This window comes from Gadus macrocephalus, chromosome 9, assembly GCF_031168955.1.
Source record: "Gadus macrocephalus chromosome 9, ASM3116895v1".
Classification (NCBI taxonomy): domain Eukaryota; kingdom Metazoa; phylum Chordata; class Actinopteri; order Gadiformes; family Gadidae; genus Gadus; species Gadus macrocephalus.
The window spans coordinates 19,835,553-19,906,008 of record NC_082390.1 but is presented as its reverse complement, the minus strand read 5'-3'; the positions used below and the strand labels follow the sequence as shown (position 1 = coordinate 19,906,008).

The 70,456-nt window shown below is 45.7% G+C and overlaps 6 protein-coding genes across 13 annotated transcripts in view; 2 read left to right on the top strand and 4 right to left on the bottom strand.

Moving 5' to 3' along the window:
* The window catches only part of LOC132464750 (growth arrest-specific protein 2), a 17,893-nt gene extending 4,488 nt beyond the window's left edge, over positions 1-13,405 (bottom strand). Inside the window, exons 1-5 of one of the 2 annotated variants that reach the window (XM_060061301.1) lie at positions 13,115-13,405; positions 10,420-10,579; positions 6,884-7,005; positions 3,656-3,797; positions 2,004-2,067 (exon numbers count right to left, since the gene is read on the bottom strand). In XM_060061301.1, the coding sequence (XP_059917284.1) occupies positions 2,004-2,067; positions 3,656-3,797; positions 6,884-7,005; positions 10,420-10,564 (473 nt within the window). In that variant the 5' untranslated portion in view covers positions 10,565-10,579; positions 13,115-13,405. Of the gene's footprint in view, positions 1-2,003; positions 2,068-3,655; positions 3,801-6,883; positions 7,006-10,419; positions 10,580-13,114 lie in introns of both variants that reach the window. The other variant, XM_060061300.1, reaches the window with a different exon arrangement.
* Positions 13,406-13,802: 397 nt separating this feature from the next.
* fancf (FA complementation group F) lies at positions 13,803-15,342 on the top strand. Its single transcript, XM_060061299.1, has one exon. The coding sequence runs from the start codon at positions 14,100-14,102 to the stop codon at positions 15,150-15,152; it is 1,053 nt and encodes a 350-aa protein (XP_059917282.1). The 5' UTR covers positions 13,803-14,099; the 3' UTR covers positions 15,153-15,342.
* A 5,194-nt stretch (positions 15,343-20,536) lies between these two features.
* LOC132464748 (vesicular glutamate transporter 2.2-like) lies at positions 20,537-29,408 on the bottom strand. The gene is made up of 12 exons (XM_060061298.1): positions 28,864-29,408; positions 27,152-27,407; positions 26,756-26,874; positions 25,488-25,602; positions 24,406-24,493; positions 24,151-24,237; positions 23,872-24,014; positions 23,328-23,477; positions 22,838-22,970; positions 22,647-22,757; positions 22,424-22,551; positions 20,537-22,334 (listed from the first exon to the last, which is right to left on the bottom strand). The coding sequence occupies exons 1-12, from the start codon at positions 28,947-28,949 to the stop codon at positions 21,996-21,998; spliced, it is 1,755 nt and encodes a 584-aa protein (XP_059917281.1). The 5' UTR covers positions 28,950-29,408; the 3' UTR covers positions 20,537-21,995.
* Positions 29,409-29,723: 315 nt separating this feature from the next.
* LOC132464972 (P2Y purinoceptor 3-like) lies at positions 29,724-31,926 on the bottom strand. Its single transcript, XM_060061606.1, has 2 exons — positions 31,906-31,926; positions 29,724-31,041 (listed from the first exon to the last, which is right to left on the bottom strand). The coding sequence occupies exons 1-2, from the start codon at positions 31,924-31,926 to the stop codon at positions 29,971-29,973; spliced, it is 1,092 nt and encodes a 363-aa protein (XP_059917589.1). The 3' UTR covers positions 29,724-29,970.
* Positions 31,927-32,150: 224 nt separating this feature from the next.
* Positions 32,151-53,300, bottom strand: ano5a (anoctamin 5a). 5 transcript variants are annotated; one of them, XM_060061292.1, is made up of 22 exons: positions 52,982-53,300; positions 50,584-50,651; positions 49,774-49,902; positions 49,336-49,377; positions 46,136-46,243; positions 45,645-45,713; positions 44,118-44,402; positions 42,590-42,700; positions 42,288-42,403; positions 41,877-42,011; positions 41,411-41,516; positions 41,257-41,317; positions 40,659-40,810; positions 40,249-40,329; positions 39,123-39,351; positions 38,445-38,614; positions 38,155-38,252; positions 37,891-38,021; positions 37,511-37,716; positions 37,047-37,246; positions 36,317-36,422; positions 32,151-34,256 (listed from the first exon to the last, which is right to left on the bottom strand). In XM_060061292.1, exons 1-22 carry the CDS (start codon positions 53,049-53,051, stop codon positions 34,026-34,028), a joined length of 2,904 nt encoding a protein of 967 aa, XP_059917275.1. In that variant the 5' UTR covers positions 53,052-53,300; the 3' UTR covers positions 32,151-34,025. The 5 variants fall into 5 exon arrangements, with proteins under 5 accessions (XP_059917275.1, XP_059917276.1, XP_059917277.1 ...); XM_060061293.1 differs by lacking the exon at positions 40,249-40,329 and adding an exon at positions 39,787-39,861 and having other exon boundaries at positions 52,982-53,299; XM_060061294.1 differs by lacking the exon at positions 49,336-49,377.
* Positions 53,301-59,960: 6,660 nt separating this feature from the next.
* LOC132464743 (anoctamin-9) overlaps positions 59,961-70,456 on the top strand; it is a 17,773-nt gene continuing 7,277 nt past the window's right edge. The window contains exons 1-17 of one of the 3 annotated variants that reach the window (XM_060061288.1): positions 59,961-60,345; positions 61,650-61,724; positions 61,807-61,929; positions 62,137-62,273; positions 62,496-62,545; positions 62,624-62,682; positions 63,653-63,729; positions 64,560-64,694; positions 64,790-64,883; positions 65,194-65,254; positions 65,771-65,853; positions 65,943-66,047; positions 66,849-67,013; positions 67,149-67,185; positions 67,586-67,697; positions 67,795-67,852; positions 68,450-68,547. In XM_060061288.1, the coding sequence (XP_059917271.1) occupies positions 60,325-60,345; positions 61,650-61,724; positions 61,807-61,929; positions 62,137-62,273; positions 62,496-62,545; positions 62,624-62,682; positions 63,653-63,729; positions 64,560-64,694; positions 64,790-64,883; positions 65,194-65,254; positions 65,771-65,853; positions 65,943-66,047; positions 66,849-67,013; positions 67,149-67,185; positions 67,586-67,697; positions 67,795-67,852; positions 68,450-68,547 (1,490 nt within the window). In that variant the 5' untranslated portion in view covers positions 59,961-60,324. Of the gene's footprint in view, positions 60,346-61,649; positions 61,725-61,806; positions 61,930-62,136; positions 62,274-62,479; positions 62,546-62,623; positions 62,683-63,649; positions 63,730-64,559; positions 64,695-64,789; positions 64,884-65,193; positions 65,255-65,770; positions 65,854-65,942; positions 66,048-66,848; positions 67,014-67,148; positions 67,186-67,585; positions 67,698-67,794; positions 67,853-68,449; positions 68,548-70,456 lie in introns of those variants that run through there. The other 2 variants (XM_060061287.1, XM_060061289.1) reach the window with 2 other exon arrangements.

Here is a 70,456-nt window from a genome sequence, read left to right as displayed (position 1 = left end):
AGCCGAGGCAGCCTGGTGGAGAGGGCCCGATCACCTCTAGTCTAGAGCCTCGACCTTGGAACAGTTAGGAGGGCCTCGCCCGCAGATCTAAGGCTGCGAACAGGCTCATGCATGTCTGTGATGTACTCAGGGGCTATTCCTCGACGAGCCTTAAAAGTGATCAATAAAATCTTAAAATCGATTCTAAAACAGACAGGGAGCCAGTGCAAAGAAGCTGAGACAGGAGTGATGTGATGTGGTCTGTTAGAACCAGTGAGAAGCCTAGCTGATGAATTCTGAACCAACTGGAGGTGCGAGTGATTTGTGGTTGATGCCGGTTAACAGAGAGTTGCGGTAGTCTAGACGAGAGAATATCAGGGCATGGATTACTTTTTCAAGGTCGGGTTGTGATAGAAAATGTTAAAAAAAGGACTACAACTTTGTTAATGTGAGGGATGAAAGTGAAGTCTGAATCTAAAATGACACCTACGTTTCTGGCAGTTTGCTTGATATTATTGGAAAATGGACCGAGACTGATGGGACTGGTGATGGTGGTAGGCAGGTTGAAAAGTATTATTTCAGATTTGGAGTTGTTGAGTTGGAGGAAAATATGAGCGGTTCTAAAACAGCAGCCAGGCTTCTCGGATCGTTGAAGCCGGAGGAGAAGGTATATCTATGTGTCGTCAGCATAGCAGTGAAAAGAAAGCTTGTTCCGCTGGATAATTTGGTTGAGTAGGAGCATATATATTGAAAATAAAATAGGACCTAAAATGGAACCCTGCAGTACACCATAGGCTATTTGTGTTGTAGGGGAAGATTGGTTGCCGATGGTGACCACACAGGTTCTGTTAAAAAGATAATAATCAAACCAATGAAGTGCAGTATCCCTGATACCAACAAAATATTTTTAAAAAGTTGTTAATATTGCGTGATCTATAGTGTCGAAAGCGGCACTTAGGTCTAAAAGAATAAAAATTGCACTCTCTCCTATGTCAGTAGTTATAAGTAGGTCATTGGTAACCTTGAGGAGGGCAGTTTCAGTGCTGTGCAAAGCTCTAAAACAGGACTGAAATTTAATTGGTACCATAAAAGATAAAAGTTGGGAGGAAACAAACAAGTGTCTCTACTGGTGGATAAAATGCTATCTGGAGGGGTGATCTGCTGCCTAATAAAATCAACTTTGTCTTTAAAAAACTGTAAAAACTCCTCACAGGTCTCATGTGTAGCATCATTAAAATAATAATTTGGGCTGAGACCACTGAATAAAACCAAATCTAGTGTATGACCTTTAGAGTGAGTTGGTTCATTCACGGCTTGGGTGAGATTAAAATAATCGAAAACATCAAAAAAAAATCTGTGATAAAACCCTGAGTGGGACTGCAGACAAAGGTGCTAAAACACCTAAAATAAGAACTGTGTCAAATTTAGACATAAAATAGGATCAAAACTCTGAAAACTCCTGGATAAAAACACTTTTCGGTTTTGGGGGTCTGTAAATTAAAATGATTTATTGAGTGTATCCTCAAACCAAGATGTTCAAACAAATTAAAAGCATTATATACAACAGGAGTGCATTAAAAGGATTTCTGAAAATGACAGCAACCCCCCCCCCCCCCCCCCAATCGTCTTGAGTGTGCCAGGTTTCGGTGATAATAATAAAAAAATTAATTAATTAAAAGTAATAAAATCATGACATAATAAGGACTTATTGTTCAAGGAACGCACATTTAAAAGACAGAAGTACACTGGAGAGGGGGAGCAGTTGCTGGCGTGTGACTGGAGATTTTTCAGAGGGATTTGAATTATATTTGCAGGGTTAAAATTGACTGCACATGGCTGTATAGAGTTATTTCTATGTGTGATTATGACAGGAATTGGAAGATAAATGCTTGCATTGTTTTTGTGAGGGATGAGTGAATCAACAACAAGCGTTAAGCAACACAAACAACACATGTCATAATGTTTTATAATATGAATTATGTTTATAATATAAATCTTATTCCTTAACAACATCCATATCTTACCTTGAGGCTATCCTACCCAGCTCTAGGAGACAGAGGCACACCTCCCTTGGCTGCTTGTGGAGAACTACAGAGGAGAGAGGAAGTCTTACAACAGCACAGCGCCATGGATGTACTCTTTATCCCTGTCCTATCAAATGGGATCGGGGGGATGGTTGAATGAATGGTTCTTTAATGGCGAAGCATTGCAGTGATGACATGGGCACAAAAAAACACCTAATTGTTGTTCCGACGAACCCCATGCATACACACACTATCTGAAGAGAATGAACCCCACTCCAGCGGTCTGGGCGGGGGTGAGCGTTTAGACATGGAGGGTGATCTCCCTGCTGGCATCGAGGCGGTGGGAGGGAGGGGGATGGAGGATGTATGAAGCATGTGAGAGAGCGCACACCATGCCTTATGGAGAGAGGGTCGCTAACCTTGTGTCGTAACGTCTACCGTTGTACCGAAACTTCCATCCAAAGAAAGTAAAGGCAGAACGAGGAGAGAGAGATGCAGGTTTATGTAGATGTTTGTATATCTAAATAACAAGGACTACTTAAGACAAATAAACAAAGTGACATTTAAAAGGTTAAGAATTATAACATGTAGTGTATACATTTTATATTGATAATAATTGTATATCATATATTATATTTTCCAATCATTAAAAGTCCAGTGGCTCTTTTTGTGGTATACTTCATTAAACCATGTTTTGATTCGATGAACAAATAAAAAACAGCTGTGTGCACGGTACAGACTCTTGCCTGCACACACTTCTATTTGAGGGCATTGTTCGCCAAACAATGGTTCAAGGTTGTACAGAGCATACAAGCATGGGACACATTCAATGTTATCTTTAATAAAACAGAAATGAGAGCCGAGAGTTGGACATTTTTTGCGGTATTTGCTGATTTTCCTTAAACCCAGAAGTTATGCAGCGTAGCCTGCTCAGCGTGTCATTTGCATTCCTACAATTCCTCACTGAAACTCTTATCATTATCGTTTATATCTATGACAATCTCCCATACTGTACTGATTTTACAGCGTAAAGCTGTAAATCTCCCATACTGTACTGATTTTTCAACGTAAATCTGTATGCATATCGGTATTCCCAAGCTCAACAGAACGCATAAATCACATCCCTGCAGCAGGTCAAACCGAATCCTAGAAGATACAGAGAGCATGGAGATGTGAAACAGACCCACATTTGCATACGAGTGGCCCACATTTCCACTCACTCACTCACACACTATATTGTGTATGTGTGGGTTGCTTCCATCTGATAGAGGGCTACCATGTGCTAGAGTGGTCCCAGTGGAGCGGCTGTCCTTGTGGTGCATTGTGCGTCTGAATCACAACAAGCCGATGATAGCCTCGGTCTCCTCTCTGCCAGAGAGGCAGCGGGGAGGGGGGACGGGGACGGGGACGGGGGGCAGCGAGACACTGACAGATAGACGATGGGTCCCACTACATGTTTAATCAGGCCAATACAATCTTTTTATTATTACACAGCAGGGCCCATTAACAGACATATCTATGTAGTGATAACGGCATCGCTAGATCCGGAGGATAAAACCAGTGCCTAGTGTGTCAATGTTATCACACCGATGTCTGCATAAACAGCATCCTGATTCCCACACTGGAGCGGGCGCCAGTCGTCACACACTCACCCAGGCCCTCCGACTCAAACAGGCAGGTGTCCCCCACCCCCACCGACCGGCACCAGGCCAGGAAGTTGGCTGTGTTGTCCCTGGCGAAGAAGGAACCAGAAGGGGCACTCCGACGGCAGGGTATCCTTCTGGACGGGAGCGTCTGCTGGAGACCGGACGGTAGAACGGAAGGAGACACATATTGGTGTGATGTTACAGAGCGTGTCTGGCTGTTCTGGGACCATTTTACATTCACACACAGACGGTGGCCAGTCAACCCTCCAAGGAAACAGCCAGCTCGTCAGGAGCAGTCAGTGTGAGGCGTCTTGCTCAGGGACACCCCGACAATCAGAGAGGAGGAGCTGGGGATTGAACTCGCAACCTTCCAGTTACCAGTCAACCCACTCTACCCCCTGAGCTTCTGCCGGATCCAAAGCAACTTACAGTGGATTCAGATGCATGTCCCTAATGAGCAGGTACAGAGGCAGGCGGCATACAAGTGGACTCCAGAGACTTGGGCTCAAGCCCGGAGTCATTTTACATGAACCACAAAGCTGGTAAACAGAGCCACAGACAGACCACAGCATTGTACAGTTAGTAGTGTACAGTAAACCGGGGAAATAATGAAAAGCCATTAACACCCCAAATCACCGACGGTGAGGCCCCTGCACGAGGCTTCAGCGCACACAGGGCCCTTCACTGGTTACTGCTGCAGATTTGTTCTCCAGCTGCCAAGTCTCTGGTTTCAGCTCCGAACCCAGAACCTCTCTCCCCCTCACAGATCTATTTGGGAGCTGGCAGGTTTTAAAACCCACGGCCACTACACTAGGCAAAGGCCCTCCCCCACTCCCTCCTCACCCCCTGCCCTCCCCCACTCAATCCTCCCCCCCCCACCCCCCCTGCCCTCCCCCCTCCCTCCCCCCACCCCCTCCCCTGCTCCCTCCTCCCCCCCCTGCCTTCCCCACGCAGTCCGTTCTGCGTGATTTACAATTCTCGGTTTGGTTTTTATGCAGGATCTGTGCGTCTGTGCTCCGGGAAAGGTAGGATGAGGTAATGCTCAAAATATGCACTTATTTTTGTCTAGACTTTTCTTCTCAAGCTTTCCTGGGCTTTCCTGGGATCTTTGTTATAGTGTTACTTTGGATTCCTGGCTGCCAATAATAATGACGCCCACGTTGACATGCAAACACACACACCTCCTCGGATTGTAAGTAATAATGTTATTATGGGTGCTGAGCAAGCTTACTCCCTGCCATCTTGGCATGGGTGATTATTGAATTTAACCCCTATAGCCTCTGTGAGACGTTCAATTGGACTGGATGGGAACCAACAGCGGCAGCTATGTAAGGAAAACATATGGAAATATTATAGCTTGGTCAACCAGACTGGAATAGTCAAGATCTGATATGATGGCTACTGCACATTCACAATAGACTCCATCAGACCTTAGATTTATGATAATAGCTAGTTGTGAGTAATAACCTTGACAGTGGGTTATATGCCACTAACATGGTGGCAGTCCCAACTCATACAATTGCATTTGTACACTGTAGATTTAGGCAAAAGTACAAGCAAGTTATAACATTCACAATTTTTTCATTCATATTTTATATTTCGTCTATGTTGGAATATCTCCATGTATCTATGATATCATAATGTAAAATCAAAGTTATGTTGCACGTAATTGTGCCATACTAGTATGTTTAGCATTTCTAAACTAAATGAATGCTTATAAAGCAACCTCAGTAAAGCATTAAATGACACGATCACATGGACTTCCAAACAATAATTTGAAAGAGAAATATTCAATAAAAGTATAAGGTCGAACAGAAGACCTTTTAGGGGTCCAAGATGTCATGTTGTCTGGTCAGACAGTCGGTTCAACACATAACAGTCGGTTCAGTAAGAAACCAGCATAATGCAGTATACAACATACTGCAATTAGTTGACCAAGCAGAAACCAGAAAACAATCCAACATCTTGGATAGAGAGCAAAACATCCTGTTTGTTCCGAAACAACAGAATCGTTTTACTTTGATATTGCAAATAGCCCAACCGAGAACTCTGACGAGAACAGCCCACCCCCGTTGTGCTGCTTTAAACACGTCAGAGATCCGTCTCCCGTTGAAAACAAGCTGGTTTCACAGGCTGTTTTCTCTGAGGCTGTCTTGCGCCTAGGGAGACTCTCTCATGGTTCCTCCCTGCCTCCCTCCTCTCTCAGAAATCAATAGGATCCTCTATGTCGATGGATCCTCCTCCGTTCCACGGCCATTGACCTCAAGTATTTCCACACATCTGTGCTGCTGCGCTCACACTGGGATCAGGAGACCCAGCCTCAACAGCAGAGCAGGGGCCCTGGTGTAAACAGCCAGCCTCTCCCCCCAGGAGCCACCAAACCCTCCTACATTCACATTTACATTTAGGGCATTTAGCAGACGCTTTATCCAAAACAGTTTACAATAAGTACGTTTGTCAGAAGGAGGTGAAACAACAATATATCGCTGTCGGTACGGTAAGGATGTTCATAGAACCAAGTGCCAAGCACTAATAATCGCAAGGCAGAACCACGGCTTGTGTATCGAGCCTATGCAGACTTAAACCAATAAGAGAGGTATAGAGCCAGAGTTGTGAATTATAAATTATTTATAATGTATTTTATGGTGTGGTGTGCGTAGCCTGAGCCCTCAGCACAGTGGTGCCAGACGAATAACGCGGTAAGATATTTTTTATTGGATACTGAGGTTGAATCACAAATGGATATGCGCAGGAAAGATTTGCTTCAACTATTCACCACATGTTCATTATTTACAGTGTGAGTCGTGTGTTTATTTATAATTCATTTTATATCATTATAAGGCGAACTAAAGAAAATAGCTCTGTGTTTATAAGCCTGAGGGGGTTCAAGGTGTTTACGGAGCACGATCAATATAAACTGTACCAAAAATAAAAATAGCTTACATTATTGATACCATATAGAAAATATTGAAAAGAACACATTCGTTCAACAATGTCAATAATGCTTATCGGTCTCAGTGTATGAATATCACCTTTACAGCGCTGGACACACACACACACACACACACACACACACACACACACACACACACACACACACACACACACACACACACACACACACACACACACACACACACACACACACACACACACACACACACACACACACACAATCATGTAAAGCAATGTCAGTGTCCTAAAAAGCGCTGTATAAATGCAGTTACTTGTTACCTTGTTGATCCCATGGGCATCAGTGTTCTGCCTGAACTTCTCCTGTAGGGTCTCAGCCAGCTGACAGAGCAGGACCCCGTTGTCCAGGCGATCCATAAAGCTCTCCCCCGTTATCTCCACACCTGTACAGGTTACAGGGAGAGACAAACCAAGCCCACTGATGGTCAGATAACATATACCAGAGAGTCCCTTAATGAATCACCTTGTAATCACAATAATAATCAACCGATTGAGAACGTCATTTGATAGGTGTGCCTGATCTAAGGTGACCTGTGCGCTTCACACCGTCCTGAACAAACACCCAGAGCCCTGACATGAGCTTACCATGCGTCTACAGCGCCCAAGCGCCTCTCGCCGGCACATGACTGAAGCAGAGATTGTAGATCTTATGACAACATGCCTCAGAGTCACAGAGACGGATTCATTAGAGGCAGCTCTCCATTCTGCTCTGCACAGTAACGCTGTCCCTGCGCTCACACAGCTCCCAGATAGATGGGTGATCAACATGTGCTGTCCAGTTGACCGGCTTCCAGACGGCCATTCCTTCAGCGTTAGCTCATGCTGAAATAGGAGGTGCTGGTAGGTGTAGCTGTGGAAAGAAACTAGGGGGTGGGGGGGATTTTTTGGTTTCTTCATCTCCTTTCTCCTCGGTATTGGAGGAGGGGGCTAGGGGCACGGGCCTTTAATGAGTTCCAAATGTGGTGATCTGGGCCAAAAATGAAGAAGGGAAAAGGGGGATTGAAAGCTTGAGGAATATGCTGCTGTCTCGTATCATGGAGGCCCTGTGTGTCTGAGTGAACCGGGAGAATATATTCCAGTAGCTCTCAACACACAATGCACAGCATTTGTCAGACTGTGTATACTACTATAAATGACATTCATTGTTTGCCTCAGACCACAACAACATTACACTCCTTTAATGCATCTGTCATCCACTCAAATAGCACAGCCAACAACATTCCTCCTCCCCCCCCCCCCCCCCCCCCCCCCCCCCCCCCCACCTCTCTCCATTGTAAAGCTTCACTTGTTAGAATTTTGACAGACACCTCCCAAGCCCCGGCCCCATCTGTCACAACATGAGCTGAGGCTGCTGTTGGATGAGGATCCTGAAAGTCGGTGTTGTTGTTGTAAATCGTAACAGAAGAATAGAAGCCGTATTCCCAGTCAAACAGGGAACAGCATCTCACTCCTGTTTTCTTTATGTCTGTGATGCACCTCCAACTGGCCAACCACACACATTCATGCCTCAGCTGGCTCCAATACAAACACATAGGGTTGACAGTGGAGGGAGAGAGACAGAGGGAGAGACAGAGAGGGAAATTACAAGCCAAGCCAATATCGTATGTTAACAAAAAACAACATCATAGGTTTCTATTCGCACGTAACCAAGTTGAGCTACAATCGAATAGTTCAAATCTGCTAAGCAGACGGCTTTGTGTGTGTATGGAAATGTAATGAGAGCAGTAGACACACAGTGGTTTAATACACAACGCCAATGTTTAACATTCCTTCTGCTGATCCTTCCTTTATTTGCCGTACATCATTTAGACGTTTGTTAATGATACCCATTATTCAATTAGTGCACTCGGGGAGGTCATGTGACAGTGGAAATGGGGATCTGTGTGTGTGTGGGTGTGTGTGTGTGTGTGTGTGTATGTCAGTGTGGTTGTGTGTGTGTGCGGGGGTGTGTGTGGTTCTGGGTGTGGGGTGTGTCTTGAGATGCTGAACATATCAGAAACGCCAGTGAGCTAACTGTGAAAATATGTGAGCTGTTGTCTGGGCTTTGAAGACGTTTCTTTTATTTTATTATTTTATTGTTATTGATATGTCTGTATTTGTGAGTGCATGCGTCTGTCTGTCTGTCTGTCTGTCTGTCTGTCTGTCTGTCTGTCTGTCTGTCTGTCTGTCTGTCTGTCTGTCTGTCTGTCTGTCTGTCTGTCTGTCTGTCTGTCTGTCTGTCTGTCTGTCTGTCTGTCTGTCTGTCTGTCTGTCTGTCTGTCTGTCTGTCTGTCTGTCTGTCTGTCTGTCTGTCTGTCTGTCTGTCTGTCTGTCTGTCTGTCTGTCTGTCTGTCTGTCTGTCTGTCTGTCTGTCTGTCTGTCTGTCTGTCTGTCTGTCTGTCTGTCTGTCTGTCTGTCTGTCTGTCTGTCTGTCTGTCTGTCTGTCTGTCTGTCTGTCTGTCTGTCTGTCTGTCTGTCTGTCTGTCTGTCTGTCTGTCTGTCTGTCTGTCTGTCTGTCTGTCTGTCTGTCTGTCTGTCTGTCTGTCTGTCTGTCTGTCTGTCTGTCTGTCTGTCTGTCTGTCTGTCTGTCTGTCTGTCTGTCTGTCTGTCTGTCTGTCTGTCTGTCTGTCTGTCTGTCTGTCTGTCTGTCTGTCTGTCTGTCTGTCTGTCTGTCTGTCTGTCTGTCTGTCTGTCTGTCTGTCTGTCTGTCTGTCTGTCTGTCTGTCTGTCTGTCTGTCTGTCTGTCTGTCTGTCTGTCTGTCTGTCTGTCTGTCTGTCTGTCTGTCTGTCTGTCTGTCTGTCTGTCTGTCTGTCTGTCTGTCTGTCTGTCTGTCTGTCTGTCTGTCTGTCTGTCTGTCTGTCTGTCTGTCTGTCTGTCTGTCTGTCTGTCTGTCTGTCTGTCTGTCTGTCTGTCTGTCTGTCTGTCTGTCTGTCTGTCTGTCTGTCTGTCTGTCTGTCTGTCTGTCTGTCTGTCTGTCTGTCTGTCTGTCTGTCTGTCTGTCTGTCTGTCTGTCTGTCTGTCTGTCTGTCTGTCTGTCTGTCTGTCTGTCTGTCTGTCTGTCTGTCTGTCTGTCTGTCTGTCTGTCTGTCTGTCTGTCTGTCTGTCTGTCTGTCTGTCTGTCTGTCTGTCTGTCTGTCTGTCTGTCTGTCTGTCTGTCTGTCTGTCTGTCTGTCTGTCTGTCTGTCTGTCTGTCTGTCTGTCTGTCTGTCTGTCTGTCTGTCTGTCTGTCTGTCTGTCTGTCTGTCTGTCTGTCTGTCTGTCTGTCTGTCTGTCTGTCTGTCTGTCTGTCTGTCTGTCTGTCTGTCTGTCTGTCTGTCTGTCTGTCTGTCTGTCTGTCTGTCTGTCTGTCTGTCTGTCTGTCTGTCTGTCTGTCTGTCTGTCTGTCTGTCTGTCTGTCTGTCTGTCTGTCTGTCTGTCTGTCTGTCTGTCTGTCTGTCTGTCTGTCTGTCTGTCTGTCTGTCTGTCTGTCTGTCTGTCTGTCTGTCTGTCTGTCTGTCTGTCTGTCTGTCTGTCTGTCTGTCTGTCTGTCTGTCTGTCTGTCTGTCTGTCTGTCTGTCTGTCTGTCTGTCTGTCTGTCTGTCTGTCTGTCTGTCTGTCTGTCTGTCTGTCTGTCTGTCTGTCTGTCTGTCTGTCTGTCTGTCTGTCTGTCTGTCTGTCTGTCTGTCTGTCTGTCTGTCTGTCTGTCTGTCTGTCTGTCTGTCTGTCTGTCTGTCTGTCTGTCTGTCTGTCTGTCTGTCTGTCTGTCTGTCTGTCTGTCTGTCTGTCTGTCTGTCTGTCTGTCTGTCTGTCTGTCTGTCTGTCTGTCTGTGGATCCTACCCAGGGTATGTGTGAGCCAAATGGCCAGGTCTTCCTTCATGGGCAGTAGGCTGGCTTCATGACGGCTCTCCAGCCACTGCTGGTACTGCTGCATGTCGGTGAGGCCGGGGCCCGGGGGCTGCTTCGGGCTCAGTAAGCTGCACATGGTGCCTCTCAATGTCTGAGAGGACAGAGGGACAAAGACACAGCCAGGGTTAGAGGTATGATTCCCAGCAGGGCCACTCATGCTCAGACATGTAGTCACTTACTGTACTGTCAGGATATGTACTGCAACAACAATTGACCCATACTATTTATCTTTGATCAACATCCCAGCAGTTTAGGTAGGAGCGGAGAGCAGGATTATATTGTCCTTCTAACCAAACTAAGGCCAAATTCGCCTTGGCATAAACTATAGACGCTAATGACGTGGACCATTCTCCGCTACCCATCCGCCTTGCTCTTAATCCCATTCTCAATAACAAAGGACTCAGACCAGCCAAGACTGACGGACCCGGGCAAAGAGTCGAGGATTGACAAGATTACATGTGAGATTAACCGTAAACATTTCAACAAATGCCGTCCACAACAAGGCGGCCAGGAGGTCAATTAAGAAATCAAGAGCGACGTCCATACATAGTATTACAGATTAATTGACTGCTATGACGACAACCATAATTAAAACAAAATACATAAAAACAGATAAATACGTAGTGTCTTATATCTGCAAGTCCCCTTGAATCTTGAATCTCTCTTCTGCTTAATGCCGAGTTAATAAGTGAATCAGTAATTGCCTGATTTTCAATAAGGTGTTGACATTTATTTGTATACTATGCTGGTTATATTTTCAGATTAAACATATTGCTTCAGAGTTAAACTAGATGTAAAACCAAGGAGGACTGGAAAAAACCTACAATTCTACATTTTCCTAATTTGTACTGATGTAACTAGCACTGGGCCTATTTACCAAACTATATCATAATATACAGTGGAAAAGATTACATTCAGCTGTGTCGATTTCCTCAAGGCTTTGTGATAGCAACATAATTATTTGAAATGCCACTTGTCTCGATTCTCAAAGGAAACACATAGCTTGTTCCGTTAAGGTTTCCATTTGGAGCCTGGACTGTGAATGTCTGCTTGTTACGTTCAGTTTTAACAGGCAGGCTTCCCGCAACGGAAGGATGCAATGCAAATGTGAATAAATCATTATTCAAACAAGGATGTGCAGTTCCTGGGTTCACCCTGGGATATTGTAACGATGAGGCTCAACCCTCGTTCTGGAACAGAGCATCAGGTCCACATATGACTCTGATCCTTTGACCTCAAGACTGCTGACCAGCAAATATGTGGGGATCTGGGGTCACCCCTGGATCCCGAGACAGAATCACACTAGGTCGCCACACTGGAGACTCAGAGGAACGTTGTCTCGGAAATAAGGTCATCTTATCTTATCGCTAACAGAAAACACAACAGGCCATTGTGAAAACACCTACACACTGGGACTGGGCAGTCGCAGCCAGACACTACATTCCCACCTCTCAAGTATGTTCTCTGGATCTCGAGGCTTAGCATGTGTGTGTTGCCGGTAACGTCCCCATGTCCTACAATGCCAGCGGAGTCTCGATTGGCAGCATGGGCTCAATCCAGTATGATCCAGATGGATGACTTTCCTCCAACTTTTGCGGTGCTACTAATTAGCACAAGTGACGTTGTGTTCCTATTGGGTTCTTTCAGTGTTTTCTCATGCAAAGGAATCTTAGAGGAATCAAAGGATCCCAAACATATCTGGCTCCCTCTTCTACTGGGTCAGGACGCATGCCTCTTTCCCATGCTTCCTAATTATTACATCTATGCAGGTCTCGTTGAATCAGAATTTCTGATTTCCGTCTTCCTCTCGTTTATTTTCTCAGGGCAATCAAACCAGCATTAATCTGAGCTATTTGGCCTGAAGATGTTCAAAGGCCTGTTCGAAGCCTGTAGAAAGCAATCATAACATGGCCTAGTTGGCTCCAGATGACTCGGCAATGAGGTTATGGTGGAATCCCGACTGCTGAGTCACAGCGAGTCAAAGACACAGAGCCTGTTGTTCCTTCAGCGCTCACTACACTAATCCCTTTACTTTCACTTAACAAGATCTCAAGGCTCACTTGGTCCATCCCGGCTCCTTCAGAGTCCATACTAACTTAACTTGTATATAACCTGTACTTTTAGATAATAAAAACAATAATAATATTGAAAAGGAGAACCCGGCATTTGTATTCATATGAGTAAATCTGAATCTTTTGTTTAATTTTGTTTCTTGGTTCAGGATTTCAAAGTGTTGGAAGTCAGTCTCTGAGATTTTACGAATGGTTATCATTTTTTGCTCAAAGAAGCAAACATTAAAAAAAAAATTGTTGTGACCAATCATTTGAAGACCTACTTGGAATATGATCAAACCATTCAAACTTCACTCAAGACTAAAGGTAAGTACAACCACTATAACTTTCAAGTGTATGTTCATGGAGTCTCTTTTATTATCCGTTTTATTTAATTTCCATAACCCGCACACCCCTTTCTGGCAGTATGGATTTTGAGGATTTGAAAGATTTGTGCATAGACCAGAGAATTAATAAAATTATAATTGTGTGTTTCAAAAGTGGTAAAGCAGAAAGAAGGATTGTCTAGAGGAGACCGCTTATAAAAAATAAATAAAATAAATCAAGACTCTTACCCTGCAATTCAAGAGGTGGATGCAGATCTTCCGGAGCCGCGTTCCCTGTTCTCCTGGATTACAATATTCATGCTTTTCACTACACACACTTAGAGTACACTACAGTGGAAGCATTTCACAACACTGAGCCAGCGTTCAGGGAACAGCATCCACTACTGCACAGACACTCACACACACATAGCATCCACTACTGCACAGACTCTCACACACAAATGTAGCCTCCACTGCTGCAGACACCGCCGACCCGATGAGGAAACCACTGCTCATAATGGGAGGGAAGTTATGATGGGTATGCCCCTTTTTTGTATTTTCTTCCTGCCCCTGGCTTTGGTACTTCAGCTATCAGGTTATATATGTGCATAGCCTACATACAATATTATGTTTCCAAAGCCTGCTGCAATACACATGTCTCATGATAATATCAAACGTTTATTTTATCACTCATCGACATACAACTCAGTTGAAACCCCCATTTAAAAATAAAATTCAATATTCAATCGGCATTATTATGTAAGTTGTAAAATATTTCTTGAAGCTTTAATGACTCAAATGAGTTGTCGCGAATCGCTTTGGCCCACTTTTATTTTGAAGTATGAAAGTAGCGCCGCAGAGTGGCGCCGCACACATCTGCGCAAGCGCACATGATCAGACCAGTTGACTGTTAGCAAGTCAGGTACTTCGCGCGTTGTTTGTTAGGATCTTTTTACGTTCATTCTGTCGTATTGAACGTGTATCGGTATTATAAAATATGTTGTGAGAATGTTTATTGAAGCTTTTGTGACTAATGAGTTGTCATGAATCGCTTTGGCTCACTTTTATTTTGAAGGATAAAACACAAAGTCGCGGGACATCACTGCGCACGCGCACATTATCAAAGCCGTTGACTGCTGGCAGTGAAGTTGGGTGTTTACCTTGATGTTAGTAATGATCTTATGACGTTATGGTACACAGAAACCATGACCCGAGTGTCCCCATGTAGAGCCTCATGGTGATGGAGGAGGTCCTGAAGAACCTGCAGAGCACCGCGGAGCTGCTGGCCGCGGTGCAGACGGACCTGGTGAGGCAGTGGGACACACAGACCCTGGACAGAGCCTTTCAGTGGACCCTGTACTGTCAGCTCCTGTATGCAAGGTTCAACAACAAGAAGACGATCCGGAGCATCATGGAGAAACATTTGCAGACCACCAATGAAAGCCTAAGAGCCACCTTCCCGGGACACATGGACGTCTCGTTCGGGGATTTGTCGCGTTGTCAGCACCTCCTACTCACCAGGTTACTGAAGAACCCCGTGTTACCCAGGACCCACCTGAAGGTACTGGTCGGTAGTTTGAGTCCTATGGAAGCCAATGAGAACGAGCCCGAGGACTCCAAGGGCCACGTTGAACAGCTCATTGCGTGTAGATCGGCGAGCAGAGTCCTGACAGCCATGCCTGTGAGGACCAATGCATCTCCAGGTGTGGATGCGGAGGTCCAGGGCAGGTTGGCAGAGGTCCAGGGCAGGCTGCTGATGGAGACCCTGGATGCGCTGTTTGGTGAAGGAGGAGAGGCGCACGCAGCGCATGAACTATTGGAGGAGATGCTGCAGAGATGTGAGGACCATGTCGTCTTGGTGATTGCGTCTGCTTTAAGGAGGAACATCAACACTCCAGCAGCAACAGCCTCCCGTGGTTTTCTCTTGAACTGGTTACAGCAAAACGAACAGCTGCTGCAAAATATGTGTTTGCATGTGCCTCTTGATCACATCATGAGCCATGTCAAGGAAAACTTGGAGTTTAGGGCCAGTTACTGCGTTGTGCTCAAAAGGTGGGCCTCCGATATGACCTTTGACATAGACGAAGGGGAGTGGGTTCCAACAGGTACCACAGTGGGAGTGTCCTTCCAGAAGCTGACGGACCACTTTGCAGCCTTAGTGGAGACTTCCCCACTGCTCAGGGAGGAGGTGGAGAAAGAGCTCAATGCTCTGAAGATGGCAGACGGAGATTTTGATGTGGAAGGTCTCAGTGTTTGGGGGGATCTCCTGGCAGTGTTATCAAAGTAATGATGTGTTACATGATGACGTTACGTTGCTATCTTTTATGCCATTGTCATTTTAGATGCAGATGTTTTACATATTTTTCTCATATCACTGAAACTTTATTTATCAAATGTATTGTGACTCTTTATTTGTTTAATACATTGTTCCAGACATATCAGATGTAAGGCATTCTAAATAAATAAATCGAAATGTTTATTTTTTGTTTATTCAAGTCAGTTTTAGGGACATGCATTTCATAATTTCCATGTATTATCTCGGTATGTGTTTTTACAGATTTAACATGATATAATTGCTATACCATATCACAGATGGTAGCATCATGTGTCCCTTTTCAATCATGGTGTGTGCCTGGATGTGTAAATTCCTTTCATCTGTGCACAGCCTCCTAATGATTCCTTGGAGACCCTGGGCCCAGAGACACTCCCATCCCCACTATGAAAGACCTATTGGCATTTCACAAAGACATGGCCATGCATGAGGTGATTTATGGTCCTTTTAAATAATCAAATATCATTCAAGGGAGGCTCGTGTTGGAGCCTGTGTTACATGCAAGAAGCCACAATTATGTTTGTGTTTTCAATCACGTTAAGTAAAAAAATATTTGTTTTCTTCTTATTTTGCTCTTGCAATAGGGCTATATTTATAAATATAGATATATTCATTCACATAGAATGCAGAGCGCAGCTGAGCTATCTATTCTCAAGCGCCATCTGTCATTATTGTCTCAGCAACGCCACAAAGCTGAACCCGCATAGTGATTGGCTGTCAGACTGGTCACGTGACTTGGTTACTAATTCACACATCTCAAACCTCACCCACGTGTCGGAGCTCCTCTGCTGCTCTGGGATCAATTAGGCTTATATGGCGTCTTCAATCAAAGGCAGAGCCTTGGCCGGTGCGTGACGCCGCGCTGCCAGACAGCGAATTACTGCACGGGTGACTCGGAGGAAACACCAACATGGACACGGCTCGTTGAACACGCCCACAAAGCAATTCACACACAGACACGCCCGGGTCACTGAGCAAGGGCCAGCATGTGCATACGTAATTTATTTCCAACAAATCAAGGAAAAAATAAAATAAAAAATTATATATATATATATATATATATATATATAAATACACTGTAATGGGCTTGAATAATCGGAGCTCAGCTCACCAATTGGATTGGTGAATTGGATCTTGCCCACCACACACTTTGTGTTAGCAGTCCCTGTTAACACAAAGTACCTGCTGCTATACAAACAATAAATTGTGGTTTGAAATATTAAATATTCCTGACAGTGATTTCGATTTTTGTGTTCCAACATTTCAAGCAGTGGCCTGTCAGACGCAGAGCAGGTAAAAAAAAACGTACTGATGAGTGTGTTGACCTGTCAACTGGATTTTCAAACCTGCTACCTGAGCACACTATATCGGGACAATGAAGAACCAAAGAGTCTGCTGTGTAAAGGCCGAGAGGGATTTAATGAAGGTTTGGGAGAAGGTGATTGCATGTGATCTGACATCTTGGCAGGTACTTTGTGTTAACAGGGACAGCTCCTCACACCTTGCAGCATTATTAGGAGTGTGTGGGCAACATAATCCAATTGGTGCGCTCCAATTATTCAACCCCATAACAGTGTCATAAGAACCAATCGCGTCTTGCGGGCTCCTTGGCTGTGGTTTAATCTGAACCTTAACACCGACTTCGCAGTTTAAGTCCTTGCAGACCACTGAGAGTGGTACACAATTATTGGCAAAAATAAATGTACGATATATAATTGCATCTAAAATGTCTAGATTATTGACTTTTTTTGTTGTACTGCAGTTGTACTGCAAGTAACACAGCATCGGCATATGAGCCAATGTATTTGACTATAACACCAGACAGAGCATTCCCCCTCCTCCTCTATGTACGAGCGGCCTCTTGTTTGTCCTTATTGGAATCATGAAAACAAACCCCCACCCCCACCCCCCACCCCTACCCCTACCCCTACCCCTACCCCTACCCCCACCCCCACCCCTACCCCCACCCCTACCCCTACCCCTACCCCCACCCCTACCCCTACCCCCACCCCCACCCCTACCCCTACCCCTACCCCTACCCCTACCCCTACCCCCACCCCTACCCCCACCCCTACCCCTACCCCCACCCCTACCCCCACCCCTACCCCTACCCCCACCCCTACCCCTACCCCCACCCCTACCCTACCCCCACCGTGCTAGCGGGGGAGGGAGTGAGGGGTAGTATCCATTAAATCTCAGATCCAGCCCCCATCTGGTAGTGTGAATAGGAGGCCCTTGGGGAGGGGGGGGGGGGGGGGGGGGGGGCGTGGAGGGGTGGAGTTGGCGGGGCTGTGAGGGTGGAGCCACCCTTTAGCACGCGCCTAAGCTGCTCCAGCCTGGACTGCAATACGACTACTACTACTACATTTGGGCTAGGTGATGGATCACACACAGAGCAGGACACGCACGCACACACGCGCGCACACGCGCGCACGCACACACACACACACACACACACACACACACACACACACACACACACACACACACACACACACACATACACACACACACACACACACACACACACACACACACACACACACATACACACATTCACGCACACACGCACTCACACGTGCCGGAATAGAATAAAACCTGCAACCAAATATAAAACATGCTACTTTGGGGTAGCATGACGGTACTGCAATGTATCAGAAATGAGTGTGTGTGTGTGTGTCTTTGTTTGTGTGTGTATGTGTTAATTATTAACGTGCGATATACAATATTAGATATTGTAAGATGTAGATTGTGTAATTTTGATCTTAATCTCCATAATATTTAGTTATAGTCTGCGTCGTGTGTGATGGTTAGAGGCAGTGTGATGCTGTACACATTATATAAAGAGGCAAAAGAAAATGAAAGACCTCTGATCAATTATACTCCATATAAATAGCCAAAGATTCCTTGAAAAGAAGATAATGAGAAGGTCACTCTTCTCCTCTGACCACAAATACTCATATTTAAACTTCTGAGGAGCACATCTTCAACATCTAAGAAGGGCTGGTGTTGCGGTCAATGTTTGACTAAATGCTGCTATTTGATCTAGTTTTGGAACTAACGCCCTTTGTGTGTCAGTATTGAAGGGCGATATAAAAAGCTGATACATAATTAAACTTCAATTGATAAGAGTGTTTGGTATATAGTTCTAAAATTACCAAATTTGAAAGTGGGAAACAAAGAAATGGAGACATTAAGAGAATCCAAGAAAATTAAAAAATCTGTACTTTTATTTAGAAATTCAGATCGTAAAGTGTGTGTTTGTTTATTTCGCTTCAGGGCAATTCAACATGACATTTATGACGCTCGCGAAAGCTTACTTACAGCGCAAAGCTCTCCATTAATAAAGCAATTAGCAACGGAGGGAAAATGAGGCGTGTGAATTTAATTGTCCAGAGTACAATGCAGTGCCAGAGGGTCTCGTAAACAATAATTACTCCACTGTTTTTGTCAAACACTGTGGCTCTATTTACACCTATGGATCAACCCGGATTTTAAAATTACAGGTTCACATCCACTGTGGATGATACACAGTATGAGTTCACTTGAACAACAATAGCTTAATAATGGAGAGGGAGAGAGAGAGAGAGAGAGAGAGAGAGAGGGAGTGAGAGTGAGGGAGAGAAAGAGAGAGAGAGTGAGAGTGAGAGGGGGAGGGAGAGGGAGAGAGAGAGGGAGAGAGAGAAAGAGAAAGAGAGAGAGAGAGAGAGAGAGAGAGAGAGAGAGAGAGAGAGAGAGAGAGAGAGAGAGAGAGAGAGAGTGGGGAGGGGGATAATAGTATGCAGGGGGAGAGCCTCAGGGGACGAGTGCCACCCCTGTCATCAAACACTCATTCTGTCCGGGCCTGATCCCATTACAGTCCCACTGGAGACCCACCACCTGCCCTCCACTGCTTGCCTCTCCTCGCTCCTCCTGACCAGAATTAAACACAAACACTCACAAACAGGCACCACCAAGTCACACACATGCTACACAAAACCGTAAAATACAATTACAAGACAGGTAAATGGGTGATGGTTTCAACCAACCAGTGAGCTTCATCGATTCTGTCCACCCACTGCTGGTCCAATTACACAGCCGCGTCGCAGGGGTAACAGCCATGACCATTCCATCTGGTTAGGCATGGGAAAACATGTTCCACGTGGCTGGTGACACGATTGTGTTTCCTGTCAAATTAACAAGTGCTCTGAGAAGCAGCCGCTGAGGGAGAGAGAGAGAGGGAGAGAGCAAGGGGAGATAGTGTCCTCTCTCGGCTAGGGAGATTAAGAAGAATAAGTTGATTGATTGATAGATAGCATGACAGCTGATTCTGATAGCCTCATTACATCGATTTGATATTGATTTCAGGAACTGTTATCCTGTGTTTGTACAATATGCCACGATTGCTACGCCATATTGAGTGTAGTGTTTTCTGAGGTGATGGGACACAGTCATATTAAGAATGTTAATGTTCTAATGTAATGTATGTAACTCAACTTAAAGTTTAGAATGACCTATGACGATTACACTCTTATCTATAGCAATTGGAATATTATTATGTATCCATATTAATCGTTATTGACTGATATATTCAATATCAATGAAAAGACCAGAACCACTCCTGCTGAAACAGTATGGATCCTCATTGGAATGTTTATGTATGAGCTCCATAAGCCTGGGGACTCCTCCAGGACCCGGTCATCAGGGTACTGCTGTGCGTGTAACACTGCTGACCTTCAACGATACCGTCGATAAGCAGGGTTCTGCCATGCGGGTGGACTTTTGTTCCTTTGTCAGTTGGAGAGGTGGGAGAGAGCTCATTACACTCAGTTTATCTTGCTCATACCTTTCCTTCATGACTTCCTTGCACTGCTCATATAGGAGCAGGGGAATCATGTAAAAGGTGCTCTGTCAGCCTGGGGTTCAAGATTTTCTGTTAGTACACCAGACACTGACAGCGAGAGACTTAAATCATACAAAATACAGTATAGTAGGGTTGGACTGTTATCCTGCTTTGTGTGAATCAAGTGGTATGCTATGGCAGGTGGATGTATATGATGGGCGATATCAGACAGTAAGGTTAGCTGGTGCAGATGTAATCTGGACTATAGTATTAGGATTACTGTTCTCACTCCCTGTAACAATTACCAAGCTACATGGTCCGCTAGTCTTCCTCACACACTCAGGGGACAACTGCAATTGATCTGCTAATGAGAGCGAAAGAGGACATTGATTGGAAAAGGGTCAGGGGGGGGGGGGGGAGTAGTTTGGTGGTCTATCTATAATTTCTCTGGACCTTTAACTTTGAGGTGAACCACACAGGAGAAGAAACCGTGACGAGAAAGAAAATCACAAAAGGATGACTTTTGGATATATTTTTTATAAAACCATGTGAGCATTTCTGTGACACTTTTTGACATCAACATTTGTCTTTGTTAAACACATTGTGGGAAGCCATAAAATCACATTTATCTGTATACTTAAATGTCAGGCACAAAGGCCTGATAGTATCTTTTGGTCATCTTTAACATTCTTAAATATGTATATATTTTAAACATCCTTGCAGTGTTCACATAGAATCTAAAGTGATTAAATAGCAAACAAAATATGATGGGAAAGCCCATCTTTTTAAAATGTGTTCTTTCTTAATTTTTTTTTTACTTGACAATATCAAATCATCAATAAAGTACGTTTGGTGACGATGAGAACAACCAAGAAACACCAAACGGATCACAAAAACGCGGTTGTTCAGATACAGTACGGTTTTCTTGGCGGTGGGAATGCGATGATTCACCCTGCATCCTCAGCAATAACATGAACTGGTTCAAACACATAACTTATGTCGATCATCACGTGACTCTAAAACAACTACGAGTAGATACAGCAAGGCAGTGCTACGCCACTAAACATAGAGTGATGACGGGGAAGTGATACACAGGAGTTATTGCAGTGCACACCAAACATCCATAAACAACTTCTTGAGAACATTGGCCTTCAGTGCTCTCTGATGCATCTTACGTTACTGCCAGAACCTGATTATGAAAGTTCACTTTATTACTTATGTTGACAAACACCTATCTAAGACCAGAAGCAGCAGGCAGAATCAGGACTATCAGAGACTGTCAGAAGGCTGTATCCAAACATTGAATTGAGCAAATTCATGCAACGACACACACTAAGATTCTACATTTGAGGTTCAACTTCACTCACACTAGTTTTCTCCTATGTTTTATTGGCCTTGCTTAAGAAGACCATTTTTGCAAGCAGACGAATCCCTGAAAAGGTACTGTCCATGAAAAATATGGCCTTTTATATCAATGTTAACACAGATCAAAGACCCAAATCCACAATAGTCTCACAGAAACAGTATACAGGTATATGCAATACATAAAACACATTTTTGAGAAATAGATTAGAATCTTCTTCTTTTGAATACTTATGTTATCAGTGCAATCAGAATGGTGTTACCCTACTGTAGACCCTACTATGGCGATTGGCAATGGCTCTCGTTGTTCAAGTAGATTGTTGAGGTTTGGGAACGCTAAGTTTCTAATATATCAGTACATGTTTTCTTCCTATAGTTCATTATGCCGGCTAGATACATGTGATGAGTAACACCTTGAAATCCCGAGAGGATTGTTTTGCATTGCAATAAATTTTCAACTATCTCTTTATACTGCATGTTTAAATGATGTTTTTGTTGAGTACACGGAATGAACAGCTGATTAAACCACTTACTTTGTGCAGTCCGCGGTCCGGACACTGGTTTGGCCTTGGTAAGTCCACTCACCGCATCGCCCACGTGAAGGGGTGGACGCTCTAGGAGTATCCGTCCTTGGCGTGCGTCTGACCGGCGGGCTGCTGCACGTACTCCTCTGTCTTATCCCAGTCCTGGACCCAGCCCCCGTTCAGCTGAGCCGTGGCCCCGTAGCTCTTGGGGGGCCCGCCCGCCGCTCCCCCGGGCCCGATGCTCTGGGTGATGTCCCCAGTCTCTTCGGCCAGCTCGTCTTCGTCGATGAAGCCGCACTTCTCGTCGCTCATCTCCTCGGGGTCGGCCCAGGGCTGCTTCTCCCCGGACGCGAAGATGCCGTAGAAGATGACGCCCCCGTAGTGCACCATGGCAGCGATGAGGAAGACGTACTGCCACTCCTCGCGGGTCTGAGGGAGGAGCACACCGCTGAGAAGTCTGGACAGGGTGAGGTACTTTCTCGACATTGACATCCATGCCATGATAATAAAGAACCTACCTTGTTCTTGGTCATGGCCCCGACTATGAGAGGGCACACCATCCCTGACAAAGTCCCCACTCCGTTGGATATACCCATGAGGATGCTGGCGTAGCGAGGAGCAATGTCCAGATGATTGACATTGAAACCTAGAGCAGATAAAATATCATACGGTTAACATGACTGCAGGTCACTGTCGGAGTTCTGTGGGATTGACCTCATTCTCCTGAACTATTGGACTCACCTGATATAGCGAAGCCACTGAAACCAACCGCCAGGACGAGGAAAGAGATGGCCATACCCTTGCTGTGAGAGTACCCCACCACCAACAGTAGAGTAGCCTCCATCCCAAATCCTACTCACAAAGGGCAACATTTCAGTGAGTGGGTTCATCCGCATGATCCCATGAACCAACCAATGGGGAACCACCCTCACCTCCGCAGTTCATGATCTTCCGCACCATGGTGGTGGACATGATGTTGTTGGTGCGGAGGTAGTCGGCCAGCTGGCCTCCCAGAGGTACGATGATGGTCATCACCAGGTGGGGCAGAGCGGACACCATTCCAACCTGAGACACAATGGGAGCTCAGCAATGTCAGAGTACAACGGCATATCCCACACCAAAGATGAAGGGGAAGATATCCCCCGTTCTGGAACCAATCTGCTGTGTCTTTGAACTCCTGACTGTCTAGCTGCCACATCTATCAGCCGTACTTTCATAGAATGACTGCGGTCCATGCGGGCAGGAATAAAACCTGTCCAACCAGAGTGATTCATGCTCCTTTTCAAGATAAAGATTGTGTAACGGTGGAAAACATTTCCATCAGGTCACACATCCAATGCCACATCTTTAGTGGAAAAATAAATGAATGAATGCCAACCACAGTACTTTGAACTTTGAGTAATGGGGTGTTTTGGTTTGTACCTTGCTGATTTCAAAACCAAACACTTCCTCAAAGTAGGCGGGCTGGCTGATGAGGAGCAGGTAGAAAGTCCAACTCCTGCAGAAGTTGGCCACGATGATCGCGTAGACGGGCATGGAACAGAAAAACTTCTTCCAAGGAGTCTTGAATTTCTGTGTAAAAATAACAAGATGGAGGCAATGGAGAAGGATTTGAGCTGAATGTGCTTTCAGCATTAATACCATGTGCTGTGTGTATTCTAATGTATATATTTCTTTATGGCCCACTCCCTATTACATTCCACTTTAAATATGTACGGTTCCAATTGGTTCTATATTTATAACTACTATATATTTGTACTCATGTACTTTTGCTATTTCTTTTGTTTTATGCCTACTAAGCAGATGAAATGTTCCTTAATAACTATCACAGCGTTCTGAGCAATCAGCAAAAAATAAAATAGTTCTGAGCCAAAGTACACCATAAGAATAAAAATGACTTTAATAAATAAAATGTATAAAGGGTTGAATGATGAAAGGCAAGTGATCTGGGCAGAGAGGAGCCCACCTCCATGGCCCCCATCATCTGGGCGCTCTCCCCTATGCTCTCCTCGATGTAGGTGCGCTCCTCGTCAGTGATGGTGGGGTGCTCCGCCGGGCTCTCGTAGGACACCAGGATCCAGAAGAGGTACCACACCATCCCAAACGACCCTGCGAGGCGGGACGGGGACGGGACGGGACGGGACGGGGACCGTGGGTGAGCGTTACAGTAAAGGCTCCAAACACGGGCAGGATAGCCAAGGGGAATGGTAGGAGTCCACCTGCAGGACTACAGGGGGGTGCTCACCGTACAGGTAGAAGACAGAGGACCAGCCGGTGTACTGCACCAGGATCCCCGCCAGAGGCATGGCGATGACGGCGCCCGCGTAGGAGCCTGTGCACAGGACCACAAACGATGAACAATGAATAACCAGGGAACACACTTCCAGAGTGGCTGCCCTCATCAAACCCAAACCAAGCCTCAGAGTGGATGCAGAACTTAAACATGAATTCAAGTGAAATGCTCTGTACTTTCTGTTGGCAGTGACTGTTATGTACGTACCGCAGAAAGATATAGTTGCCAGGCGACTCCTCTCCATCGGTGGGGCCCATTTACTCCATATGCCATGACAGGCAGGGTAGGTAACTCCCTGGGAGGGAAGAATCCTACATTACACACAGAGAATTTGATGATACTGTCTGTCCAACACCCAGATGATGCTCATGCTATACAGTGTTTTACCTCTGATTCATGCTACTCAAGAATGGCCCTGAACGCTCTCCTAAGAAGATTACCATTTTTATTCAGATTCTTCATTGCTGATCTGATCCTTGTTTGCCTCCTTCGCATACAAGCTATATCTTGTGATTAGAGGGAGAGGCGTTGACTAAGCTGCACCTCTATTTTCTTGTCCTATTAGTCAAATGCACGGACCGCAGGACAAATCACATTTGATCGCAAACAAACTGAGACTAATGGGATAGGTGTGAGTCCACGCGTTTTTAAGCTGACTACCCACTCCGTTGGAAACCCGCTTGCACCCATTAAATCTTCATTATACTCTAAGTGGCACACAATCAGCTATTGATGGACACAAATTGCTACGGTCTGCTTTGGTAGACACCCTGAAATGCTAATGTTTAATTTGCAGTAATAACAGGGCGTGCAGTGGAGGCAGGTCTCATGGCCAAGAGGTGCTGTTGTAATGAGGGGTTTGGCTGCAGCAGCAGCAGCTACACAGGACCACAATGGAGAGCGACCTTCAGCTATAGAACAGCCCTCTTGCTGAAACAGCGGCTCGGCGGGCTTTGATTGGTGAGGTTCAGTGTGACTCAGGGTGTGCTCGGCGAGGTGTAGGGGGTGAAGTGTTTCGTTTTGAGGGTGGTTGGACCAGGCAGCGTTCTGACTAATCTGACAATAGCAGATGACAGCAGCCTGTCGGTAACTCGATTTAGTCCAGGTGTACTTGGTTGTTCACAAGGACAATGCTATATCTGCTTGTATTAGATTGAGGAACATGATGATAGCTAAACGTTTGTGGATCATACGAGTGAACACATACGTGGGTTATTGAAAATCATCCCTTTGAGTGGCCCACAAAAAACAATTTGTGGAACGGAAATCGATTCAATACTCATCAGTACCTCCACAAGCCCTTGTAATATCCTCACAAAGATGACTGTTCCATAGTGGTTGCGGGCGGCACAGGGAATGAACATATTGAGTGTAGACGTGAGGAAGATGGCCGCCCCAAACACCCTAGAAGACGAAACGTCACGGTTACCTTTCATAGAGGCTGCACCAAGTACACAGGTCTATTATTGTAAAGAAGCCTATTAAAGAATAGTATTCACTTTCTGTACACAGACAGACAGGAAGAGATAGACAGACCATACTAGGGAATTAGATAGATAGATAGATAGACAGACAGACGGACAGACGGACAGACAGACGGACGGACGGACGGACAGACAGACAGACAGACAGACAGACAGACAGACAGACAGACAGACAGACAGACAGACAGACAGACAGACAGACAGACAGACAGACAGACAGACAGACAGACAGACAGACAGACAGACAGACAGACAGACAGACAGACAGACAGATAGATAGATAGATAGATAGATAGATAGATAGATAGATAGATAGATAGATAGATAGATAGATAGATAGATAGATAGATAGATAGATAGATAGATAGATAGATAGATAGATAGATAGATAGATAGATAGATAGAAAGATAGATAGATAGATAGATAGATAGATAGATAGATAGATAGATAGATAGATAGATAGATAGATAGATAGATAGATAGATAGATAGATAGATAGATAGAGTAGATTATGGAAATATATATGTGTTACAAGCAAGCAAAAGAGGTGTTTTCGTTTCTTCAAAAATTATATCACTTTGTCTGCCTACCATTTTATAAACATGGAAGGAACGGAACAGATGTGTTTTTTCTATATTTGAATAATCAGTTGTTAATTAAATTCGGCGTGTGGCATGCGAGCACGTTTCTCGCGGTTCTCTGCTCTCCTTCGCAGGTCTGGTTGCCATGCCTCCGAATATAAAGGATGGACACGGTGGTCCCAGGGGGATTGACATGGGGGTCCCAGGGGTGCTCATTAACACGAGGAGGAGGCGCGACCTGCGGGCATCGGTGCCGCTCCCCCTTTAGGAGCGCATCAGGTCAGGCCTCCATCCCGCCGTCCTCCTATAGGTCCACATCCTCGAAGTGGATGACCATAAATGTGTCTTTACGAACGGGATCGGGTCGTGTGCTGCATGCGGCCAGAGCAGTTATCAAACTTGTTCTCCACGAAGCCTGCTGAGGCCCACGCGTCAGGCTATTCGGTAGCAGAACGAATTTCGTCCCCGAAAGACATCAGTAGTTGGCCTACCTGTTCGCTGCTAATCGTGACGATATATATCCTCCAGGGATCTGGGTGACTATGTAGCCCCAGAAAAAAGAGCCGTGGATCATCCCCACGGTCTCCGGGTCCCAGTTGAATTTTGCTTTCTAAAAAATTGAAAGTAAGGAAAATCCAATGATTATATATTCATAGGTGTTAACGTTTGATAGCCTGTGCTATTTATTTTTTATTTGCTTAATAAATTCCAATAATTAAAATATGATGCATTAGTGCAATAACGTGCTGGTAAATTCCTTTGATGAGATGGAATAAGTTAGAGGCACTGATTTAAATTAATCACCATGCACGTGTCTAGTTTTTTTTACATGGAAGCCCCCCCCCCCCCCCGCCCCCCCCCCCCAGTAGAGCCGTCCAGAGACGTACCTCGATCACTATGATCTTGCCGTCACGGTGGATCGTGCTGTTGTTGACCATGCTCACGATGGCCACGCCCAGGTTGCACCGGATCCCGAAAGAGATGCAGAAGCCGAGCCCGCTCATCATCGCGATGATGTACCTGCGAGGAGCCCCAAAGCACGTGCAGTCGCATAGGGGTGTCTTCTTCTGCTGCTGGTCCCGGGGTCTCCCATCCTCCGTCAGCTCGATCACCTCACCGGTCTGCTGGCGTCTTTCCAGCTTCCTGCACACCGATTGGTTATGCATATTTAGCTTTTGATCATTGTGTGACTTCATCCAAATAAATATAGGCCTAACAAATCTAAAACATAAAAATAAACCACAAAATTAGACAATATTTAATAATTTTGTAGAAATTCAACTTTCGGCTGCAGCCCAAATTAGCCGTTATTAAATTACGGCAATTTAATAATTTCGTTAATTTGTTACATTATGCAAATAAATGCGACCTCTTCAAAGGGCATTGTGGTTTTTATAACGGAAGCAGCACAGAGGTACCGAGGTCATGGTTTTAGGCCCATTTCAATCACCGCAGGGACATTAGGTCCATTCTCCTCGACGGGGAGACGGGCCCCACACGTCCTCTTTATTCCATATAGGCTGCTTCCTAACGAGGGACTCTAACGAAGAGATGACCTTCATACCGCAATGCAGCAGAACCTCACGAATCAGAGTGAAACGACCGTTTGACGTGCGGTTCTTAGGAGACATTTTACAATTTTGCAATTAATTTTGCAATTTTGTGTTTTAACTCGTTTTTATATTTATTTAGCCTACATTCAAATGTAGTAGCCTAAATCGTGCACAGGCCTACATAACTAGAACAGGCCTAATCCCAGGGATAAGCCTATTAAACAATTCTTTCTTCGATTTTTTTTGTTATATTTATGTCATTAAATGTATAATTACCATTATATTTAATTTTAGTTCATTCAAAAACATTATTTCTGCGTCTATCCGACACCTTGCAAATGTGGTAATTTTAAATATGAATCGCTTCTCCTGATGCTCATTGTTTCCAGATGTGAGATGTTTGGGGCCTGTAAGGATTCAGCCTATACGACGCTCGGCCAGGATTCTCCTGTCTTCATCTTCAGCCCACAATGAACCTTCTTTGCAAAACAGTCCAATTTTAAGAAAGAACCGTTGTTTAATCATCCCGAATAGGCTTTGCCCCTTTAATTTACAATCGGCCGTGAGACGTTTTTGGGCGTTTGGCTGTGTCTTATTTAATATATATATTTATTTATATGTTGAGGACCCTTTAAACTGAATGAAAATATTTCTGGAGAGTGGATCTAAAATAGATCGATCATTAATGGATGTGGAGGACTACACATGGTAATAGATAGCCTCCGACCTGATGTCACGACTGGTGCTGTTTCATTAAATATTAAAATCTCCTCAGCTGCTGTGAGGAGACATCCTCCAGGGAAATAACGGATCCTTAAATATTCGGCCCCACAATGCTGCTTTTCAGCGTCTTGTCCATAATTCATCATGAGATAAATTAGAGTCTCCTACCTTGGCTTCAATGGAATTATAAAAACAAACGAATTTAAAACCACTGGCTCATATATATATTAATATATATATATAAATAAATATATATATATATTTGTCTTTTTTTCCTTCATAACGCAACGAATATCTGAACAATGGGACATCTTAAGCCTTACCTGTGCAGAGTCCCGAGGGCCTTCCCAGCCAGGCTCTTGATCCCCTCTTTAGTGGGAGGAAAAGCTCGTTCCTTTTCTGGCTCCATATCCAAATTATTTTTAATCTAACAGCTACTCTATGATAAAGGGCGGCGCGGCGGTCATGAACATATTGTTCATCCAGACGTTGTTCCAAGCGCTGCTCCTCCGCACGCAGAAACCCACCGTCCTAAACGGACGAGTGAAGTGAAGAAAAAGGTTGGACGTGATCGGGCTGGTTCCCCAGTCACCAAGCAGCAGTCAGACAACCCGCTCCGCCGTGCGTAATGGCGCTCCGTTCCGCGCGACCCATCCTAGGATCCAATTAACGATTAAATCAGATGAACCAAAATGTAAACGGTTGAAGTTGTAAAGTGTTATTAACCATCAGAAATTCAGCGATGGCGAATTATCGTGCAATCGAACCGGCTTCACCTTGAGGTGAGCAGGACCGCCACTATTCTTATCTGAGGTGAGAATCAGGCGGGATTCAGCACCTCGGAGAGCAGCGCGCGAAATGAGCTCCCCTCAGCGGCTCGGTGCGTCACCGCACGCCCCTCCACTAAAACCCAGCTGTTCTAAACATTTTGTCATAAAAGGTCCGCCTTGGTTTACATAGATAATTATTTGTAATGTAGGCCTAAATGCTTGATCAACAACTGATTTTTATTATTTAAATCACACCATACCAAGCTGCCTGTTATGTGGTTTTAAAGCATGCTGCAGACAGCTGTTAGCATATGGCCTGATATTTGTATTGCTCAAAGCATCAGTCTTTCCTTCACAGCCCAACCACACAGAGGCGGTGTTGTGTTGGAATAACTACTCATAACCACCAATAGTTGGGAGCGATCATCTTTAGAATTTATTATGAATGATACCATTTACAGGCCTAGCACCATTGACAAAATAAAGGCATTTTCCACTACAAAAAGGCTTGGAGGTGAATTTGATTTTCTCCTACATAGCCTGTACAGGTGGACGTAACACATTCGTTTTTTGGATTCAATCATTTCGAATTCCGTTCCGTTCACTTCCATTCCCGAAACTGAACTCAAAACGACGCCACAGAACACAACATCCGAGACGTCACCGTGCAGAAAGAATCTCCAGAGGCACCACGGCGCTCACCCCGGGGGACCGTGATCGCGTAACGGCTCCTCGATCACTTTTCAGCGAGGGGGCCGCCGCTGACTTGACGTCTGCGCGTCGGCGCCAAAGTGTCTGAAAAGTGTCGTGGAGTTCCCGCCTGAACTGCTGCCCCGCGAAGCAGCTGAACAGCGGGTTAATGCATGTGTTCAAGCTGCACACGCACATCTCCAGGCTGAACAGCAGGTCCGCGGTGCGCCACGCTGCGGGGGTGTCCGGGTAGACCGCACGCATCACGATGGTGGCGTTGCGGATCAGGTGGTAGGGCAAGTACAGCAGGGAGAAGATGATCAGCACCGCACTCATCACGCGCACGAGCCGCCGCCATTTGTGGTGCGGGCGGTGCAGACAGGGCAGGTGGCGCAGCTCGTTGACGCTGCGCACGCAGCAGTAGCAGATGGAAACCAGCGGGAATACGAATCCGGTGATGGAGCAGAAGACGGAGTAGGGCAAGCTCACGCTGGTCACGTCCAGCAGCACGTATAAGGTGCACACGCTGCGGTTGATGCCTGGGCAGGGCTGCACGATGGTCATACCCGCGACGGGGACGCTGAGGGCCAGCGTGACTAGCCACACGGCCCCGCACAGCAGGACCGTCTGCCGGCGGCCCAGCAGCGCCACGGAGCGCAGTGGGTGCACGATGGCCAAGTAGCGGTCCAGACTAATGGAGGAAACGAAGAAGATGCTGAGGTAGAAGTAGTTGTGGTAGAGCAGCCTCACGGCCTTGCACAGGTCCGGGCCCAGGGTCCAGTCGAGGCGGTCCAGGTGGAAGTAGATGAGGAAGGGCAGGGCCAGCAGCCAAGAGGCGTCCGCCAGCGTAAGGTTGAAGATGAGGACGGTGCTGCGCGTCCAGCGCTTCAGGCGGTGGGAGAAAATCCACAGGGAGAGCAGGTTGAGGGGCAGCCCGAGTATCAGGACGCAGATGAAGATGACAGGCATCAAGTACAACTGGATCACCGCGAGGCCCTCCTGTCCAGGGCCCTTCAGGTCGCAGAAGGGCGTCTCTGGAGGCTACAAAGACGGGATTCACCTGTGAGGTGACGGCATACATACCTACTCAGACACGTCATCTGATTCTACAGATCAAGGATTTGGACTCACTGGCTACAGCCCTGGGTATATTTATATAAAGATTGCTAAATTTGTCTGCGCTTTAGTAAAGTAATTATAGCCCTTAATTAAAACCCTCAATATTTACACTATCAGCTACATAGAAAGATACATAACGGATACGAGCCTATGCAAATAGTGATTACCTGACACTATAATAACTGACTCTTGTTAACTGACACTGTAATATCTGACATAACCGACACTGTAATAACTGACATAACTGACGTAACTGACACTGAAATAACTGACACTGTAATAACTGACCCTAATAACTGACACTGTAATAACTGACATAACTGACGTAATAACTGACACTAACTGATACTTTAATAACTGATATAACTGACACAGTAAAAACTGACACTGAAATAACTGACACAAATAAGTGACATAACTGACACTGTAATAACTGACATAACTGACTAGGTTATAACTGACATAACTGACACGGTTATAACTGACATAACTGACTAGTTTATAACTGACATAACTGACACGGTTATAACTGACATAACTGACACTCTTTTAACTGACATAACTGACATACCTGACACTGTAATAACTGACATGATTGACACTGTAATAACTGACGTAACTGACACTGTAATAACAGACACTTTAATAACTGACACCGTGATAACTGACATAACTGAGACTGTAATAACTGACACTATAAAAAACTGACACTTTGATAACAGACATTGTAATATCTGACACTGTAATAACTGACTATAACACCGAACTATAAACCTTAGCAGTTACCTGGTTGTAAGTGTTGCCCATGTCTGAGGAGCCTGTTTGAAGCAACTATGCAGTGTGTTGTGGTGGAAACACACCCACTACCAGAGCAAACACTGAGCAGTTATCTCGGCCCGCTCAGCCATCTGTTCTGTGGTGCCAGGCTCAACAAAGCTACCGCAGAATGCGGAAAATAAAATATTTCAGTTGACCGTCCACTTGATGTTTCAACATCCAATTGATTTAATAAAACACCCAGTGACGCGCAGCACATTTGAACGAGTTCTTTATTGTAGATTGTAAATTCTTGACAGGAGAACTAATTCGTAGCACAATGCAGTGTATAAAAATTAGAGAATAAATTGAAACAAACCCCCAACTTCACAACTTTTAATACATTGTTGTTTTTCTTTTCTCCATACAGTAAATATATGAAATAAGTATAACGACTCAAGCTTAGCAAGAAAAGAAATGCAAGGCACAGCTATAGAGTGGAAGAAAATTATATATATATTAAATAAATCACAAAGAACAGTGAAAGAGGTATTAAGGCATCGACAGGCATTATTCAAGAATAGAATAAGGTATAAAAAGGCAAACTTTAGAAGATCAGCAATACACAAAGCTACCACCTCCCTGTGGCTCTCAGACAGGGGGACTCATGAAACGTTCTTTCGTTTAAATTAAAAGTCTTGCATAACTTATGTACCTATAATATACATGATGAATATCCTTCATATAATGTTGAAACAGAGTTCACTATTTGACATGCTTTTTATTTATTTGTTGTGTAGTTATCGATCTACGTTCAAAAGTAAGCATCAGAAATGAAAGCATGGTCTAACTATATCCCACTACTATTGCATCCCAGCTGCCCCAATCAAACCAGGGATGCGATCACCTTGACACTAATGCTACAAAGCCCTATATATGTAGTGTGGGATTACACACATGTGTTTATGCCACGTTTGTTCTTGTTTCATTAAGTGCTTTGTGCAAAACAATAGATCAAAAGCGAATGTATACTCGTCACATCGACGGTGTGGCAATCTGATTCGTAGGCAAAAGAACAAAACAGCTCGGTGAGGACCGAAGCGCTTTGTATGGCCAAAGACAAACAGCCCTCCAACGATAGAGTGGGGCTGGCTTTCATTAGCCTTCCAGCTATTGGTCAACAGGAGCACATTAAAAATGGATCCCTTCGCTCCATCGCTCAAGTCTCTCATCTCCAGGAACACCTCTCAGTGTCAACAGTCAACAGGGTCGCGCCGGCCCACTGAACAGGTTAGAGCAACACACTGCTGGGAACAGTGGGTGGAGTAAGAGGGCAGAGGCAGAGGCGGGCCCAACCCATGGCAACTCCCCCCGCACAGGCTCACACTCAACACATAAGGTGGAGGGTCTGAGATGGGAGAGAGGGAGGGAGGGGGAGGGGAGGAGGGTGGATGGAGGGCAGGGAGGGAGGAGAGGGTGGGAGGGGAGGAGGGAGGGAAGGATTGACGGGATGCATAGAAATACATAATAACATAATACTGTGATCCATCCTCGCTGGTTTCAAGTCACTGAGATAAGGCTTGTGTGGACACAACAAAGCAGGTAGCAAAGCAAGGCATCGAACTATACTCCCTCAACCCTCAGGAGGAAAAACAAGAACTGATAAACGAAAAGAAATTGCTCTCGCCCAATATGTCAATATCATTTCAACTGACCCCTTCGCTCTTTGGTTAGTGATAGTGGCACTTCATAGTGGCAAATAAATAGTGTGTGTTAAACAGCAGTGAACAAGCTGCCCTGGCTCTGACAGTGTCATACAGCATTTCATCTTTGATTCCCTTTGTAGTTAAAAACAATTCTCAGCATCGGGACGCCGTCCCAAGTGTAACGTCAAGTATACTGAGGCTCTAGCCGGCAGCCAAATGCATGCAAACTGTGTTGCCCTCAGCCCATTGGCTGCACCTCTACCCCTAATCCTGCCCAACTACTGCACTCTTCTCGCTCTTAAAGTGAAGTTGTGGCCTTGAAACATGATAAAGTACAGGCACTACTAGCAGGGCTCTTTTAATCAACAGGGTGAGGGCGGGGTGGCGGTGTGGTGTGAGGAGACCTCACGCACACACACACGCACACACACACACACTTGTTTGCTAGAGGCACTCAGAGAGCACCTCGTGGGTGGGCAGCGAGGGGTAGATCATGGGGGGGCAGGTGCAGTCGTTGTAGGTGTTGCAGGTCAGCTGGTCCTTGAGCTTCTCCACCTCGTAGTTGTGGAGGTACTCCTGCACCAGGTAGCGCTCCCGCTTCACGCGCGCCTTCACCTCCGACGGGACGTCCGGGATCAGCCAGGCCACAAAGTACTTTACCAGGAAGACCACATGCTGAGGAGAGAGGGGTACAGTGACTGTGTCTGCTGGTTAGCCTGGTGTAGACCACGCTCAGCTAGTTAGCCTGTTGTAAACCACACTGAGACGGTTAGCTTAGGGTGACCAGATTTCCTGAAACTAAAACCGGGACACTTTCCGCATGACCGTAGTACGTGTGCATGTGAGATCACAGACGCAGATATTAGGCTATATTTCAACACGTAGGACCAATGGCGGCTGGTGATTCAATTTGTGGGTCGGGATTTGGTAGATGTGATTTCCTGTTATTAAGGTGGATTTTGGGGATGGCATACATCCTGACTTGCAGAGCCTGGACAAGCTTCCACTGCACATACAGACCTGCTTTATTATTTAGGCCTATATACACATCTAAAAGAAAACATGAAAAGACAGTGAGGGAGTGTGGGACTATATATTTTTATGAACTAGCCTGAAGTTTCAGAAAGTTTTGAACAGAGCAATTTTGTGTGTGTGTGTGTGTGTGTGTGTGTGTGTGTGTGTGTGTGTGTGTGTGTGTGTGTGTGTGTGTGTGTGTGTGTGTGTGTGTGTGTGTGCAGGGGCGTTGCGAGGTAGTGTGGGGGCCCCAAGCAAGAATTCTTAGGGGGCCGATTGTTGACGGGGGGGGGACGGGGGTTTCGGAGCGATTGTTGACGGGGGACGGGGGGGGGTTCGGAGCGATTGTTGACGGACGGACGGACGGACGGACGGACGGACGGGGGGGTACGTAGCGATTGTTGACGAGGGGGGGGGGGGGGGGGGTATGGAGCGATTTTTCTTTTTTCTTTGGGGGGGCCTTTTGGGGGCCCTAGTAGTGGCCCGGGGCCCCAAGCAATTGCCTGGTATGCCTAATGGGACGCGGCTCCTCTGTGTGTGTGTGTGTGTGTGTGTGTGTGTGTGTGTGTGTGTGTGTGTGTGTGTGTGTGTGTGTGTGTGTGTGTGTGTGTGTGTGTGTGTGTGTGTGTGTGTGTGTGTGTGTGTGTGTGTGTGTGTGTGTGTGTGTGAGACTTCAACCTCATAGAGTAGATTCAAACCCTCATAAACGTACACATATTTGTTTGAGTAGTGAATTTGCTCCAAAATCGATGTTTGCTGATAGCCTGCTGTTGTGGAATTGCAGAGGTGTCATAAAAATTGACCTGTGTAACAAGCCACGCCTTTAAGGTTGGAACGGTCATGCGGTTCCTCTCGTCGGTCCAAGTATCGTTCATTATGGAAAGATCCGCTCAACAAGAGCATTAGTGCCAGGCAGACACACGGCAAACAAATAAGACGCATGTTTTTGCACGGAATCTCCCTGCATCTGAAATGCGCAATTTTCTCCACCCAGCGCTCGTCCATCGGTTTCCATGATCAATCCATTGTGCGACTGCGACCATCCCTGTTGCTTATGCCCGCACACATTGTTGAAATCATATGCTGGATGCTTTAATGTTTCTATGTCGTTTTAAGTTAATGATCGGGCTATACTAAGACCACGTTTGCTATGTAATCGCGGACAAAAGGGGACATTTCTTAGTGGTTGGTGGAAACCGGGACATTTTTTGCGTCCCGACAGGCTTTGGTCGGGACTCGGGACAAGCAACTCAAAATCGGGACTGTCCCGGAAAAACTGGGAAGTCTGGTCATCCTACGTTAGCCTGGTGTAAATCACAGTCGGCTAGTTAGTCTGGTGAAAACCACGCTCAGCTGGTTAGCCTGGTGGTAACCAAGGTCTGTCAAGTTTTTGTGCGAGTTACATCCTTGTGAACCAGGTTGTTTGTTTCGCGCCGCTCATCCATTGGTCCAACATTTGCATGTATTTGCATCTTTGCATTGACTTTGTATGTATTCCCAACTCGCCTTCATTTTTGGTGTGAACGCACCTTTATGGACAGGGGAGTGAAGACAGAGAGGGAGGGGGGATGAAAGAGATGGAGTGACGAAGGCCTATTGCCTCTGCTCAGTGTTTACTGGGCGTAACATAGCTGTGTTGACCATAGTGTTGGAGGGAGAAGTGGTACCACGACCACTGTGTTCCCTGTGTACCGAGGGAGCCAGTGAAGGCCCGGGGTTACCTCCATGATGATGATGAAGGCCAGCTTGGCGGCCAGGATGTGCCAGAACTGCATGGTGTGTTTGTACTCCTGCTCGTGACCGGGGGGGTAGCGGAAGTCTCGGTACCTGGAGACACACAACCAGCTGTGAGGGACCTGCAGCATTGGAGACTAACACGCCCTCGTGTCACCGCTGGATCACTTACATTTCACCAGGAATCCTTTTATGCCTTTAATTTGTTCAATAAGCGCTTTGGTGCAGATGTTGTAACGGTTCATTCTAAAAATATAAAACTTTGCTATCAGTGAAGGGGAGAATGACTTACGCACACATACACGCATATATGCAATGCAATGTGTTTGCTTACACACATGAGCTCACCTGCACACACACACACACACACACACACCAGCCAAACCCCCCGCCCCACACACACACACACACACAAACGCAACCCCACCCCCCCACCATCCAACCCCCCCCCCCCTCCCACACACACACGGCACCCCCTCACACACACACACACACACACACATGCACCCCCATCCCCCACCAGCCACATCGACAGACACCCACACCCATACACGATGACACACACAAACACACACACACACACACACACACACACACACACACACACACACACACACACACACACACACACACACACACACACACACACACACACACACACACACACACACACACACACACACATATGCATCGCCATCCCCCCCCGACCCCGCCCACCTGCAGGTGGTGATGGAGCTGTTGAACCAGGCGGGGTTCTCCCCTGGCTCTGGCCGGCTTTCCGCGGGGATCTGGTCGATGCTGAAGATGGAGAGGCTGTCGTTGATGTAGCCCTTCATGCTCAGCTGCCCGTTGGTCTGGTAGGCGTACATGTACACCAGCCGAGGGATCATGTCCGAGGTGAAAGCCACGATGAACGCCTGAGGTGAGAGGGTGAGAGAAGAGCAGGCAGAGGGTGAAGGGTGAGCATCAGGATGAACCTGGGGACATGTCATCATGAGCTCCGGTCGAAGACCGGATGGACCAGGGTTAACCTTTCACCTGCTGGGGTCTTATTGGATGTCCTCAGATTCTTTGGTAATATTATGACAGCTGCATCGACAGCTTAGAGAACAACATCAGAGAATAACTGCTCGCACTAACACCGAGCAGCAGATAGGGTACTACAGAGAGAGTCTCCTCACGTTGGTGACCACGGACAGGACCGCCACCCCGTTGAGGATCTCTTGCCATGCCCCGATGCTGTGGGCCTTGGACGCCACGGGCCTCCTGAACTGGGTGGTGAACTTCCACGCGTCCACGCGCACCTCAATGATGTTGTTGAACAACGCCAGCAGGGGGGCGAGTGGGAAGGAGGCCACAAACAGAGTGATGAACCCAAACTGGATCACTATGAGAGAGAGAGAGAGAGAGAGAGAGAGAGAGAGAGAGAGAGAGATTAGACAAAACAAAGTGGGGGTCTATGTTCAACCATATCGAACACTCCCTTCCTCTCTGTTCTGTACATCAACACACTACGACCCCTAGCGGAGGGGCCGTGACGTGGCGGCTTGTGAACGCTCACCCATCTCCAGGTACTCATAGAACAGCCCCAGCTGGCCGAAGCCCTGCAGGTCGTGGTCCTGCTCCCAGCGGCAGTACAGGCTCTCCGGGTGGTTACGAGCCTTGCGGCTGCCCCACCAGTTCATCAGCCACCTGCAGGGCGACACACACCCATAGACGGATCCAATCCATGCCTTCCAGTGTCCGCCACTAGGGGGCGGTCTAGGCAGGGAGGGGATGCCTGCACACAGTGAGGGCGGGTGTGGAGGACAGAGGCGGTACTTACGGGACCAGGGCTTCCTGGATGTTGCCCCACACCTGTTTCCCGGTCATCACAATAACGAGTTGTGTGGTCAGCTCGATCAGACAGCCACCTGGGTCGCACTGCAAACACACCGGGGGGCAGTACCGTTACAATACCTTGTGTGACGTGCAAAATGTAATAAGAGCCCAGAAAGAGAGACACAGAGACACAGAGAGTCAGACAGACATAGATGGATACAGCAGACAGAAAGACAGACTGAAAGACAGATAGGCAGATAGACAGACAAACAGACAGGTAGATTCGATAGATACCTCTTCATTTCTCAGCTTGCCGAACATGTAGACATAATCTCCAGGGTGGCCCACAAACTTGCCCTTGAAGAAAGCCACGTAGAAGCAGGACGAGTAGTAGTTGACGAATTGGAAGAGGAACATCTTCACCGTTAGCTTGTTCTCGTACTCCAGGTGGGTCTTGGGGATCTCTGCGACGCACATCAAGACAACAGGTAAATGACCAGCGGCAGACTGCGACTCTGTCACTCCTGAACTACTGGAGAACCGCCCTGAAGCGGAAGCATTTCCCTTCACATCTTTCGCTCCGTCAATTACATTTCATTAAATCAAAGAGCTTTATTTTTGTACATGTACATGATGTACATTTTTATTGCCAGAGCACATAAAAAGCTAAAATAAATTCCAAAATACGATAAAGAAAGTGAACAGTCTCAGATTTACATTAACATTGAGGGGACATTAACATTAACATCCAAAGCGACTTGACAACCATACATCACACATTAACACACCGACGGCGGAGAGATCCACGCAGGGTGACAGCCAGCTCGTCAGGAGCAGTCAGGGTGAGGCTCGAGGACACCTCGACACTCAGCTAGGAGGTGCCGGGGATCTAAATAGCGACCTTCCGGTTACCAGCCAAGCCGCTCTACCTCCTGAGCTACTGCCGTCCCCGGTCTCAACGGGCCCCCTCACCCATGTCGGTGATCCAGATGGCCACCCGCTCGTACATGAGGTTGAGGATCATGATGATGACGAAGTTGATGCAGGAGGCGGTGACGGAGGTGGCGAGCTGCGGCGTGATGAGGGAGCCCACCATGTGCAGGTTGTTGGTGGGGCTGTCCTTCATGATGCTGGCGAAGGCAGCGTACACCGCCAGGCGGTAGGCGATCACCCCGATGATGCAGGCGATGATGAGCGAGATCTGGGGATCGGCGGGGGGGGGTGGGAGGTGGACGGGGACGGGGGAGACGTGAGGAACTCAGTAGCTCTGTGGCGCAGAAGAAGAGCATCAGTGGGAGGCCGGCTCTTCTTTGGTGTTATCATATGTGCTGCATGCATGTGTCACATGCACACATACACACACACACACTGGTTTAATGCCAACTGGAACACATTTGATTAGGGTCATGCGGTCAGAAACCACATAAACTCCCTGAGCACCAATTCATACATCTGTTAATCTAGTTTTAACATACTGTATGTTAATATGATATTTCAATATTTTAAATTCTAATAGTCACAGGGACCATAGTGCACTGTGATGGGGATAACGATGTTTGTTCACATCATATTTGGTGGCTGATACCGAAAAGCTGTTCTTGAAATGACATGAAAGGTGATAGAGACACATGCTCACCCAGAACAGGACGGTGGCTCCAGACAGGCACGTGCGAGCACACTTGCTTGTTACGGGTAAGTAGGGCTCCATCTCCTACAGAGCGACCAAGCAAAGCATGGAGAAGTTATGAGCCATTGCACTGGTTGTTATGCTGAAAAGAGAACTCTGAAGAGGTTTAGAAACCAGAGCTTCACCCCGGAGGCAGAGCAGGGTTCAGCCCTGATCCGAGATCGGGAAGAGGTTTGCTCCTGCAGGGTCAATAGGTCACTGCGGGGCAAAGAGCCTGCTGGAGCATTCCAAATATGAGTATTTTCCAGAATGCTCTACTTCAGGGCCTGCTGGGGCACTCTGACTCCGAAGTATTTTCCAGACCGCTCTTCTTTAGGTTATTATATTTTCTCCACACAAGCGTTGGTGCACTGCGGCGCAAGGTCTGTTGTTCAGGACCAGAGCATTCAGGGGGTGCTGATCCAGCCTTACCCACAGGAGAATGCTGGCCCAGCAGAGCAGCATCTGGCCCACTAGATCAGCAGTGGTCCGCTCTAGAACTAACTCCATCTCCTAGAGCGGGAGGGGGGGGATATGGTTCCATACCCCTTTATAATTGCTCATTTAAAAATAATTGAGGCATAGTCTATGAGGTATTTCATTTTAAGAAATGATATCATAAATCCAACATCCATGATTGAGGCTCCTTTGAGGCCGGTGAATAAACTATACAGAAAACTGAAATCCTCCACGACGCTGATTAAACAAATCAGTACTGAAGAGTCGGCCTGGATTCTCCCCTCTAGAACTCCAGACCCCAACGACCAGCGCAGAGGAGGACGTGACCAAAGGTTCAGCGCGGAGCGCGGTCTGGGTCATGGTAACCATGGGAACACAAGCACCTGCGTGATGTGGTTGAGGCGCTTGTTGGTGCACTTGGTCTCGTACTCCGGTCTGAGCTGGAGCTGTTGCTGCTCCTCCTCAAAGTCCACCAGGTCCCACTCGTACTCCAGCCGGGCCTGACGCCGCTTCCAGAACTCCAGGAACAGAGTGACTGCAGGGGGCCAACGGGGGCAGACCGCAAGACCAGTTACTTGGGCCGCTTATCACATTGTCAAATATAATAAACTATTAATTATTATTGATATAAATATAATTGTAGTCGTTTTTTATGTTTGCAGCTGTTCAACACGTGCAACGCCTTCATATCCCCAAGGGGATGAAAACTGTATACATTCATCTAGTTGGCCAATGTAAAAGGGTAGGACTTCCACAGCAAAATTCTGGCCTGCGTAAAAAGTATGCCTTTGAATTAATACAGTTTACTATTATTACTGTACTCTGGTTGTGAGTTCTTTTGAGGTTAAATAATCGAAATACCTGCTGTTACAAGCCACAAAAAGGGTTGGGCTATGACGGTACAATTTTATCGTTTTCATTGCCTGACCACTGGGTGGCGCTGTTTAGCTATAGAACGCTGCCTCACGAGTGACTACTCACCCCAGATCCCCATGAATATGGCAAAGAACACCGTCCCTACGTTGTCAAATAGGTGCGATTGCTGAAAGAGAAGCACATTAGAGTAATGATTATTGAAAGTCAAAGTTTAAAGAAAGGAACATTATGTTGGTGTATCAATAGGACTGTGACTCACCCAGGAGGAACTACATGTCGAGTTGAGCTTCCAGTATCCACACTTCTTGTCGCACAGCGGACACATAATAATCTGGCCTCCGATGTTTTCATCACATATCTCTTTACTGCATAGGAAATAGTAACAAAGGTGAAATTATACACTACCGTTCAAAAGTTTGGGGTCACTAAGAAATGAACGTGTTAAAAGGCTAATTGATGATTAGAAAACCCTTGTGCGACTATGTTAGCACAGCTGAAATCTGTTGTATAAAAGTGTGAGTTTTCATGGAAAACATGAAATTGTCTGGGTGACCGCAAAGGTTTGAAGGGCAGTGTATACATAATGTACATTTTTATCATATTGTTTTAAAAAAATATGAAAACAACAAGGCAGTGTTTTAAAGATAGACACAATCACATAGCACAGTCTTGCACTGCTGAAGCTCCGTAGCTGAGGGGTGAACATGGATCTCCAGGGGACGGACCTCCACTCGTTCTCCTCGAAGGTCATCAGGCCGTACAGGAAGCAGATGAGCCCAACCACCGCCGCGAAGGACAGCATCTCCGTGTAGAAGCCCAGCCAGGCGAAGTAGATCCCGATCTTCTCTCCATAATACTTCCTGTGAACAGCGGAGAGCAATACAATTAGTGGTGTTGGTTCATACATAATATTAATAACACCAATGATTGTGTGTAAATACCGTTTATTTACTTCAACCGCATCTTGGCAAATAAAATATAATCCAAAACCACCGTAAGCAGCAATGCTAAAATGTGCATCAAAATAATGAGTGAGTTTAAGTATTATGGAAAGTGTATATCCAACCCAATGAACAATGGCCATAAGGACATGAACAACAGGACACAGGTACGAGTGAGTGGTGTTGGGCATCTACCGGATGAGGTTGAGGGGCTGCTCCTTGAAGAAGCACAGGAACGTGGCCCAGTGCTTGTAGAGGCTGAAGCGCTCACTTTCACAGTTAGGATCCCTCGACTTCTTATAGTATCTGGACTGCACAGAGGTCACAACATCATCGCCATCATCATCATCATCATCACCATCATCATCATCGTCATCGTCATCATCATCATCATCATCATCATCACTATCATCATCATCCGCATCGTCATCCTAACACAGCATTCAGGGCATGGATTCTGCAGATGATATTGGTTGTCGGCGTGGCAACGGGCTTACGTCGTGCAGAGGGAAGGCCGAGGAGTAGGTCCCGTTGCTGAGCAGCCGCTTGATGCCCTTCTTCTGCTGGTCCTCTGTGGTGTAGGGGCAACGGGCCAGGATGTAGAAGACCTGGGGGAGGAGGAGGAGGGGGAGGAGGAGGGGGGGGAGGGGGAGGAGGGAGGAAAAGGAGGAGGAGGGGGAAGGTGAGGAGGAGGAGGGAGGAGGAGGGGGAAGAGGAGGAGGAGGGGGGAGGAGGGGGAAGAGGAGGAGGAGGAGGGGGAAGAGGAGGGGGGAGGAAGAGGAGGAAGGGGGGGGAGGGGGAGGTTGGGGGAGGAGGAGGGGGAAGGTGAGGAGGAGGAGGAGGGGGAAGAGGAGGGGGAGGGGGAGGAGGAGGGGGAGGGAGGAGGAGGAGGAGGAGTTGTTGGTATGGACAGGATGGACAGGATGTCGAATTCATACAGTCAATTGTTCTCCAAGGACAATTTCGGATCAACTATAGTCTTTGGGATGAACTATAGTAAGGCCAAGTATTCATGACATTTTCTAGTTCAAATATGAATTCCCAAAACATTTTGTTGCCAGTTAACTCTCCTATTATGTTCAAATAAACATACAGCTTTGATGTTTGGGATCAATTTGACCCCAGCAATTTAAACATGCAGAAAATAATTGTAACTGAAAGTCTTAACCAAGTTTCTCTCTCAGCTTCATTCGGCCTTTCTACTGACCATCTTTATAGCCCAGTCAATAATACATGACTGCCCCCAACCTCCCCTTATGCATAAAGTATTAATTGTATTTGACTATTGCGAAATATGCAAATCACTGTACAATATCATTCATTGACCTAAAAATAAAAACATATTATGTTTTGTTGTTGCTAGGGCTTTATGTTGATATTCAAATATTATTTATACTTTATTATTATATTTTATTATTATATTAATATTATATGGTTAAAATGCAGATTGTCTTGTATATGACTGCTGCTAGCATATCTGGTGAGGCCTGGAACCATTTAGATGCAGTCAGTTGACCCTGTCTTGTAACTGGGGATCACACACACACACACACACACACACACACACACACACACACACACACACACACACACACACACACACACACACACACACACACAGACACACACACACACACACACACACACACACACACACACACACACACACACGCGCACAGAAATGAACCTGTAGGAGCCCTCGGTATCATCCAACACAACAAAAACTAGATAGGAATTAGGGTATGCTAGGGGTGCTAGCGGTCAACAGCAGCACCGATGTGTACAAACTGTGTACAGGACTATTTGATATTTTCTTGTTTGCCATGTTTACCCCATAGATTTAGGAAAAGTCATAAAAAATCAAGCTGAAAAAAGTAATTTGTTCTATAAAACTATTATTATTATATTATAATTGTATAAATAATGGTTTTATTAATATGACCAAACTAGTTGAGCGGCAGTGGATAATCCCTGTCTCCAGGACCACAGAGTGGACCGGGGGTCAGGCGGGGGAGGGGCGCTCACTATTCTGTTGCGGGTCGATGGGGAGAAGAAGGTGTCCTTGTCGTCGATGAGGAAGAAGTCGGCCTTATCCTTGTCGAAGGGCGCGGTGAAGTAGTCGGGCTCAGGGTGCATGACGAGGTCGGGCAGGCGGAACGGCGTGGACAGCCAGTTCATAGGGATCTGGCTGTGGTCCGGGATGTCGTTGGCCTTGAAGGGAACCTTGATCTTTAGCACATCGGCATAGGTGGCCAGCACCTCCCACGGAGCGTGGATCTTCAGGAAGAAGGTCTTCCCGTCGTCTGACTCCTGCCGAGGGAGGGAGGGAGGGAGGGGGAGAGAGAGAGAGAGAGAGAGAGAGAGAGAGAGAGAGAGAGAGAGAGAGAGAGAGAGAGAGAGAGAGAGAGAGAGAGAGAGAGAGAGAGAGAGAGAGAGAGAGAGAGAGAGAGAGAGAGAGAGAGAGAGAAAGGAGGAGGTACAGCAGTTGGATCATGTGCACAGGGCTTTGTAGAGTAAATGATGATTCACTGATTATCAGTCATTGTTAGATGATCCTCAATCAACCCACAGGTGGTTAGTTCAGCTACAGTTCATAAAGTAGCAGGAGCTAAATCAGGTCAAGCTGTCCTCCCCATCCAACACAATGTGTTGGTTTAAAGGTCCCATGGCATGCTACTTTATGGATGCTTTTATATAGGTGTTAGTGGGTCCCTAATACAGTACTTGAAGACGGTCAAGAAATTCAGCCGTGGTGCAGAATTACAGCCACTACGAGCCAGTCACACAATGAGCTTTCCCAAAGCTGTGTGCGCCTCCGGATCAAAAAAGAAATCCCTTTCTCCTCCATGTTGCAGTTCAATCTGGACTTCAGGGTGTCAAAGCCAAAGTTCCTTTCCCCCAATTCCTTCTCAACCATGGCCGAGACAACCCCCACTACGAGTCTCGTTTTGGAAGTACCAGAATCCGACGCAGTCTAGTCTTTTCACCATGCGCCATAACACCAACAGCAGAACGTTGGTGTTATCCAAATAATAAAGAAGTGTACAACACTTTCGTTACAGTGTGTGTATTCACACACATTGTAACACTGTAACACATGTGGCTCTCGTACTGTCGTAGCTCATTGTCGGGCCAAATTCTCTGGGCGAGCAAAGCAGAGAAAGGGGTAACCTGGCCCCTTATGACAACATATGGGGCCAAATTCCAAATCTGCGCGTCTGACCTTAAATTTTTTCAAAGGCGGAGCAGGATACAGTGCTAGATTTACACCATCGATTTACACCATTACGCCATTTCTAGCCACTGCGGGACCATAGGCAGGCTAGGGGAATAATAATGTTAGAAAACCTCATAAAGTGATTTTCATGACATGGGACCTTTAAGAGGTTGTCCAGGGTTGTACAGTTTGTGTTTTGTACCATCCCATAAGAAGGCAACAGCTAGTATTTTAATACAAACAGAGAAACCAGAACAACAACGTCCTAGGAATGCGCATTCCAATGAGAATGCCGTTCCAATGAGAAGACACAACAGTACAGTCGAGCTCCTCACCGATTTGTCCTCAGTCTCCAGCTCAAGGCCAGCCTTCTGCAGGTTGGCCTCATACTCCCTTCTCCTTTCCTGCAGAGGAATAAAAATACACATATTGTTGAAAAATCCACACTGTTTCTGCCAACAAAGCACTGGGACTCATGCTGCAAGCCTATGAGGTGAGCATCTCCAGTGGAAACAGTGAGTTGGAGCGAGAGACTGTCTGTGGATGTGGTAAGTGTGTGTCTGAAGGAATCAACAAGAGCTGCCTGGTGGCTGAGGCCCACCATGCAGCTCTGGCACCTGGGTGAGAGGATCTCTGGGTGTGGAGAGCTGTGGCCAAGGGGAGGGCAGCGGGGCCAATACAACAGAGCTATACAAACAGTGTTCATTTACAACCCCAAACCCAGACATAGCCTGGGGCCGTTCAATTACACCTACTGAAATAACTGGAAGAGATTATTAATGAACATTATTAACGTTCATTATTAAAGTGCATTTCCATTCCTCACCTGCTTCCTTTCTCCATCTTTATCGTCCACGTACGACAGGATGAAGTCAATCCTCCGCACTCCGTCCCGGAAGAACACAGAGTCTTTACTCTGCGTGCTCTTATCAATCTAGGAGATGGAAAAACAGACCAGGCGACAACATGTCAACCCATAAAAAGATGATTACCCTTGCTCTGAAGATGGCCCTCAAATCAAATGAACACGGCACTCAAACCACGCCATTCTCCTGCCATCGGCTGATAGCACAACACATGCGACGTGGGCCATGATACGGACCATAAAACATTGTTGTTAGGGAACATATCCTGCACAGACACACATGAACTGATGTGTTGAGGTCAGGACATTGGTTTCATTGTAGGTATTCAAACTGTATTCCATGCGATGCAAATTCTTTAATCCGAGGACAGCCCAGGGCCATTTTGCTTTGACAAAGCTCAAGCTAATTTAAATACGCCACACTACCAGGCTGACATCTCAGCAGTGGCAACCAGAGAGATGGTGTTCATTGCAGGGAGTACGAGGCACAGGATGAAGCTAGGTGGGCAGCGTGCGATAGATAAGGGAGCAGGGAACCGTAACAAGGGGATGGGCACACGTCGTGATGACGTCATGGACTCCCACCTACACTCGATAACTAAAAGCACCCGACAGAGCGCATCCAACTCCCACTCCCACCTCTTTCTGCTCGGCTCGCTTTCCACCACTATCTGGACTCAATGTTGTTGTTTACACAAAGACATTTGAATTGTCCGCCTCCCCCTCTCCTCGCCATGTGCCTCTCCAGCCAGGCCGTCCCACTGCGGTGGGAGCACTAGTCTAGCAAAGGAGTGTTTTCGGGGAACAACGGAGAGCAGAAGAGGCGACCGTCTGGGGCCACTGGCCGGTACAGCTGTTCTGCCAAGGACTAAAAATAACGACTGCAACGTGGACAGGAATGCCTTCGCTGGCTACAGTGGCTAACTAGACCGGAATGCAGCCCTAGAATGATCTTTGAGATGGCCAGAGACTAAGGCTCCAGCCTTACTGGGTGTAAGTACTCACAATGAGTAAGGCTTTACTCTATGCAGAGGGGGAAGGGGAAGGATAAAGAAGAGCACTTTACCTCCATCGCCAACTCCCTCTGTGTGTGTGAGTGTGTGTGACAGCGCGTCTGCAGAGTGGCCAGATATATCTATTGCCTCGCTCTCTCTCTCCAGGGAGTTTGGTCAAGCCCTTCTCCTCTGCCCTCTCTCCCTCTCCCTCTCACTCTCTCTTTCTCTTCATCTCCTAGCTCGACACGCTCCATCCATTCCTCTGACATCCCTCACCTGCTTAGCAATCTGGTTAAGAAGAGAGAGAGAGTTAAGGTAGAGAGGGAGAGAGAGACTCACAAATAAATAAACGAGAGACAGAGAGAGAGAGAGAGAGAGGGGGGAGCATCTAGATGAGATCAGCATACTGCTAGCATAGCCCCTGCCAACCTTAGATAATTCACTAGCTCATTCTCCCCCCAGGGAATATTATATCTCCATGCAACCTGAGATCCAAATCAGATAACCTATAAATTGTGACAGAAACAAATACCTCTCTCTGTTGTGTCCTCAGTACAGCACGAGAGACAAGTGAATAAGCAAAACTACGGATGAAGATGATAAGGAAGGGACTCAGGAACATGGAAACAGATAATTTACTGATCACTGATAACTTTAAAAAAAGAAATCACTGCATAAACCTTTGAGTAAATCTAAAACCACTCCGACCCAGCCCTCCCAGCCTGCGACAGCCTGCATATTCCATACAGTACGCTTTAAGAGTCACCAAGAAGCAGCTTACAATTATGTTCTGAATCCGACAGCTCCCACTCCGCCCATGTTTAACGGGAAAGGGGGTCTTTGAGCAGACGCGTGTGGCCTCTTTATACATCCCTGATCCCAAATCATACCAGGCCTCTAACTAGAGAAAGAGAGCTAAAAGTGTCCCCCAGAACACCGGGAGCCATGTTGAACATGGCATGGTAGCTGCTGTCTCCTACTGGGCCCTCGCCCCGGCGTCTCTCTAATTTAGGGTAATTATAGCTCTCCCTTACGGGATCCCTGCAGCTCCTGGGACCTGCCCCGGCCCCGCGAGGTGCAGCCCGCGCAGGCCAGGGACGTCCGTACATCAATCAGCTAACCCCAAAGTAGTGGGTGTGTATTGGGCGATGTACATGAACATCTCTCATCTAGTTTGAGGGGTTCACAACCGAGAACGAGATGAGGGGATGGGGGTGAGAGGAGAGCTTGGGCGGGGTGGAGATCTAAGAGGAACGCTGATTTGAGGATGTTATTTTGGGGTCGGCGAAGGGAAAGGGGAAAGACGTACAGGAAGCCACGCCCTAGAGGAGGGTGGCTGACAGTTCACATGGACGATAAGCCAGGGTTCACTTTCTGATACACGACCGATGTAATGGGGATTGGCTTGTTCAGCTTTCAAGTAAATGCATCCCCTTTCTGAAGCATTTGACCAAACATTTTGAAACATGAAATGTTTCCCTTTACTTTACATTTATTAAGTACATTTCTCATCCAACTCTCATGATTAGCTTGAATGAGCTAAAAAAGCAGAGCCATAAACGACTCGACCTACTGGTCTGTGACCCAGTCGGCTGGCAGTCATTTGGCATTCTTAGGCGTTTTCTGGGACCTAAATTAGAAGCTTTAAATGACGAAATAACCAGTCTTTTATTTAGAAAACCTTCAAAGTCAAAATGCGTGTTCATTTAACGACAGTCCAAGTTCAGCCGAAGGCTACATGCCTCCTGCCCACATGTTAAGACTCTGCATTTACACAGAAGCATGCTTGCACACACACAACCACTGTTTGCCGGTCCTCATCCAATTATATTTTACACCTCTGGTGTTCGCCTCCTGCTCAGTCACAGAGACACGATCGCAGGTGAGAACCAAGCAAGCTGCTTTCCATTCTAATGCAACACCTTCTGTATCTCATGCCCACATGTTTCCACTAACCAGAGAAAACAACATGCTTATGCTAACACTTGAAGAACGTGTGTGTCGTTTTTGTAATAAAGTAATCCTCCAACAGAATTGGAAAGAGATCTCTCTAGATCCTTCCTTTAATTTGGCTTCTACATAAATCAGAGGCTGTCAGACAGGGGGGCAGGCATATGCACAGCAGTAGCTAACACCACACCACAGGCCTGGTTTACCCTGCCGTACCCGTGCGCGAAACTTGAGGAAAAGTGCCCGCTTTCTCCAGCTCTGCAGAAGAAACAGTAAGGGACAGTGAGGGAGTATGCCCGACCCACCCACACAGTGGCCCACCACATCCAGTCCCACATTCATCCAGACTCTGGGAAAACTCTTGTCGCAGACAAATACACGTACACAAGGACAAAACAAGCGACAAGGCCGGGGCCGTGTCGGCACGTTAATAAACTTCACCCACACGACCGCTGGCTTCTAGCGGCAACGTTAAGAGACGAAGCCCAGACAGCGGTTAACCCGATGACGCCCCACTGCATTTGTGTACAGTTTACATAACCAACATATGGTGACAAGAACCAAAGGAGGCCAAGGGACTCAGGACTATGGATGACACACCGACCGGTGAGACACAGACAGGCCACACAGCGCATGCCCGTGCATGCGCCTTACCCCCGTCAGGGTGTTGATGCGCTCCAGGCTGAGGGGCTGGGCCTGGGGGCTGTCGCTGTGGTCTGAGGGGGCCAGGGAGAACTGGCTGCCGTTCAGGGACTCACATGACTCCACACACACAGCAGGGAGCTTATTTGTTTGAGGCACCAGGAGAGCAGAAGAGCACAGGGTTATTGTTCATGGGGGAGACACTAGGGACAGTTGGGAGGTTGTTTCCCGTGTTGCTTCCTGTTGCGTAGCAGTTGGACTGAGCGGAACCAGCCTGGGATTCAAGAGCCTTCAACAATAGTATGTAGAAAGCGATGTCACGTTCATGAAGTTAGCAGTGGAGGGATACGTTGGATATGTGGGATATAAACACACTTCTTGTCAGCCTGATTCATTCTGCCCAATGACAGCAGTTTGACTGAGAGCTTCCTGCCATTGGACATCCAAAAAGATAATCCTGGTTGCTAAAACACAAGGGAAGATAGTGAGGACCAAAACAGGAAGCTCTTGTCTTGGGTAGTGATTGTACTTTCGGCGAACAGCTTAGGAAGAGGTCAGTCACTGGAAATCGGAAATTCAAAGTCCACATTTATGTGGTGTTCCTGGAATCAAAACTTTTTGTCCGCACGATATTGGTGATTCCTGATGTAATTTACAAATTGAATCTACAACTAACTTTTACTGAAAGTAGAAGCACTCAAAGTGAAGACAATGTCTTAAAGTATGATTCATACATTGCTCTATTAATCAGTGGAGGGGAAGTTTATTTTTTGGCATCATGTGACTGTGTCAATGTAAGGGCCTGTGGTTGTGTGTAGTTACCCCTTGTTGCCCCAGCTGGGAGGATCCTGAGGCAGATGTGTAGGGGTTGTGGGGGCCATTGCTCTCATCTGCAAGACAAACACATGCATTATGAATGACTCATCTGAATAAGATAATAAACATTTTAAAGGCAAGGGGGACAAACTATTCAAGCCAAACTAGATATGAAAACTAGGACACAACCATGAAACAAACAAAGGTTGTCTTCAGCAAATGCAAATCAACAGCTGCCAGGGATCAAAGATTAGACCAGTGTTGTCATGTAACCAAATGGTGCCGTCTATCACTAGGGTTAGATAATTTAGCCTTAGACAACCTAAGAAAGAGTCACTCGCGCAAGTAAAGTAGTAGTAGTAGTAAAGAAGTAAAGTAAAGCCTTCGACAACTTAAAAAAGACTCACTAGGGTTAGCCTTAGAAAACTTAAGAGAGAGGCACTAGGGTAAGATAACTCAGCCTAAGACAACTTAAGAAAGAGAGTTTGATGAGAAAAACTATCACAAGACATTATTAAATGGCTGGAAAATATATTTAAAAAAACGACTCCTTCTAATTTCAACATTTACCATTGAAATCTGAGCGACCATTCAAATTTACCATAATAAAAGTGTGGAGTTGCTTAAAGTAGAATGCCCCACAATACATTCAGGGAACAAGGCTGTCAAGTTGTCTGTCATAGCATCAACAAACGACCGGGACGCACAAAGGGAGAGCAAACATGCCAGCCTCACACCATACAATTCCACTGGGCCAGACTATAGTCGCTTAACATGTGCTTTTACATAGAGCAGCAGTGGCTCTAATTAATGACCAGTGTAGGGCAGGCCGGTCCAGCAAAGAGCATATTTACACTGCTACCAAAAAAACATATTGACCGTGCAAAACACAGTGGAAACAAAAGCAGATCTTTTCTTTATTCAAAATGAATAATGGCTTCCTTTAAGTGTTTCCTGCAATATACAGGCAAAGCACAACCTTGATAAACACAATGCTGAATACATACAGCAGATGTATAGTACAAGTACCATATAGCTAGCATTGCATGCTTTGGAGTCATATTCAAAACATAAATATGAAATATGATATGAATGAATAAATAATGTACCCAGTTACAGTGGCACCATAAGGATTGGACCCCAACATGTGGCAATAGCCTAGCACAGTAAGTGAGAAAGCTTCTTGTGTGAGTAGATTAGTGAAGTTGATGAGGAGCGGGCCAGCAGTAAGACTTTGGTCACAGATACAGAGGAGCCTTTGTCCACAGGGACGGCAGCTGATCAATCTGCAGAAGGCCATAGGGCCAGATGGGACTCCCGTTGTCCGTAGCAACCCAACAGATTTGAGCATAAGAAAAACAGCTGATGACCGATGGTTCGGGTGCTACATCACACTGCTTTTGTTTTGCAGGTAGCCCTGAGTTTTACAGCCTGACTTGAGCTAGTTAAATAGGGATCGATTCGGGCGTCGAGTGGTCTCACTTAGGTTTTACTTAGCGCTGCCTTCCTGTGACAGGAAGCGAATGGACGGGAATCACTGTTATTGCCTTCCTGTGACAGGAATCAGTGGGAAGTTAAAGGGGATAAATAAAGGGGCGAGTAGATACGGACGGATAGCATCATAATAGTGCTTATGATTTAAACTTTTTTCAAATAAAGTATAAACAAACATCTTTGTATGGCAGTGAATGGTCAATGAGAGGGAGAGATACACATTTACTGTAGTTTGAGAGGTGTGGTGTGTCTGAATCTCAGTTTGAATTAGTTTAGACTAAAAGCCCAACTCAAAGCTAAGCTAAATGCTGTATTAACTCATTACCTATGTCCCACAGCGCCTGCCTGATTTCCAGTCTGTTGACTGAAATCTGTTGTGTTAAAACCGATTCCCTTTATATAAAATAGGCTATTCCTAGGGCTTGAATTTGTATTTTCTTTTCACTGTTTTAATTTGAAAGATAATTTAATAAGATAAAAGCTGTTTGCTGGAGAAGCCAGTGGCGCTTAGACTACTTTCCAGTCGATCCATATAAGGCAGCGGTAGCTTTGTGTTCTGATTCCGCCTCTCTGAGCCTGACGACGGGTTGCTGGAGCCCCCCGGAGCCCCCTCCACTGACCGGGGTTTTCCACTTGAGTCCCGCAACATGTGACTCAGAAAAGCCTTGGCTTCCTATATAGGCCTATCTTTTATATATTTAACGCGCAAATCTTCCTTAGGGAAAAGTATAGAAGTGGGCTATTGATACAACAATAATTCAACTGTAAGCCTTAACTTATAACGCTACCGGAGGCGACTAATGAGCCAACGTAACCCAGTTGGGCTATTTTAACTATCGCTTTTTATAGGTATATTTCCTGAATTATTGAAGCAAGCAACATAGAGAGTATTTCTAAAATGCCAACTCACCGTTAAAAGAATCGGAGGGACTCATCTCAATTAAACTTTGGTCACCCGTCCTCCCCGTTATTCGGTTCATGGTGCGGAGACGCCAAGGTGACGCGCGGCGCGCTGAAGGCTCTTGGTCAGCCTGGTTTCTCTCCTCAACCTCCCAACACCTCCACAGGGGGTAGAAAAGTCCTAAAGTAATTCGTGTCTTCCAAGGACACGATGGGGTGCAAATATCACGGTCACTTGGCAACACTCCTCCCAAGTACCCTAGTGTTCACTATACGCTCCACCACCGTGCCAGTGACGCCCAGTGCTCCGGACTGCACCACTCTCCTTCGTCACTGAGGGGCGGGGAACACACAGCCTTCGTTACATCTTGAGATGTAAGGGTTCCAGGTTCCAAGTTCCATTTGTGGTTTTGTTTTGTCACAATATATCATAATATTTTAACAATTTAAAATGTTATTTAGTTGCATATTTTATATTTTAAAAGACGAGTAGCTAAGCAGTTTTTATTTGTAATATCAGTCTACAGTATAAATCCATATTTTTGAGCTGTAGCAAATAGTTGTGAGTCAATCCATGCAACATTTCAACATTTCTGAAAATGTTGCTATAATGTGTATATAATGTGCTATAATTTATGATGTATTTCTGCTAGAGCTGTCAAGCGATTAAAATATTTAATCGTGATTAATCGCATTAATGTCATAGTTAACTCACATTAATCGCGATTAATCGCAAATTATTTTTCTATGCTAAATATCCCTTGATTTTTTTGTCCCATTATTCTTCTCATTTTAATTCTCTTATCAACATGGTGAAGTGTATCGGCTTGCCTTGTGCAAATGATTTTTTATTGATATCAACATTGGCATATACTGATCAAAACAGGACGATACAAAAAAAGAGCCTAGTGCAATTAAACGACTGCTTTGAACAAATGTCATTTGAACATAGCAGTCGGGCTACTGCTTCTTTGTTTTGACCCAAAAAAAAAAAAACGCCGTTAAATTTGGTTTGCGTTAACGCCGTTAATAACGCGTTTAACTGACAGCTCTAATTTCTGCCCTTCTTGGATGATAGGGAGCAGGGACAGTGTTTATTGATCAGGCATGAGACAGATATTCTGAGGTGGAGCTTGGATTCGCTCCTGCTCTCAGGTGGAGCGATGCTCTGGTTGGTGGTCTTAGGCTGGGGTGGGGAGTGCAGTGAACTGGAAGCAGGTGTTTTTTTCAGGTGCATTGCTCAAGGGACCGCGTAGGAGCGGGACGTAGGAGAGTTCTGCACAACTACTCCCCCCTCCAAATTTTACCAACCGGTTGAGATTCGAACTAGCCACCCTCCGGTTACCCGATCCAACTCCTTAACCAATAGGCCACAGATACCCCCATGCCCTGTGAGTACCTGAACAGAACCATGCCAGGTCTGTTCTAGGTGGAAATGTCCTCAACTGCCACTGTCAGCTGGCTCACACTCTCACTCAGGGGGGGTCTTGGTTTACTGTATTACCTTTCCTTCACATTTTCCAACCACCTCTTTCCTGCCCATCGTCTCAGCCGGGATATATTTAGTGTCCCAGGCAGCGAGTGCCTCCTGTTTCCCTCAAGTGGTTTACGTAGTCAGGCCCTGGTTGTAATTATGTATCTCTCTTCACGGGGTGTGGCACAGGGCAGAAATACAGCTGCTCATTTCTCTGGACCGCGTTTGCTTGTGCAGCCTTATATTACATGCCAGGCTTCTGGGCATGTGGGCCTGTAGGTGTGCACTGCCGTGGGGGAGTCTGTGAGGGGAGCGGAGACATGGCTAATAACAAGGTGGAACACAAGCAGCACCCATGTGCTTTCCCTTCTACTTACATCAACCCAGAGAACATGGATCCTGTGTGAGGGGTGTGATGGACTCTCATGGCACTGGCTCAAGTACAGGCCCAGTTGGTATTTGGTGTACTGGGAGTGTACTACCATCAACCTCACTGTTATTGTTAAGCTATATACAGATGACATATTATGAGTATGGTGTGTTCTATATACAGACTCGGGATGACATTTTATGGCTATAGCCTACATTGTGATTACTATACAATATATTTATATTTGTTATTGATTCAAGTAGTTAGTATTATCATACCTACTAGTTAATTGTCAATATGTATTACTTTACCAGGAGATTTTCCAATTGATATTTAGAGTCCGAGCCAAGAAGGCAGCCTTAACATAAAAGTATCACGTTTAACATTAAAAAACAAACAAAAAATACATTTAAAGTACAATACCAGACACAAAACACAATAACACAAATCACAGTAAAGCATAAATTCCATTTGTCAGTAAGTCAGTGCTCAGTATCCGGACATTTACAGTTTGTGGTTAAATAGTCCTTAATCCTGTATTTGTAATTGTTCATGTTGATTTAGGATTCCAGTTTAAGGTGATCCTGTAGAAGCAGGGCCGTGTACACCTAGGAAGCAAGCAACTGTGTTTGCATTCATAACCCTTACGATTGAACATGATTAGCCGCAATTAGTTAAGTATACTCACTGAAACAGTCAAAGTAAAGCTTACACACTAACCACATTTCTACTTTTACTTTACTGTCTGAAATTTTAAAACAGCACAAACTGTTTAGTCCACTAGGTGGCTTACAACCTTTAGTATTAAAACATCTTCAATAAAGTTGCTTTTTAAAGTGTCTTAAGTTAGTCTTTTTTGACAAAATCTTGAAAAAAGCATCTTGCAAATAAGTTGAGTTAAGATGATATAGCTTAATAATGACAAAAAATAAGTCAATTAATAAACATCCATAGTAGCCGCTGCATTGGCCTACAATTATTATTGAACAAAAAATGACCTTGCAGTTGTCTCTTTTTGTCGTCAGCGTTCTTCTTTTCACTTTTTTCTGCACCCGATGGATTGACTTGTTTAATTATTTTATTTTATTTTAGCCAGTTTTGGGATCAGTCAAACCAGCGCCTGCGCTGAATCAATCATTATGATCCTTGCTTGTAGCCCTCTCAGCAACACTGAGCATTACATTAACAACATGTGTAGGGTTGCTAGGTCAGTCAGAATGAGGTCATTTTAGGTTATCGTGATAAGACCTATTAAAAAAAAAAAATAATCAGTGCTCTTGGGGCCCCTCTGGCGGTCGGGGGCCCTAAGCGGCCGCTTAGTTCGCGTATAGAGTGGCGAAGTCACGCCCCTTCCGGTAGGGCTCATGGGACCTATGAGATCGAAAAATATGAATGGGTGTCAATGGAGAGAAAATAATTATTTTCTGGTCCCGGTCTTTATATGCCCTGGATTACACATATGTTGTTTGTGGATTTAAAGGATAATTTTTCATGCAAAGAGTTCGACCGTTTATTGTGCAATTGTTCAGATAAAGGCTGTAGAGAAAACACAACGAGAAAGACTACACGGCTCGTATGTGACGTCACGCTCCCTGCGACTGGCGTGGAGAAGACCGACAATCTTCCCATCGGCATAACTGAAACTCTGCACGTGCCCCGACTTATAATGGTTTTCACCTCTTTCGATGCTTTTATCCTCCCCTTGGAAAAAGCGGTGAAGTGGGGCAGAGAGATCGCCATCTCTGTGCCGAGTTCCAAGGGCGGGTGTGGTGACGTATATCATATGCGTCGAGAGCAGCGAAGAGCTGTAGTTCACAAAGCGGCCTCACATAAAACCTAAAATTGTCAAACTTCTTCACGAACATTTTTAGTTTTCTTTGCATGAAAAATTATCATTTAAATCCACAAACAACATATGTGTAATCCAGGGCATATAAAGACTGGGACCAGAAAATAATTATTTTCTCTCCATTGACACCCATTCATTTTTTTCGATCTCATAGGTCCCATGAGCCCTACCGGAAGGGGCGTGACTTCGCCACTCTATAGGGAGGGACAGCTCTGATAAGAAGAGGGGTGGGGCGTACATCCAAGGATGGTCTGCACACTGTTTTAATGCTCCGTGCTAGCAACGTTTCTATCGCTAGGGATCTTCATCAGGCACAAAGATCAAACGTTGCCTGTTATAAATCCACTTCTGGAGCATTAATACAGTGTGCAGACCCTACTTTCTCTTAGATCCTGTAGTTACACCATGATGAGGGTGCAAAATAATTAAAAGCACTTTCATCGAACGTAGTGAGGGTCCGAAGAACGTTATACAAAATAAAACTGCTAGACTGAGTGAAATACCATTAAATACCATTGGGTAGGCTACTAATTCGTGAGATGCACTGCTCACGACACTACAAAATCTTGTCTGTGTCATTTCGTCCCCACTATCTTCCCCGTGAATTTCAATTAATAACAGTAATTCTTGTTTATGTCCCTGGCCCTGACAACGCGCTGGCAGCAGAGCGCATTTTAGAATGTTATGACAATGCCGTCTCCAGGGCATCTGACCAGCCCGTGTTTCTGATGGGAGATTTCAACACATGTGACGTCACCGCACTTCTCCCACAGTTAGAACAGTATGTAACAACGCCAACACGGCTGAATAGAACGCTAGATTTATGTTTTGGAAACATCCCGGGTGCATATGTATCCAAGCCCTGCCCTGCCCTTGGGTCCTCAGATCATAATGTAATACTACTACTGCCTAAGTACAGACAAAAATTGAAGACCCAAAAAGTACAGGCCCAAACCATCATGGCATGGGAGGTAGACTCCATTCAAAGACTGAAAGGATGTTTTGAGCTGACAGATTGGGAAGAATTCTTCAGGGAATGCAATGGTGACCTTAACCTGTTGTACGATACCATATGCTCTTACGTCACATTCTGTGCTGATAGTGTTATTCCCACCAAACAAATTAAGATCTTTGCAAACAATAAGCCATGGATAACCAAAGACCTTAAGAACTGTCTCAATTTAAAAAAGTTTGCATTCATCCAGGGTGACCAGCAGAGAGTTAAAGAGCTGAAAAAGGAGCTAAAGCAGAAGACCAAGCTGGCCAAGCTCAACTACAAAAACAAAATGGAGGAGAAGTTCATCAGTGGAGATATAAGGCATGCATGGAGGAGCCTAAACACCATGATGGGCAGGAATAAGAACACTGCTGCAGTACAATGCCCAGACCCTGCTGCCTTTGCTGAAGAACTCAACACCTTCTATGCCAGATTCAACAACACTGACTCTATGGAGGAAATGGTCACTCTCCTATACCCCCCAGAATCTATCTGCATAGAAGAGAAGCGGGTTATATCCATCTTTTCCCATCTCCATTCCTCCAAAGCTCCTGGACCAGATGGGCTGAAGGGCAGAATACTGAAGGAGTGTGCAAGTCAGCTGGGCGGTGTAATGACGGAAATGTTTCAGCTCTTCCTAGATGCCAGTTTTGTTCCCAGGGCGTGGAAGGAGACCACCATCATCCCTGTTCCCAAAAAGCCCCGGGCTAAAGCTCTGAACGACTTCAGACCAGTGGCACTCACCTCTATCCTGTGCAAATGCATGGAGAGAGTTGTTGCAGGAGAGCTCACCACCACCATCGGTGAGAATCTGGATCCACTGCAGTTTGCCTACAAGCCAAAACGAGGTGTGGAGGACGCTACATTACATCTACTGGATACCATCACAAAGCACCTGGACTCCCAGAACTCCTTGGTCAGGGTCTTATTCATGGACTTCTCGTCAGCATTTAATACAGTTAACATCAACACACTCCTGCATCGCCTTCAGCAGCTTCAGGTCAACCCAGCACTGACACTTTGGATCAAGGAGTTTTTAAAGGACAGACCCCAGCATGTAAAGGTCCAGGGTGTAACATCGTCCAACATCATCCTTAACACTGGAGTCCCACAGGGTTGTGTCTTGTCTCCCATCTTGTTCTCAATATACACCAATGAGATCACATGCAACATCAGTGGATTCAAGCTATTTAAATATGCAGATGATCTGGCCTTGGTGGCCAAACTGACAGATCAAAGCACCCTGTCCAAGTACACCCAATATATCACTGAAATGGCCCTGTGGTTCAAAGAAAGCTCACTGCAGTTGAACATCAGCAAAACCAAAGAACTGTGTTGCCATAGGAGGAGGGCATCTAACACCCCACATCCACTTTCCTCACCTTTGACCCTGGAAGGACAAGTGGTTGAACAGGTGGTGAAGTTCAAATACCTTGGCACAGAGATCGACCAACGTCTGTCCTTTAGCCAGCATGCAGATGGGGTTTACAAGAAGGGACAACAACGTATGTATCTCCTGAGGAAACTAGACACCTTCAATGTCAGTAAAGACATTTTGTCAACTGCCTACCAATCTCTGGTGGAATCCATCATCACTTGCAACATTACATCCTGGTACGGCTTCCTCACAAACGCAAGTAAAAGCAGACTTAATAGATTAACTAAGCAAGCAAGCAAGCTAATAGGAATACACCAGAAAGCGCTGGAGGATCTGTATATCCAGGCAGTGGGAAGGAAGACCAACTCCATCCTCTTAGATCCCTCCCACCCACTCCATCCTTGTTTTGATCTACTTCCTTCTGGCAGAAGATTCAGAATGCCTTTGGCCAGGAAAGCTATCTACAAAAAATCATTCATCCCCATAGCTATACACACACAGAACACTCATTCCTCAAAGAACTCACACAAATAACACACACACACACACACACACACACACACACACACACACACACACACACACACACACACACACACACACACACACACACACACACACACACACACCTCCAAGCCTTCAGTCAAAAGACAATTTTCTAGTATGGCAACATACTAGACAATAAAGCTTTTTGAATCTTTGAATCTTGAATCTTAATTATCACTTATTTATTTAATTACATTTTTGGGGATTGCCGAACCCTACAAATAATATAATATATTGCTGAAAAGGCATTGGGTATTTTTTTTTAACAATATATTTTTAATACATTTTCAATAAAATAGTCATCCAATATGTTCGCTCGTCAAGGAGCCCTCTTTTTGGAGCCCTCTTGCGGTACATACAACCACACAATAGCCCTCTGGTGCAGGCAGTGGCGCTTACGCCTTCTACTGACACCTGCCTCCCACGGTGCCACCGCTCCATCCCGTAGGTGCCGTCGCTCGATGAGAGCCACGCGTCTCTTCCTTCACCCGCACCATAAAGCCACGAGGCTAGAATAACAAGCGCCGTCTGACATCACAGCAACAGGTATAGTCGCTTCTGCATTCCGCGTTGGCTGCGAATAGAATAAGGCGTCTGCGAGATGATTGGGACTACGGAAGTAGTGTTCCTGTCGGAGAAAATGAGAACTTGATGTACCTTCAACGGCACCTGTGAGACGGTCACTGAAGCCGTGGGGGAATTCGCCGTTGGCCTGATCACACCTGTAGCGAACCACATCATGCCGGGACACAGACGCCAGGTCAGTCACCATCACATGTTAATACTACTGTGTTTAGTTCACAGATATCAGCCAACGTAACTACAAAAACTACAACCATGTAGGCCTACTAAAGTGTACGATTGAGTCATTATTTCTATGTAGGCCTGCCACAAATGCTCTATAATATGATAACTGCCTGGTAAGTGGTAACCAACCATATTACACATGGGTCCAGTTGAATGTGTTCATGTTGAAATAGTTCAACACCTGTTGACTGTATCAAACAAATCTGTGTTTAGCTTTCATTTTTGCTCAGGTATGCAACAGGTTTCAAATACCTATTCAAGTTCGATGAATAGGTAATATGATAGCCTATGTGAAGTGTCACAGAGAACTGGGACACTATAGTCAGGTAGTTTCATAAGCACTCGCAGTATGCCTAACTTTACTAGCATATATTAAATTAAATATAAACAAGAGATAGGCCTATATCCATTAAAAATAATAGTTTGGAACGTGATAGATAAAAACTTTTTTAATCCCCCCGTTCAGATACAAGTTAAACCATAATCTGGTGTTGATTATATATTTGGATAGGTGTCACTAATTGTATATATTTCATATATTGACATATATCTGTCTCCAGTGGTGGTTCTAGAGACATTTTACTAGGGGGGCCAAGGATTGGCCAGTGTTTAACCAGAGGGCCACAAAAAAAAGGCAAATATTTTACTTTAAAATCAGCCTGTATTTTTCTGTCAAACTATCTTAAATTGATGGAGCTTATGCCCTAAATCATCAAAATAATATAAACATTTGTTTTGCGTAGGGCCATCAAAAATGAAAAATAAAAATACACTACAGGGTACAACATACAGTGTGTCAATGTATACGTGGTTAACATCACAACATTGTGTAGCCTAGAGCTAGCAAGGATACTGACATTTGGATACTCGCTTCTGTTTTGAAGAGTTTGCTTAGATATGATTACGTTTCTGAGAAATATATCGAGACCGGACATTTACAAACTTAATTTCATCAACATTGTGAGGAACTACATTAACACGGTTAAGTGCAAGAACAAGTCACTTACGAAATGAAATTGTTTTGCTTAGCTTCGACTATTGCAACAGGAGAAATCGAGGCTCCTTTCACCAAGAGTAGTCGCTGAGCTCAAATTGGGGGGGGGGGGGGGGCACAGGGGGGGGCAGGGACATGTCTACAGGGGCACAGAACCCCGTAGGCCCCCGTGTAGATCCGCCATTGCTGTCTCAGAGGTACATGGGCCTAATCTAGCAGTGATGACGACGTGATGCCCTGATCTAAATGTGGTTCTGTTGTAGCCGAGTATTGAGTTCCTGGAGCTGATGGGGGTGGTGAAGGAGAACGGTGGAGATCATGTGGGGGTTCCCCATGAGGTAAGAACAGACACCTGCTGATCAATATGAGTATCGTTAGGCCTTATGTAAAGAATGATGTCATGTGGGGTTGTCTGCACAGAACGCCCCTCTGTGCTACGACTACGTCCTGGTAGGAAAAACCAAGGAGGAGCAGGACAAAGAGTCCTACAAGAAGCAGAAGGCCTTCATCGAGGCATTAAAATGCAAGAAGTTAAAAGTCACGGTAAGTTTGTATTCACATAACAACTGTCCATTAAGGCTGGTATCACGTATTACAAATGATGATTCAGACTAGTGAGCTATCTGTCAACAGGGATGGATTCATGCAGCTTCACAATCTGTAACTGATACGTCTGTATCATGTTATAGTTATTGTGTGGTACTTAGTAACTAAAAAATCGTAATTCTTAATCAGACTTATTGATTTCAGAAAATATTATATGACGACATAAACTATTATGGGATCCAAGCCCCTAAGGAGATCTTCGAGAGGTACAGACATCTACTGAAGGTGTCTGATGCCTGCAGCTGGAGCGATGAACAGAACGCTATGCCCTTCAGAACTAGGTGAGAAGCACTCTGTCACTGAATCCAAAATGCGTGCAGTGACGCCTTTCTGACGCATTGCTTTATATCCAGCATTGGAAAAGCTTCATTCTATAACTTGTATCACATATTTATTTATATTATTGCAAGTTAATCACAGAATATAATGGAGACAGAGATGCAATGGTTGGATGTGTGATGCGTTGTTTTATTAGCTCAAGTGCCAGCGTTTGTTTGTTGCAGGATAAGAATCGTCCACTACATCGTGAATCACACCGCTATCAGCACGGGAGGTAAAGAGGTCTTTACATGAGGGTCACTCTGCCTCCCAGATGTTACACGTTCTTCCTCTCATCTCTCCATCTTTCCAGAGGATCTTCGCGGTCTGCTGAAGAAGAAGGTGTTTGATGCCAGGTTCTGCTTGCATGAGGTAGGTTCTTCAGAAAGGTCTTCTTCTTTTAGAATCAGTGTCCATAAAGTCTTGAGTCCCTTGTTTTTGGAAAGGATACGTTTTATTGGAGAGGGTCATCCGACCTGAAGGTGGCTGTGTAGAAACCAGAAAGGCAATGTTTTCTTGTTTCTTTCATCCAATTCCGAAGTCGAAACAACTTAGTTATGTTAATTATAACTATGTCAATAAGTTGCAGCAAAACGAAACAGGACAACACCGGGCTTCGCACAGCGAAGAACTGCGTTGGCTCATTTCATTTGGCTAGTGTTGAAAATGACAACATTTTGATCCAAAAAGAATTAGGATGTATAATAGGAAGTATGCGGTCCACTTTCTGTAAGAACCACAACAGGAGGACCTCAAGCCTGGACTTCAGTCCCAGCTTCATCACTGAGTATCTGTTGAGCGGCCGTTCTCAGCGGATGACTCGCGTCTCCATTAGTCATCATCGGAGTCCTGAGTCATTGACAGAGAATTTAGTTTGAGTGCGCACGACGTTGGCCTGTGCGTTACGCCTGCTTACTATGACCATACAGCATTGTCTGGCAATTAGGAAGAATGCATGAATGGTGAATCAAATAAACAAATATAGTACTATCCAATTATTTAAATGTAGCTGTGATGTTTTTAGGTGACAAAACCAAAAACGGTGTGTTTCTGTTTGCCTGTGCTTATGTGTCGGACTCATCCTGTCATTATTTGTGGATGTGTGTCACCACGACTGAGTATGCGTATTGCTATTATTGTGTGCCTTTTCTTTGTCTTATGTATTCCCATGATTGTATTTCATTGTATGCCGGGCTTGCCTGTTGTTTCTGAGTGCATATTGATGTGGCCGTGTGCGTTTGTTGTTGTCGAACACTGTGTCGGGTGTGTTCGTATTTATGCACGTCTGTCAATGGCCGTGGGTGTGTGTGTGCCTTTGACTGAGTGCTCTGGCTTTCAGAAGAAGAAGCAGAGAGAGCTGAGGCAGAGCTGGGCTCGCTGGACAGCCTGTTTCCAGGGGCAACCCATAACGGCTGTCAGGTTAGAGAAGCACTTGAATCGCTTGATCACTCAGTTTACAGTCGCCATCTTTTCTGTCTTTAGCCGTTTTTTCGGGCTAATTGCATTTGCTACTGCCATTTTTGGGATTTAAAAATGATGGCCTTTTATACCCTTTTTCAGACTATGAATTATAAAATGTAAAACACCTAAGCATTACATGATTATTATCAGTACTAAAAACGTTGTAATTCTAATTAATGAAAATATTTTGGAATGTAAATTTCGAGTATGTTTGTTTCTATCGCACATTATTTGAATTTGTGGAAAATATTAAGGGTATTAATAGGAAGCTTGTTAAAAAATTGTCAGCTTGAATGGAGGTTGTCAGTAGCTGCGTTTCCATCTAAAAGGTGATGCGAATCTTTAGAAAGTTCGCAAAAAATTAATTTGAATTAGGTGCGTTTCCATCAAGTGGTTGGAGCGGAATAGGGTGATGACGTTACACGTTGATGTCGGCAGGGTTGCTATGGCCGGTCGTTATGCGGAAATTGGAAGACTGTCAGTCCTGTGTGTTCAAAGTTCGCCACGTCACAGCTGTTTTGAAAAGTGTGTTTCCATCTCCCATTTTGCAAATTTACTCTCTTTCGCATTTCTAAACAACCACCTCAAGCGAGCGGATAAACCTTTTTGCGAATTATAGGATTTTTATGCAAATGTTGGTGTTTCCATCACCGTTTACTGATTCGATACTTCAAAGTTCGCATAAAATCAGGGGGATGGAAAAGCACCTAATAAGACACAAACAATATCAGCTACAATTCTGAAATCGTGCGTGCTTCTGTGTGTTTGTGTGGGTGTGTGATTCTCAGGAACTACTTCGGGGAGAAGGTGGCTCTCTACTACCTGTGGCTGGGCTGGTACACATACCTCCTCATCCCTGCTGCCGCCGTAGGCCTGGTGGTGTTCCTCTACGGCCTGGCCTACTTCAACAGCTCTCCGCTAATGTGAGTTCAACACTAGAGGTTACCCTTTAATGCTTATTAGTGAAGGTCTGCCTGTGCACAGTGTGATTCCCTAACCACAAGCCCTTGTCCTTTAGAAAGGAGGTGTGTGAGTCCAAAGCAGTCATGTGTCCCCTCTGTGACAAGCGATGCCAAGTGTGGCAGCTCTCGGACACCTGCACATATACCAAGGTACGGAACAAGTCTGCAGGGTTGAGTCAAACCATGCCCTGTTTCTGATTGTAGTTACTGGAGGCCAGGCGGGATAGTTCCCTGGCCTTTGAGACCCAGCTGGGTGTATCTGGGTTCCAACCATAGACTGAATGTACTGCTTACAACCCCACTGCCCACAGTCTAGGTGCGGTCATATCCTGGGCAAACACCTCACTGCTCATTGTTGAGACATCTGTGTTTGTTGGAACAACACGTTGAAAGCTGCTTTAGATACAAGCTAAATAGTAATAAAGAGGTTACTGACATTTATCCTTATTTCTATCCACAGCTGAGTCTGCTCTTTGACAATGGTGGCACTGTCTTCTTCGCCATGTTCATGGCAGTGTGGGGTAGGTTTCTGTTAAATGGCTATGATTCAATGTTTGACTTTTGTTCCGTATAATGATGTATAAAGTGGTCAGAAACTGGAAAAAAATCCTACTTTCACATAAAAAGTCAGCTGATTTGAGTCAACCTGGACCATTGATGAAATGTGACGACACAGAGAACCACTGCTAAATAATTCCTGCGTCAGAAGGTCAATGGGCTCATGCTCACCCTAAGAGGTCACACACGCGCACGCAAGCACGCACGCACACACACACACACACACACATACACACACACACACACACACACACACACAGTCACACACGCACAAACACACACTCACACACACACATACATATACATATACATATACACACACACACACACACACACACACACACACACACACACACACACACACACACACACACACTCACACCCACCCACACACACACACACACACACACACACACACACAAACAAGATGCCTGAAAAGTGTGATGTCGTATGACAACCTAACAACTTTATTTCCACAGCGACTTTGTTTCTGGAGTTCTGGAAGAGACACCGAGCCTCCTATGTGTGTGAGTGGAAGGTTTCGGACTGGAATGAAGAGGAGGTAGGATTCAGCAAACCATGAAATTTGTCCCTCTCCTTAGCTTTCTTCGCTCTTGGTGTTTGTTAATACATCTCCTTGCATGGTTTCAGGACGACCTGATTCTGGGGATTGTGAATAACCCAGACGCTGAACCCAAGCAGTACAAGCACTCGTACCTGCGCAGCACTTTGGTGCTGATATGTGTGACGCTGATGGTGTGTTTACACACAACACTTCACACAACAACCATCACCTGCCACATTGGCTTGGCATTTATCTGAAGACCGGAGTAGCATATATTTTTATGCATATGTTTAGGATATGCATTTAAAATTTGTTGCGTCCTCTAGATTTACCCTTCAGTATTTCATCTGCTTTAACTAAACTCACAGTGGATGAGAGGTATGAGTTGTTAAGGATCAGGTAGGGAGCTGGGGGCCTCTTGCTCAAGCCAGGACGCCCACACTGGTAGGATGTTGAGTACATTGAGGGTTAGAACCACAGCGTGAATGATGTATCGGTTGGCCGATTTTTTCGGCTGATATTGGCCTATCACAAATATATCGTATCGCCGTATGTGTTTGCCGATATGAAAACTTTAGAAATTGATTTATTATCAGCTCTCTATAAATCCTCCACTGTGGTGGTTGAATGCTTAAACTGAGCACATCAAGTAAACACTCCAACACTAACAGTTTTTCATCGTGTTCTGCGTGAGGTTAGAAGCTCCTCCCCATACTAAAGGTCATTGGTTCCTTTAGCTCTGGCTTTAATAGATGTTGCTGGAGGGTGAGCAGCCAATCCAAAGGAGATGCTCCACCCCCAGGATACCATGATATATATATATATATATATATATATGTATAGAATAAAGAGCGATATATGAATATTTAGAATATCGGCCGATATCAGTAATCTTCGATATAGGCATCGCCCCCTAAATCTAGTATGGGTTGGGCTCTAGCCAGATCCCAAACTCAAGTTCTCCCTCACAGCGGCCTGTCCTGCCCCTCCAGATCCTGGTGATCATCGGGCTCACCCACGCCCTGGTGGTCGTCAGGGTGATGGCGGCGGTCATGATGGCCGAGGGGTCCTGGAAGCTGCTCAGTGACCACTCCAACCTGGGGTCCATGGTGCTGGGGGCCTTCCTCCACTACGTCATCATCACCGTCATGACGCGGGTACGCACACCGTCGCCCTCGTCGACCGGGGCCCTTGAGCCCCAGTCGAAGATGTGTGTTTGCTTTAGTGTCAATGTGTGTTTGCTTTATGACCCATTCTACTGCATACTGTCTCAAGTACGTCTCTGTCCGCAGATCAACAGGATTGTGGCCAGGAAACTCTGTGATATAGGTATGCATCTTAATGTACTATCGGTCTCTTTCTTCTTTATTTGTTTAAGCTGCTTATTGCTACGGCTCATTTATTCTTTATTGCTCATTAAGTACTTTCTTTTACAAGAGAGACCTGGAAATATTTTTGTTTAATTGCTGTTAATGACCTCCTTAATGTAAGTAGTTAATAATAGAACAAGGTCAAATCTGATTACAATCCAGAAGATAACTGCAGTGGCAGCAGCTCAAGGGAGGACAGTGTTTAGACACAGAAAACAAACGCATGTTGTTTTATACACACGGTTGTCCAAAAGGCCCAGTCGAACGTCCTTACTCTAGCCTTGACAGGACAGCAGAAGTTAGAATGTCCCACCTTGTGGTCAAACCAGTTGGTCAAACCGATTCCTGTTTTATCCAAGAGGAAACAAGGTCCTTCTCCGCCACCGAGAAGAGCTTCACCGTCAAGATGTTCACCTTCCAGTTCTTCACCTACTTCTCCTCTCTCTTCTACGTCGCCTTCTTCCTCGGCAGGTGAGCACTGGATCGCACTGCGTCCTCGTTTGTGTATGTTTGTGCGTAAGGATAGTAACAGAGTGGTAACAGGCGTGTTTTCTCCTACGTTTGTTAGGATAAACGGGCACCCTGGTCGCTACTCACGGATCGCAGGGAAATGGAGGCTGGAGGAGGTGAGGAGACATTGAGAATATTGATGGAATTATTTAAAGGGTTGATATCATGCTTTTTAGACTTATTCCCTTTACTTTATACTGTTATATGCCGTATGTTTACATCTTTTATGTCTGCTAAGCTAGAACCATCTAAGTCTGAGCCAGGGGGAGTTTTTCGCGGCCACCGAGAACGGCCCTCAATAAGTGTGTGAAACAGCTTGTTTGCGCTCAACCTTTACTTGCATAACAGTGCGACGTCAGCCTGTGGGAGGTGCTGAAGTGAAGAAGCCCCGCCTCCCGGCTACCTGCAGAGTTAACAACTTCTCTGGGTGTGAATTTGCAGACCCACGCGCAAAGCGTTCGACCAATCGCAACAGAGTGGGCGTGCTGACAAATCACAGCAGACTGGGGTACTCGGGAGGGGGGCCTTAGGGCGACGTGATCCAAAAAATAACTTGCAGAAATGAAGAGGGAGAATAATAAGGGGTACTTTTAACATGAGGGCATGTAACCCTATTCTAGTAGTACCCCCGCAATGCAATGATATGGGATCTTTAAAAAAGAGACTGAGTTCACAGTAGCCCTTGGATCCTGAGTCGTCTGCTCTCTCTCCAGTGTCATCCCAGCGGGTGTCTGACAGATCTGTTCATCCAGATGGCCATCATCATGACCCTCAAACAAACCATCAGCAACGTGTTCGAGTTCACGGTTCCGTAAGTGCAGAGCACCAACACACACACCGGGAGGGGCGGTGACCTCTGACCTCGGGCACGCTGATGAGACTCGACTGCCAGCACCAAGACACACCCCAGGGGGAAGGTGGTGACCTTTGACCTGGGGCATGCTGCTGAGACTCTACCCCCAGCACCAACACACAATCGCTGGGCCAAAGTTCAGCTATAACACTAAGAACCGCTCATTTACAATGAAAATACGGCACACACACTCATGCCAACCCGACATCCCTCTCTTCCATTTACATTTCTAGTTACCTTGACTCTGTAATGTGGTGCTATTTTTCAAGTAGTGCATGCGGTGGATCTCTCCACCGCATGCACCGCACGTTGAGAACGCATCCTTCTGACCACCTGGATTTAGTACTTTGTATAAAGTTACCGCTCTAATGAGATACTTGACAGCATTCGCTTTTGCATTGATCAGTAGTATCTTAGGAAAAGTGTTACCTTGCTTAGACAATGGGGGCATTGTTGCCCTTGTGACACGTGACTAAAAAGAAGAAAACTAAATGTGCTTTTCTCCATACACAAGCTTTGAGCCCCTCCCCTCTCTCCCCAAAGCGGGAGACGACCCAGAGCAAATGCAGGAGATAGGCTGAACACTGGGCAGCGTTCACGCAGCTTTCGGCATAGATTCACACACAGACTGAAACCATGAGACAAAACTGAGGATTTTGTTCATTGCAAAGATAGTTAATGAGAATAAATGTGAATACACTCCGGCGACTTTATGCTACTAAAGTGTTACTTGACAAGATACAGCATGCTGAAGCCCTATTTTCTTCATTTAAAACTGTTTTGCAGACAGTGGTGAGCAGGCAGTGAGGCAGGAATCCCAGAGAACACAGAGGGAGGAGGAATAGAGAGGAAAGACACAGAGAGGAGGAACAGAGAGGAGAAACACAGAGAGAGGAGGAACAGAGAGAAAAGACACAGAGAGAGGAGGATCAGAGAGGAGAGAAACAGAGAGGAGGACAAGAGAGAGGAGAGACACAGAGAGAGGAGGAAAAGAGAGAGGAGAGAGAGAGAGAGGAGGAACAGAGAGGAGAGACACAGAGAGAGGAGGAAAAGAGAGAGGAGAGACACAGAGAGAGGAGGAAAAGAGAGAGGAGAGAGAGAGAGAGGAGGAACAGAGAGGAGAGACACAGAGAGAGGAGGAAAAGAGAGAGGAGAGACACAGAGAGGACAAGAGAGAGGAGAGACAGAGAGAGGAGGAAGAGAGACCGAAAGAGGAAGGAGAGAAAGGAGAGACAGAGAGAGGAGGAAAAGAGAGGAGAGAGACAGAGGGGAAAGACGGCGAGAGGAGAAACAGGAGGTAAAGAGAGAGAGGAAAGACTGGAGAGAGAGGAGGAACAGAGAGGAGACACAGTAGAGCGAGAGAGAGGGAACAGTGAGAGACAGTGAGCAGATGCCACCTACTTCAGAGAATTTGAAACAGTTCCTACAGTTTTTCTACGTAGGCTACTATCTATATAGACACATTACATCAAAATGTTCAGCTTCTTCTCCCATCAGTCACATTTAAATAGTTGGTCAATAGCCATGGTCCCTCCTCACACACATTGCCAAATGTTCAAAGTTCCACTGTAGTTTCAGTTTGTAATTTCACATTTATACTACGGGTTGTGTAGCCTGGTCCTACCAGACTCTCGTACTTCATTTCATTTGTACATAGAGTCTCGACCTTCTCAATTGACAAACGTTAAAGGGGACCTATTATGCTTTTAGACTTTTATGACCGATAAACGTTGTTATAATGATTGATAGTCATGTTTAACCATACACAAAAAACAATGTCGATTTTTAGGAAAATCCTCCTCTCATCTGGGCGCTTTCAGCATTCTCTGTCAACGGTCGATTTCGTCCTTCTCCGCCCCCTCGCCCC

Coding starts and splice junctions, on each gene's coding strand:
- fancf (XM_060061299.1), top strand. CDS start 14,100: ATGGTGATGGAGGAGGTCCTGAAGAACCTGCAGAGCACCGCGGAGCTG.
- LOC132464748 (XM_060061298.1), bottom strand. CDS start 28,949: ATGGAGCCAGAAAAGGAACGAGCTTTTCCTCCCACTAAAGAGGGGATC. Junction 27,408..28,863: donor GCCCTCGGGACTCTGCACAG/GTAAGGCTTAAG, acceptor ATCGGTGTGCAG/GAAGCTGGAAAGACGCCAGC. Junction 24,238..24,405: donor GGCAACTATATCTTTCTGCG/GTACGTACATAA, acceptor TCCTGTGCACAG/GCTCCTACGCGGGCGCCGTC.
- LOC132464972 (XM_060061606.1), bottom strand. CDS start 31,926: ATGGGCAACACTTACAACCAG. Junction 31,042..31,905: donor TGGGCAACACTTACAACCAG/GTAACTGCTAAG, acceptor CCGTCTTTGTAG/CCTCCAGAGACGCCCTTCTG.
- ano5a (XM_060061292.1), bottom strand. CDS start 53,051: ATGAACCGAATAACGGGGAGGACGGGTGACCAAAGTTTAATTGAGATG. Junction 42,701..44,117: donor CATCGACCCGCAACAGAATA/GTGAGCGCCCCT, acceptor CTCCTCCCCCAG/GTCTTCTACATCCTGGCCCG. Junction 41,318..41,410: donor CGACATGTAGTTCCTCCTGG/GTGAGTCACAGT, acceptor CTTCTCTTTCAG/CAATCGCACCTATTTGACAA.